We start from the raw sequence: 60,946 nt of genomic DNA on the forward strand, positions 1-60,946 counted from the left end.
CAGCAGGATAAGGCGGGACTTCCTCTGGTTCTGACCTATCACTCAATGCCCTCCTTAGAACTTTCTAGCCCAGGGGAGAGGCTCCGAAATGACAGGCAGGCTCCTGAAGAGGGGTAGTAGGGGATTGACAGGTAAGCGGAGGAGGGGGAATTCCAGGGTACAACCAAGTGGAAGTAGGAATAGGGGTACAAATAAAAAAACATTTAACATAGTAAACTCACATGAAATAAATGACCAAAACCATACCACAACATTGATCCTTGTCTTTTTAAGGATAATTTTCCCTATTACATTTTCAAGATTGACATGCAGAGTGAAATATTGTCCATTCCTATCAATCCTGCTCCTGCATCCTGAGATTTTGGCTTTTTTTGCTTCTATTTATGTTTTGGGTTAGTTAGTTGCTTGGTTGGGTTTTTTTTTAATAAAAGACAGATGGAGCCAATATAATCAAAGTTTGTTCCTGCAAACATTCATCCTGAAACTGGTCAAATTCTGAAAGGACAAGCAGAAACCCCCTCAATTTTCTTGTAGTATGAACAGTTGCAGAAACCCCAAAAAATTGCTCCTAACAAATTGGGTGAACTGTAATAAACACTACAAGTGGAAAACAACGTGCAAGATCCTGTCAGACACACAGAATGGAAAATAGAGAAGAATAGTGAGAATTTTAAAACACGTATTTTGAAACCTTCCCTCTTTACAGCTTATTAAATGTTTAAATCGGCTACATTGTGCAATAATATATTTTTGATTCCCTCCTATTAGCAGTTGACTTGGAAGATGATGATAAAAACAAAATGTGTTCCAATTAAGAAAAAAAACTTAGCAACTGTTTACATAAGCTAATAAAATATTTATGTAAATCAAATATATATTCACTTGTCATTTTTTTTTCAGGCAACAACCAAGTAAAGCAAGTAGTAACATTATATTCAATATATGATTACGTCATAATATATATGCAAGGCATCATAAGTATATTTTTAATGTTTAAATTTAAGACAATAACTTTTTTGTTTTGGAAGGCAGTGTGGTTACATTACAATTTTTTGGCTTTTTCCTGTGATCTCTGCGATAAGACTGTTTTCTGAAGGATGAATTTAATTTGTTTATGCAAATAAGGAAGAGCGACAGAATGCTATTACTACTTATACAGCTAGAAGCAGATGAAGCCCTATACTGATTAAATTTGAAGTTACACTGACATCTAATTTAGATTTAGATTTAATATATTAATATTACAGTGTAATGTGGAAAGATCAAAGTGTTGTTGCTAATTACTTTCAAATTTTTAGTATCATATTGCATTCATTTGATTGTTTGCTATGACTTGTAGATGATAGTGGGAGATTTCTTCTGAAACCATTTACAAATAAGCAACAAGGTTGCTTTACTTGTTAAATGAGACTAGACATGGAAAAATTGTGTATAGACTAACAATCACACTTAATTGTGATCACCGGCAAGAAAAAGTTTCAAATAAACAAAATTCTTATTCAGACATTTTTTATTTGGACAATATATTCTTGCTCTTTCAGTAACAAAGAAAAAAAAATCACTTTTTGTTATGCCATTATCACACATTCACAGTGAAGGTATCACCTGTAAGTGACAAATTCTCTCTTTAAACGGTCCCCACTCTAAAGAGACATCACCAGTGATTCAGAAGAAGTGACAATCTGACAAGTCGACCATCTGCTTCCCAAAACACAAATTGACATAAAGTGACAAAGCTTCTATCCCAGGGAGCCTATTATCACGATTTGATAATGTAACAAATAATGTAAAACATAATATAGACATTTGCTGCTTGCAGTGAGCAGATGAATATGAAAAAAATGTGAACAAGGTAAGTTTGAAAAAATTTTGTAATTGCTTACTAGTAATTAAATTAGAAGGGAGAATCTTTCTGTGTTGTTCCCACACACAACAAAAATCTGTTTCATGAAACTAAATTTCTTCTTGCAATGTAAATTCCAAAATTCAGGTCACTTTAGCTGGGGCCTTTGCTTTCACTCCAGTGTATTTCTATGAGGTCTCAAATGGCACAGCACATCTCTGGAACTTCAGGAAACCTGAAGAACTAAACGAAGTTAAGCCTGAAAACTGAGTCACCTTTCCATTTCAAAGCAACTTCTGTCACTAAAGATGTAAAAAAGATTATTTTTTAGTTTTATTTAATAGATATTGTAGAAGCTTCACTGATCCCGGAGTCCTCTCTTCTGTATGGAAATGTGTAGGATTCGACACTGAATGCTAAGTTAGGAGGGACTGGTGGTCTCATTTCCAGCAATGAGCTCTCTGTCAGCATAGTAATATTTTAAACTATGTCTATATTCTCTTTTCTAAATACTCCTTACTCTCTAGGTGAAAGATTAGGGGAAGTCAAAAATTAAATCAGTAGAGATGTTATTATGTAGGCTTGTCCCTAGAAGGGTGGGAATGGTGTGAGAGTAACTGAAGATCAGAACCAGTCAACACAGTGACATAAAGCTTACATATCACTTTCTAAGGGGAATGTTTATAGCAGTGTAGAGATCTGTCCTGCCACACACAGGACACACACCAGGACACACAAGGCCCTGTGTGTGCCTCTCACCCTGGAGCACTGGAATGAGGCAGTCTCCTTGGGTGCCTGAGCTGTGGCAGTGTCTCGCTGCGTGTGTGACCATCCCACCTCGGGATGGTCCTCAGCCTATTGCAGCACGGGACCCCTGTGGACGTGTCCCCACTGAGGAGCTACTGCTGCTTGTATGCTTGCTTTCTGAGTTAAATGGTCAGTAGCCCTCACATAATCCTGCTGGCCACCCATTCCCAGTCTGGCTAACTTGCACCCTTTATTAAGTCCATCAGCAGTGGCTTCCTGAGGTAATGCTGTCTTCTGAACTTCAGCCCAAAATGTGTTACCAGGATCCACCCAATGGGGTTAACAACTTGTATTCAGTTCTTTCCAGTGCGTGTCTAAACCATTACAAAGGGGCTGATGTGGTTCATATCTCATCTAGCAGGACTTTCAGGTAAGAGTCCCTCATGATAATTATTTATGCTGCCTTGTCTTTCCAGTGTACATCAGAATCACCAAATCAGTTGGAGATGACAGATAAAGACCTCATTTTATCTGAGCTGTGCTTTTGGGTAGGTTTTATCCTGTCACAAGGCTACTGATTTTTTAATGTATAAAACATTTCAAATCAAAAATTTTAGGTATAGCAACCTATAGATAACAAATTTTAGTGTGGGACGCATTCTTGCTGTATCCCAGAAGAACCTTTTTCCTTTCCTCTGTTTTGCTTTAGCAGGAAACATGACAACTTACAAGTGACAAATCCTTACCCCAGATCCCAGTTCAGTTCAGTTTGTCAGTTTGCTGGTTTTTGATTTCCTACTTCTGCTTTGCACTCCTGCATAAGCAGCTTCCATTTATTCTAAATCTATTTTGATAGATTTAGGGAGTTGAGAGAAAAAAACAAAGGAATATATTTTATATAACTAAGGTAGTTGACTCAGTCAAAGAAGGAAGTAGTACTGGGAAGATGTTTAGAACTAGTTGCTCTTCATTTTTTCCTCCAAGATTTGAAGCCGCAGTTTCGATGCAACCCCTGAAGACAAGATCTCCAGGAGAACCTGCGAAGGACAGTTTTTTCTTCATCAATACCTCTGTTTTCATGTCTTGTGAAATATTCCAAATATTATTAATGTGTCATATGTGCTGTTGCCAAAACAAATGCTGGTAGAGAGTGTGTTGCCATGAACAATGTGAAATATACCACATGGCTGTCCATCTGCTTCCAGTCCTACAGCTACAAATCATAATCACTTCTTTTTCATTTATCCTTTGACACTGAGATTTGAAGTTTCATCTTCATTAATGCTTGATAAAACACATATTCATGTACATATGAAAATGTACCTTCATGTGGAAATATTATTCTTAAAATTTCAGGGTGCAAGAAAACTCAAGAAAAAATTTCTTCTGATTGTTTTCCAGTTTCTTATGAGAGTAATTTTCTTCAGTGTTTCAACCCTGCTTTGTTTCTTAAATATCTTAGGACCATATAAGAATTTAGATAACAGCACATTTTTTTCTGTGCAGTCCTTAAATGGTATTTTACCTACTTTGGTACTGAGAACTTCTAACTGAGGTATGAAACAACTGTTCATGTAAGGAGAGGAGCAAAAAATGAAAATTGCAGTGGAAAAGTGGAGCATTGGTTTCACTTGAAAAAGAAAGAAAAGTCAGGGTTTGTAAGTAGAGATGGAAAAGTGGTGAACTACAAAGCTGAACATAGGATGCCTAAGAAAAAGGAAGAAAAAAACTTGTAGAAAATTATAAGAGAACATATGCACAAGATAGGTGTTTAAATTTGAGTTTGAATCATGGAAATGCATGATACTGAAATAGTTTGAAACTAATGTATGATTAGAATACTGACAAGATTAGAAATAAAAAATGTCAGCTAATTTCAAACACAGATACTACCTAACATCAAGTAATATATTCTGTTTTCTAGATGAAATTTCCATAAATGGGTCGCTAAATATTTATTATTCCTGCTCAGTGCACATATTTTTTTTTTAAACATTTTTTTTAAAGTTTTTTCTTTGAAAACTTGTTCTTTATTATCTCTCACTATCCCACCCACAGTAGCACATGGAAAGACTAAAGCAGAAATACTTGCAGGATCTGATTGTATCAATACATTTGTCTCAGGCAGCCTGCTTGGTGATGAAACAGAATGGTGCCACCATCATCAACTCTTCAGGAAAAATGTTTATTCATGGTCACGAGTCCCTCGTCACCAGCCTAAACTGAAACAACAACCCCCAGGCAGGTCGGATTGCCATCAGTCAGTGTTTTATCATGAACTGTGGAACAAGCAACTCATCATATCTTTTCAGCAGTTACAAGATGTCATGCATCATGTCAGTCTACAATGAGGGGAGGTTAATTAGGGCCTCTTTGACAAGACACAGAAAGCTAGCTTGTGTTACTGAGAGGCTGGGAAGCAGATGTGTGAGATTCTGGTAAAAGCTAACTTCACAGCAAAACCACTGAACTCTGGGCAGCTTAAACAAATTTTAACACTACAGTGGAAGTACAAGATTATTGGTATTTTCCTGGGAGTAAATTTCCTCTAATGCTTAAAATGCTAACTAAAGGACATACTTTGTATCAGGATGGGCCTGATCAATTTGTTTGATTATTGTTTTGAGCTCTTATACATCTATGCATTCATCCTGTTTCTTTCTTGTACAAAAACTTCCCAATAAAATGATGCTCAGCATATACACCAAGTTATACTGACCAATGCCAGATTTTTGTTGCAAGTTGTTTGTATCTGCAAGGCAAAACTCACAACACCATGAAAGCATGGAAACTTTCAAGACATTTTCTTCAGGATGGGAAGACCATTTTGAGGTTGAGATGTTGGACTGATACTTCGGAACAGTTACTGAAATGTCAGATTTTGCCCTTAATTCAACAATTTAGCAGAGCCAGCCTCTCCCACAAATAGACTTACCACCAGATGAGTGGTAGAAAACATGTTCCAAAATTATTTTGATGCTTTAGGGAGTTAAGTTTGGAAATCCTAGCTATATGTGTATGTCCTTTTTAAGCTTAAGGCATGAAGTCAGGTGTTAATCCCAGATACAAGGTTGTGGGGACAGCCATATATCACTGCTATTATGTGTTGCCTTCCCCATCAAGATTATTTACATGCACAAGGAAGTTCTTGTCACCCCCTGACAGAAAAAAACTACAATAGAGCAAAGAAAAATGCCTTCTTTAGACAGAAATCTCAGGTACTAAAAAGCAAACTAACAACAATAAATAGCAGTTCAGGTTGTGCTCTCTTCCTCAGCTGAAACAGGGGATTTGGCTGGAGAAGACACTGTTACTGGAGCCTACTGGGTCTTAGCTGTCATTTGACAGGTAGCAGCTGTTAAGTAGGAAAAAAGGATTTTCTAAACAGGCGACAGTGTAAGAGATTAATTTTAGAACTGAGCCAAGCACATGAAATCAGACTTCAAATACATAAATGTGATTCCAACTCACCCACTTCATTTGCTTGGGAAGGCTCACCTTACCAGTTACCACTGGGGTTTTGTGTTAGAAAGCTGTGCCTTGCTTCCTGTCAGCACTTACTTGGTCGTTAGAAAAATCAGAATTCCCATCCTAGCTGTAGATTTGTTCAGTCTTTTTCTTCACACAGCAAATACACAGCAAATGATCTGGCCTTATTCTTGAAATCAGAGCTCACAGCCACTCTCTATAATTGTACTGTTGGGTTTTACTTCATCAAAACGTGCAGCAAAATGATTTACAAGACTCTTTGAAGGCCTGCTAATGTCTTAGCTTGCAAGGACTCAGTTACAGCAAAGGCATGAATGTTTTATAAGGCAGGCCATTCACACCTGGTGGCCCTACAACTGACTGCACCTGCTGGCACATACAGATGGTTGAGCTATACTTGGTGTATTGAGTATGGGAAGGTGAGATACAAAGTTCTGCCAAAAAAAAGAGGAAAATAAAATAGGAAACTGTGACTGTACTGCTTTAAAACCCAGCAAGTATGGGCACAATAGCTGAAACTGTATGCACTTTTCAAAGTTAGTACATTTTTATTTGATAATATTACTTTGCTAAGGGAAGGTTAAATTTGATTTATTTAGGAAAGGTGTGAGTTTGGGTTGGGTTTTTTGTTTGTTTTTTAGGAATTAAGCAGTGCCAAATGGTTAAGCAATAATTAAAGTAGAGTTAAAATTTGATTAAGCAGAACAGGATGAGGGGAAGAGGGAAATGAGGATAGCAGACAGCATTCCTAATTAACATTTATCCCTCTAACAACCATACAATTAAGATCTGACAGGAAGGGTCAGGAAAATATAATCATTTCCAAAAACTCCGGATCAGATGAAGCAGCAAATTGCAAGTTCTTATGTGGGATCCAGATGAATATATGTGTTGCGTAAGCCAAATCCTAAAATGAGTTTTCCTGTCTGTGTGGAGCTCAGTTGGCTGCAAACAAGATTGATGCAGTGACATCCTCATTCATCTTTTTTCCCCCCAACTTTTTCATTTATTTGCTGCCTTTGATGTTGAGCAACAGGATTATGTCAAGGAAAATTAGCAACTTACACCCATCAATAACTACACTATATTTCTTGCGAGCTATATATTATAATCTCTCCTAGGGCTAGATTTAAAAAAAAAAAAAAACCAGGCTGGTGAACTGGGTCTTAGATAGACATTACATGTTTAAATCAGAAGCTGTAACCCTGAAAATCCCAGTTTAGCTGCTATGTCATACCAACACAGGCATCTTATTTTTACCTTAGCCCATAAAACTGTATTTCCAGCAGGCAGAAAGTAATTCTTGTAACCATAGAATGCAAACACGTCAACTACCCATGCAGACTAACCTTATCAATGCTTTACTCCATTCGGGATAATTAAGCTGAAATACAAGGCATTTTAACTGAAACACAGTAATACACTACTTCAGTGGAAAAGACAGAGGAGAAATGAAGCTAAGTTTTAAAGAAAGACTATATGGTAAAGTATCAGGAAGGAGAGATCCATGGCTCTAAGAAGGTGAAGGGAGAGATTAACCAGCAAATACTTTTTCAGCTTTAGATGAGTTTGATTAACTATATATTTTCTGCATTATATATTGTAGGTTTATACCTACAGTTCTGTCCAACTGTCTTCCTTACATTAGATTTTTACACACATCTGCAGTGGTGGGTGCAGAGGCAATGCCACAGGGTCTGTGCACTGCCATCCCTGAACTAGGGGCGGGGAGGAGTGCAGTGATAAGTCTAATTGAACTACACAAGTCACCTTTGCATGGCAAAGCTGTGCTAAAAGTCCTTCTTTAGCTTTTCTTTCCCTCTCTGATGAATATCTTTGGGTTTTAAATGGCTGGCATGGCATTTCCCTACTTTATGCAGGAGAACAGGCTTAATGTATTCAACCACAAAACATGTTCAGATTCTACAGTCATTAGTGCCGTACGGTTCAATGAAAGGAATTATAGTGCATAAAATCACCAAGTGTGTTAAGTTGAAGAGATTCTGTAATGTGAAAGGACGCATGTAAATTTTGATAACTTAAGAACTAGTTGCAGAACCAGGGAGCCTTCATTTCCCAGTGCTCTCACTCTTTTCAACCCTGAATAAAGAGAAAGCATGAAATCACAGACTTTATTTTAAAAATATTACCTTGCAAGTTCTGCAAGGTTGGCTTATGTAACTATAATGGCATCTACAATTTGAATTTCATAATCTGTGCTATAGTTTTCTACATATGCATCTATTCTACTTGGTTATAAAAACTTAAATGTGAAAGGTAAGTTGGTACTTCAGAGGGGGTTAATTCAAACCAATCAATCATTTTACTAGACTTCAGGCTGCTTGAAGGGACTTGCTGCCATGAACCTCAATTTGAAAAGGTTTTTTGTGCATGTAATACCAATCCAACTTAGTGCAAAGTCCTCTTTTTGAACACATGGTCTTGTTAACAGTTTAAAGTGCTTCCCATTTACAACTGAGAGAATGCTTATTTATGATAACTATGAAAGTATTCAAACAACTTTAGAATTAACAGTATTTCCTCCTTAATTAGGACAAAAGCAAATGATCTGAAAAAAGATATTTTACATTTCACAACCTTTGCAGAAGCCTTATTGATGCTTTTACTGTAAGTGAAAGCCTTTTTTTATAGACCTCCCTGTCATGTCCTTAGCAGAAGTTACCATACAACAGGATAGCATACACTTGATTTGTTCTCATCAATTCCATTTCCTATAAAAACTAATGTGCTACCAATTATCAGTGTATTATATTTCATTATTAAAATGAATAATATGATTGCTTTAACATAAAATTAGTGTATTATACAACATGTTTCTTATGTCATCACAGTCTGTTAACAGTGCTGGTGCCTATTTGCAAAGGCTCATAAAAACTACTGGACACCAGGGAGCAGTTCTTGTGGCTTCAGAAAAACAATTTTCATTTAAATTCTTACACATTGCCTTTAGTGGTCTTACAGCAATATCAGTTCTCTGTAAATGGATCAAAATAAAGCTTGTTTATGGCTAAATGTTCCATGGAATTGTGTATGCCCAAACACTTGCTGTCATGCAAACTGGGAAAAATCAATTCTCAAAAATGGCAGTGCGTTAAAGGCAGAATAAATGTTAGATGTCAACAGTGAACACTGGAAGTAATCCCTTTCCTTCTCTCTCCCATGTGTGAAAATGTTTGTCTAGGTTCTCTTAAAGACTGGCAGTTCCTAGACCAAAACTGAAGATTTTCCTTTATGGTTTATAAATTGCATAGGTGTTGTTTCACAGTGAATTTGTTAGATTGCAACATTACTTGACTTCCCTTTACAGCTATGATACTTTTCAACAATGTAAATTCAACACTTAAAATCTATGTATGCTAACTATCTGTAAATCACAACACATGGAGATAACAACATTAATCAACTTCATGTAACGATGAAACTCTTTGGTTTGAATTATCTCCAAATCTGGGAAGTTCAGTGTTGACATCTTGTCATAGAATAAATCAAAACAATTTCATAAGATTTACTTTCTGTTCTGTTTCTGACATTCTAGTTTTTGGAGGATTGTCCTCAATCTTCATGCAAATGTACCAATACATTTCTCTGGACTGGAGAAATATATAGGAGGATTTCAAAATATATAGCTAAATTATTTTGGAACATTTTCTACAACAACTTGATGCACTGCTCTGGAACCAATGATGTTAAGATCACTAGTTAAAGGAGAGTCAAGGGGAAAAATCAGGAAAGAACTTTATGAGTTAAAGGGGTTTTCTTCTTCATTGTTTGGCAATTTTTCAAGCCATCAACCCTCCTGTAGTGTAAATCAAGCAGGAGCAAACTACTGCTGCAAATTACAATGTAAATAGTTTACTGGAAAAAAAAAAAAAAAAAAAAAAAAAAAAAAAAGAGGGAAATTTTTAGTTTGACATTTTCTCCTTATTTGTCATTAAGCCACAACAATTTAGTATTTAAGCATGAATCAGGGCTCAAATTCACTGTTCATTCACATATTTAATGTCCTTAACCCTGATTTTCATTTGGGTCCTCAAGCTGTTCAACAACCAAGTATCTGGAAAAACTTCTCAGAGCAAAACAACAAGATAATGTTCCTGGTCCTGTCATGCTACCCAAGAGTGGTGATAGACAATCCTTCTCTCCATGCAAAAATTCCATCAATGAGCTAAAACCAACAGCTAAAACAAACAAATGACCTATTTGACTTCGGTTTTTAACAAAAGATGGCAAAATGCTTGCACATATAGCTGGGACACACTATCTTAATTAGTATGTCAAGTGTAGTACTGCTTGTGATTTTTTTCTTATTCCCATCCAAAATTAAATTATTCAGCTTAACACCTTTTATTAGCTAAACTATCAGTTGAGTATAACAATACCTTTCACTTCACATTAGGGAAGAAGGCGGAGGAGAAGCAATGGTGTGGGCATGGAAGCACAACCAACAGCTAAATGGTAAATCCCTTCCCATCTGATGACACTCTTGTATTTATGTGTCCAAATTTTGTTAGGATGCTATCCAGGTCAAAGTCCTACATTCTGGCTGAAGTCACAATTCTGTTTGTTAGGATCAGAGCCAATCTACCCATATACGCCAAACTAAGCACAACACTCTGTGAGAATGTTATGGAAATGTTTAATATGCATACCTCTTTTATGGTTTTAATTGGAAATAAATATTTATTATGTTATATTGTACTTGCAAAGGCTGAAAAAATTTGAAAAAAATACAAGTAAAACAAATAATTTTAAAAATGGCAAAAACCTTCAAATGTATGAACTCATTTCTGGAAAAGAGGAAGAGAATTATTCTCAAAGTAAAACATCTTAAGTTGAGCTCATATCCTTAGTAAAAAAGTGTGAGTTCACACATCATTAGATGAGCTGAACTGGCCTGGTTCCGTTGAATTAAAAGAAACCATACTGATGTATCTTAGGTGAAGATCAGAACCTTAACCATACATGTAACTCAATATTTGAAAGTGGGAATCTCAACTTTAATGAGACTTCTTGGGTGGTCCTTTCAATTCCATATGTGATCAAGTGATTTCTTGCCTTAAAATACAAAACAAAAGGAGTAAAACGTGGAAAGCTCAATATTGTATGGTACTTAGCACTTTCAGTTCTATAGAAGTCAATTAAGTCTGAAGAATCTCAGTATATGCAGGACCAAAGTCTGGAGAGCAATCAACTCACAAGAATTAGACAGTGTATTTTGTGAAATTTTTAAGATGTTATAGTTTCTGACATCTTATGCATATATTATTTTCACATCCCAATGAACCATTTGACACACTGAATTAAATTTAATTTCCTAATATCTCTTGATCTTAGAAGAGCTTTCAGAGATAAAAACACATGCAATTAAAGAGACACTGACTCCATCATGTTTCACTTGAAAAATTCTTATAAATTATTATGTAGAGAACATGGTCTGTAGTTGGAAATCTGACAAAAAGTCTATAACAAAGAATAATGAAAATTAACAATTATATAAGTAGATAGGAGGTATCTTGTTCTGACTCTAGAGGCCAGAGTTCTGACTTCCATTTAATATGCTCATTGATAAACTGGAAAAGATTTGAGAAAGTTAATAAAGAACACAGATGATATTAAATAGAAGGATCTGAGGCAACTTTTCAAGATCAAGATGTACTCCAGAAGTTCCAGGATAAGTGTAAATAAAGAGAATAAATGATTTTGATATACAACTTAAACTTTGCAAACTGCATGTTTGAATATATTTCTGCTGTGGGCTACTGCTGCAATCAATTTCTCTCCTAACAACTTACACTACTTTGTACTTTCCCTTTCCAATTTTTTTTCTGTAGGTGCTTTTATGAATCTTCATTGACTAGTTCCTGAATGGACTCTAGAGGTACTTTTCAAAATATCTGGTTTACATTTTCTGAAATTGGGCATTAATTTACAGCATAAGAATCTCAAGAACTGTTAATACACATGCAGATAATATCAGACTCTGATATTATTATTTTACTCCCAGTTTTCAGTGAGCAATAGACCTGCATTAGAATAAATACATGGATCATCTGGCGAAAATTTCAGACACAACTAAAGGATATGAGTTTATTTTTCAAAAGTACACAGAAAGACAAATTAGCTGCAGGTTTGACAAGGCACTAAAAATATCCTCCTAATGTATTAATGTTCTTTTTGCACCAGCAAAAATTAGGAATTAGAACAGTGTAAAAATGATCAATTCTGTATTTTTCAACTTTCAATTTTGAACTTCTTCATTTGATCTCTACAAGGCTCTGATTTTTTGAAAACATTTTTTTCTTTGGATGCTTCTCTAGGTAACATAAAAAACCCAAAACCAATCAGTGTTGTAGAACACCCAAAATGAGAGAGTGATTCACCTAGCCAACCATAAGCACATACATCTGACTGTTTAATCTGTTGTGCTTCTGTAATTCATGGTAAAAAGCAGGCCTCCCTGAGGCTTCATTCATTTTGTTCTAAAGTAATTGTTTAACATAAGTCAGAAAAATTATAGATTCTTAAAGTTCCTACTTTTTAGACAGAAACATTTCATTCCATAAATATGAAAGGATACTATTTTGATATTTTTACAGTATTTCATTGACATTCTTTTAGTCGAATGTCATTAGCATAAATGGATTTGTCTAAATATTTGGCACATGTTTGGAGAAAATGATTTTGATGCAAACTTTTAAATCCTCTCTGGTTATTTCTTATAAGTGTTATGTTTTAAGGCATTTTTTTGTGATGAAATATTCTTTGTAATTCCCCAGTTCTTATAGTTTAAATTAATGTAAAGAAACCCAGTTTTGATGAATAACATGAATAGCAATTTGTAAAGTCCTTTTATAGTGCCAGAAATAGTTTGCTTTGGCTGTTTTAGCCATTAGGCATGCTGCCGCTGGACTCTTATTAACGAATAATCTTAGCAGGATGTTTGAAATGTTAGCTTCAATACAGCTGGTTGTTTTCCATTTAATGTCCTTTGCTTTTCACAGTCACTGAAGCTTAAGAATTTATATGCCTGTTGAATCTCTTGATGTGGAGCCATTATCTGCTTCTTGGGTAGGAAACTGATGTGGTGCAAATAAGGAGAGCAATAAATCATTTCATCACCTTTGTTTAATGCCTTGAAGCCCTTTCACTCCTTTTTTTTCCCTCCAACCAGAGACAGTGATGGGCTTCAAGAAAAATGAGAAAAGCACAATCAGAGCCCTCCACAGGCTTCTAGGCCCTTGAACACTGGAATGTTAATGATCAGATCCTTTTCTTTCAGTGCTCAAGTGCTAATACACTGTTCTAAAGGATAGAGAATGTTCAAATTTGCTATTGTATTGCTGACAACAGGAACAAAAGGTTTACAGATACAATGTATATTCCACATCTTTAAATGAGGAAGGCTGATAAATTCATAAAATTCTTGAATGAATGCTACTAAAAAATAAATTCTTTCTTTGTCCCTCTCTGTTCCTAAGGAATTTGTATTCATCAAACCCCCTAAACTGGAGACCTTATTGCTCTCTACAACCCTCTGAAAGGAGGTTTTAGTGGGTGGATATCAGCCTCTTCTTCCAGGCAACAAGTGAGAGGACAAGAGGAAATGGCCTCAAGCTGCACCAGGGGAGCTTCAGGTCTGACATTGGCAGGAATTTCTTCATGAAAAGGCATGTTAAACATTGGAATGAACTGCTCAAGGAGATGGTGGAGTGTTGTCCCTGGAGGCTTTCAAGAGACAACTGAGTGTGGGGCTCAGTGCTGTGGTCTAGCTGACAAGGTGGGGCTCAGTCAAAGTTTGGACTGCAGGATCTTAGAGATCCAACCCAAATGATTCTGTGATTTTGTAATTCTGGGAAGACAAAAATAGATACCATAAATAAAATAAACTACACACCAAAAAAACTCCCAACCCTACAAACTAACAGCAATACTCTGGTATAAATAAAAAAAAACAACCCAAAAGACAGTGAAGAAATTAATCTTCCCTAAATACTGTTATCTAAAATGTGTATTCTGATATGAGTTATTTGACTAAGCTCTCTACAGAGAGCAGAGACTTTTGGAATCATGTCTAACATCTGTGGGAGTAAGTTCCTATTGCACTTATTTCTTTCTTTTTGATCAAAGGGGACATCAAGATGGTTAGGTCAGGTTAGACAATGAATTTGAAAGTCAATATACAAATACCATTCAAAACAGTAATTATGTTAGATTGCACCATACATAAATCTGGCTACTTCTTCAGGATACAAAGCAAAATATGTCTGTCAAAAGGTATTAGATGAAAAATACATACAAATCTGTAGTTTATTAGTTCTGTGCATTCTCTGTCTGGCAGTTTGCAGCTCCTGGATAGTGTAGAGAGTAATTGAGCCACATGCAGACATAGTTGATGAGGACATGCTCCCTGCCAAATAGAAAGGAAAATGCACTTTCAGGGTTGCTATTCATTTCATTCTACAGCAGACTTCTAAAATAATCTGGCTTAATTATCTGTATTTGTCTAGACTTGACTACAAATTCACCATCAGGTAGCTGGTAAAAGCACAAAGGTTTACTGTAGAGGCATTTTAAGTTAGCTAATGTTATTCCTCTCTTGTGACATGTTATTTCAAATTAATGGTTTATTTATGATCTACTGAAGATTTGATTATGTCTTGTCTAGGTGCAGCTAAAACAGGTTTATCTGGCTGTGTGAAATACTAATAGTGTATTTCCTAGTGTGTTTCCATGGCAGAGCCGACCTCAGCAGAGAGCTATTTTCACAGCTTCAAAAGCTGGCTTTGAATCTGAGGTCTGCTGTGCTAGGCTGTCAGTGCTGGTTACCTAAAAGTTAGTCTCAGAAGTTTTGATCTTGTCTTAAGCTGCATGCACACGTAAAGCATTACAGTTTAACAGTGCTTTGGGCAACATTCATTTCAGCAATTCTTGTTTCCTGTGAACTTTTTAATAACCAACCACTTTTAATCTCTTCCATCCAGGTTATTTGGCTTGAGAAGTGCCTAAGGCCTAGCAGGATTAGCTTTATTTTTTTCTTTTTTTTCTTTTTTCCCTTTTTTTTTTTTTTTTAAGTTTTCTTGGTGCATTCTTTAGGAACTGAAGTAAAAAATACTTTGTGAATTTGAGACTTCATGTAACAAGTATTTTTCTGAGCTTCGAGGCTGAAAATATTCTGTTTCCATGGACTTGAAGCAATTATAACCCTTAAACCACTTACATGATTTTCTTCTCAACCAAAAAAAAGGTATTTTTTAAGAAGTTGAATTAGGAGAGTAATTTTATCTTTCTGAATAAATAGTCTGAAATGGAATCTTAAATTCAGCTTTATGTACAGTGATGTCATTTGGGGTTTGCCTTTTCTTTCTTTTATATGCTGTCTGTATTCTCCACACATGTATTTGCAGCTCTGCAGCCTATTGTATTAGTAGCTAGTGTTCCCAGTCCTTTTCCATGGCCTTTTCCTAAGCAGAAAGACAAAACAAGTTCTGGAGCTCCAAGCCCCAGGGGGTACAAGGCCCCATGCTACCTTGGTTCTTCCTGGGAACCAAGGTTGAGAAAAACTCTTTGAGATACATTCTCATGGACAAAATGCAACTAATACCAAATGGGAGACTCCAGAGAAGGGGCTTGACCTTGAGGGAAATTGCATTACCACTTGTCCTCCTAATTGGTTCTTTTTATCAATTACATTAATTTCCTGAAACCTCTAAATGTGTACACATCCGTGTAGGGGTGGGCTTTTCTGGACATCTTTCCACAACTTCCCCTGAAGATCCTCATTAAAGATCCTCTTTTATATTACCTTCTTAATAAAATTATCTTGAGTTTCATTTCCAGGTTGGGAAAAAAGGCAGCAATAGCATATTGAAAATCCTTACCCCTTTACAGTATGTGTGGTAATGCATTTGTAATCCTTGAAATATTTATTTCTGGAAGAAATAAAACCTACCACATTGCTTAAAACATCACTGTACCAAATTAAAAGTAAAAAAAAAAAATCCAAGAAAGATCAGAAAAAATCAACATAAATGATCTTGTCTTACATTGTGGTAGGCTTTCCATGGGTACAGTCTTCAGGTGCTCTTGTATTTATTCTGAGATGAGAAAGAGAATGGAGAGTGCCACAGGAATGTGGCTTATTTCCCATGTAGTGCAAGGAACACCACTTGCTCTGTTCACTATTGGAGGAAAAGCTTCAGTGAACTTTTTCGGTTACATCACCTAAGACTTAAATGGGTATTGTTAATGTCCAAGTCTGCTAGTGTAACACTACTTGAAGTCAGGGACAGACTGTCCAGTGAAATGGTGCTAAAGGTGTAAGTCTGTAAATTGGCTACCAGCATACTTATAAAACCCCTAAAACTATTTTACTTTTTCAGAGACAAATCCTGTTCAGGTGTGTTAAGTTTCCAAATGCAAGCAGAAGTCACATCTCTCTTCATCTGAGAACACACAGGCATGCCCCTGATACTGTTCATCTCTTCCCTTACACCAAATCTCAGCAATGAAACACAGAGCTAAAGTGGGAGCATTAAGATTATAGTAAATATGTTGGCAGAAAAGGTGCTGGCAGCAAGGTATTGTCACAATCCAAGCAGGAATCGTTATAGGTTTGTGTGATCTCAGAGTGCAAAAAGTACTCGAGGGGACAACAGTTTAATCATATAACAAATGCACCTTTATTGAGTGCCAACAACACTTGTGATAGAGGGAATGAGAAAGGAAAAATAGGATACAGAACGAGGAAAGGGGGGCAGGGGAATATAGCTACCAACGGCAGAGCGACGTCCTCGTGACGTGGCGTCTGGCCAATGGATCCGTCTTCTGTCCGTGGGGAGATCTCAAAGTGTGAGTCGCAGGGGGAAGCTTTTATAGTCATTTCAGAAGCGGAGGGCACCCGGCCAATGCAGACAGAAGTGTGGGGCACCCCGCTAATGCTGGGGGAGCACCCAAGAGTCATTGTGAGGAGCCCCGTTGCTCTGGGAATCAGGTGCAACCGTTCAGGTCAGGCAGGTCTGGGACAAGCAGGTCTGGGCCTGGCCGCTGGTAAGCACAGGCTGTCCAGCCGTCCATTGTCTGTGTACAAGTTCCCATGGGAGCCAGCTCCGGTCCGGAGGACACACCTGCAGTTCAATGCTTGGTACACACACACCATGGGTTAGGCCCAAACCCCTTGTACACAGTCCCTTCCTTGACAGGGGACCTTGACGAAGGTCGTGAGGCAAAACCAGGGACCCTCGGGCCCCGACTCTCACAGGTATGTGGAGTAATAAAGGCTTCCTAGGCTGGTTACTCCAGTTGTGTACATGACTAAGTATTCATACTTGACAGACTGAGAAGCAGCAGTAGTCCTTATTGCTCACTTTCCTTTGTGTCCCCATTCCTCCATCACACGTCTGCCTCCATGGAAGAGGGAAGGAAGGTTCTGCGACTCTGAGTGAGTGTACAGGTTTAACAGCAAGAGAGAGTGGTCTGATTTGTATTATATACACCTTTTCTGTTCATAGAGCCCTGAACGTCTCTTTGTACATTTAAATGACTGTTTTGAACTATCTAATTTAATGTCTGATTATCTATATTTAGGGTCTTGGCTACATAGTGAAAAAAATGCACACAAAAGGAAAAAAAAAGAAAACCAAACCACAGCAATTATCATAAGGATCAAATCCCAAATCCATCTAGCTATGAATATGTATATTGCAAGTGACAACAGCCATTATCAGATCAAAAGAAAGGCATAAGACTCTGGCTCTAGAAACTAGAGATTGGTTTGAGCCATAGAGCACAAGATTTATTATTAATTTTTTAACAAAAATTCTTGGTGTCTGCTGTCTGTAGATGACTCACGTTTTGATAAATGCTGCAGTTTAATCCAATGTGGTCGGAGTGAAAATGTTTTCTGGCAGGAGCACCCTGCTCAGGAGTGGTTGCTTAGATCACCTCGAAGATAGAAACCTATCTGTTTAAGGCTGTAAAGGGCTTAGTGTAGTTATGCAGTGAGCTATAGTTTTAATGCTATTGTAAGGAGAGGTTGTTTAGATCACCTCAAAGACAGAAGCCTAGGCTGTTAGGGACTTAGTGTAGTTATGCAGTCAGCTGTAGCTTTAATGGTTTTGTAAGGATGGAGGTCCTTGTAGATGCACTTTAGGAGAATAGGTAGTCCAAGTTTTCATGAGACATGTTTATCAGCATTTATTCCGGAGGAGGCCCTTTAGTGTTGTTAGTGTATAACTGTTGTGCAAAGTTACCCTTAGTTGAGGGAATTCAAGGACCCTACTGTGGTTGCTTGTCTGTTTTCCAGTAATATTTGGATATCTGTGTTGGAAAAATTAATAAAATGAGAGCAGTTTCTCAAATTGCCTGAAATGTGTCCTTTTTATTTAACCCACCATTTCTTAAAGAATGGCCATCCAGGGCAACTTCCTGAAAAAATGACAAAGTGACTCAAATGGGGATTGTGCCCATCAGTAACTTGCATGGTGCATTGAAGCGGGGCTATTCCTTTGGCCTCTTGAATTCAACCAGAAGTCATGGTGGTCAAAACAGCTAAAGTATCCTTAACTATCAAGATCAATATTCATAGGGAAAACGTTCTGCCTTCAATGATAAATAAAAGCCTGCACCCTTACACTGGGAACATCCATGGGTCATATCTCCCAAATTTAGATTTGACAAGGGTAGTGGGGGGTGCAATTGAGCCTCCTTTGTCAAGGGAAGCTCTGGGGTTCCCGGGTTCCCAAGGCATAAGTCTGCACTTGGTGTCTGTTGAGGCTTTGGGTGCCCAGGGCCATGATGGGCTCCCCGAGCTGGGCTGGGGACGGCGGGCGGGGGTGGCCTGTGATGCGCTCTGGGCTCTGTGACAGCACAGGCGCCGTGTCACAATGGGGGCAGCTGTAAAAGGCCCCAGCCGGTGCTGCTGCCCCAGGAGAGCTTGGGCAAGCGGTGAGTGCACACGCAGTGAGGAGACGGGGCAGGAGGAGGGCTGGGGCAGAGGGGGCAGCAGCCGGGGCGTGTGTTCTGCCCCTGCGTGCAGGGCCCAGCCCCTTGGCGGCAGCGCCTTGCTCAGGCCCCGGGGCCTGCGGGGGCAGCGGTGCAGGCCTTGCCGCCTGCCAGCTGCCCGGGGCCCTGTCCTTGCCGCCGCTCCCTCGCTGCGGCTCCTGGCCCCCAGTGTCTGTCTCCATTGCGGCCCCACTGAACCCCTTGCGTGTGTCCCCCTGCAGACCATGGCGTTGTTGGCCTTGCTCTTCGTGCTGGTGCACAGCCTGATGCAGTACCCGCAGCCTGCTGGCGGTGGGCTGGATGAGGCCACGCACCGGCGCATGCAGGAGCGTCGGGAGCTGCTGGAGCGCGAGATGGCTCGGCTGCTGCAGGAGCTGGAGCAGGGGCCCCCGGAGCAGCAGGAGCTGGGCTGGGGAGCCGCGCTCTTTGGTGCTCTGCAGCAGTGGCCGTTCTGCGCTCTTGCTGGAGTCCTGCTCCTCTTGATCCTGTGGTTTAGCTGCAGGAGAAGGAGCTGGGAAGCCAGCAGCAGCAGCAAGGACCAGAGCTCCTGCAAGAGCTTAGGAGATGAGAGAGGAAAGGAAGAGGAAGAAGGAAGCGTTGATTCAACGGAAGGCAAGAAAAACATTGATCTGTCTATGGAGGCAGACAACAACAGCAGTGGAGATGAGAGCGACAGCAGTCCTGTGGCTGCAATTGAAGAAGAGGGTGACAACAGCATTGAAGGCACTGATGTGCAGGTGGAGCAAGACCAGGATGCTGGAAAGGAGGAAGAAGAGGATGGAAACAAAGAAACAACCGGTGGTGAGAATATGAAGGCTGGCAACAGTGATGACGTAAATGAAGGTGAAGACGGTGTAGATGGAGAGGAAGAATACACAGATGTGAAGGTGCAGGAAAGCAGCGATGCCAGTGAACAGAGAGGCCGTGATTGGAGTGGGCAGGAAGACAGCAGGGATGGTGGGAAGGAAGGGGACCATAGTGGCTTTGCTGCAATTGAGGAAGAAAAGAAGGCAGTGTTAAAAGAGGATGGCAAGGCTAGAAACAAGGATGAAGAACAGGGCAGTGTAAATGTGGAGAGAAGCAAGAACGAGGATAGAAAAGTAGACGGTCAAGGTGACGTGGCAGCCAGTGGAAAAGAAGGCAGTGATGGTGGCAAGGAAGAAAGCGGCAGTGGTGGAATGGAAGACAGAGCAGACAGGCGAGATGGTGGAAATAAGCAAGGCATCCTTTCAGTGGATCGCATAGACTGGGCTGTGGAGGAGCTGGAGAGAGGTTGCTCAGTGATAGCTGAGCTGATGGAGAGCTTGAGGCGTGTCTTTGTGGACAGCGTGAGCAAGACTTTCTACCCGGTGCCTGAGGAAGCCATTGGGGTGGGCAGTGCTTTTGAGGGTTGGAGTCCCCGTGAGTGGGATGGGGTGTACCGTGTGCTAGTCCCCCTGAACCCCCCGCCAGGGCACACCTTCTACTTAGAGCTGAACAGTGCAGGGCAGATGGCAGCAAGGAGCTTCAGCGTCCGTGTGGAGCTGGTGTGCACGTGCCAGAGGGAGCAGCAGGGCGAGGAGCTGTTGTGCTTGCTGCACCACTCGCAGAAGAAGCTGCAGCGCAAGCCTGAGCGCAGCCTCCTCAAGACACTGTGCACCGGCTCCTACCTGGACGTGGAGAAAACCTGCCGCTGGTTCCACGGCTTGGTGAAATCCTCGTGGCCGCACGTGCCTCAGTCAGGCTCCTGGCACTTGGCGATCCAGCCCTGCAGCCGTTCCTGCCAATTGCGGCTGAGCCAAGGCCAGAAGAGCCTGACGCTGGAGGTGTTCCTTGGGGTGCGCCATGGGGACTCCGACATCTTTGTGGTCAGCCAGACTGCAGAGGCCCAGGAAGGCGTCTCCAGGACCTTTGGGAGAAGCCGGCCCGCCGGGGCCGACTTCATCCCAAGCACAGCGTGGCCCGAGACGTGCGCTGTGGCCGAGGTGAAATTCTTCCGGCACATTGCCAGGCAGGTGCCGTGTGAGCGCTTGGCCCTGAAATGCCTGCAGGTCTTCACCTGCCTCCTCAGGGGCACAGGTTTCTCCAGCTCTGTCTGGAAGACTGTGGTCATGCACGTGCTGACCACCGTCCTGCTGTCCCGGTGGCGCAGCAGTGAATTTGCACGGCAGCTCTGGGCCATCATGGCATACCTGGGCCGCTGCCTGCAGCTGAAACGCCTGGAGCCCTTTGTGCTGGGCAGCAAGAGGCTTCCTGCAGAGATCAGCGTGCCGCCGGCAATGCGAGGCCTTGAGCCGCTCAACCTCTTTGAGCACCTGGCCCGAGATCCGGCCGCCCACAGAGAGGCCGTGCACGCCTATGGTCAGCTGCGCTATCGCCTCTGGGTGCTGCTCTCCAGCCACTGAGAGGAGTTGCCTGCTGTACAGAGCTCTGCTGGCGGGGCTCACAGCCTATGGCAGCCACGTGAACGCTGCATAAGTCCTGCTTTTGTCCCTGGCAATCCTGAAGCTGCTTTCCTGCCCGTGCGGAAGGAAGACGCTGCAGCACATGGATTCCTTGTGCGGACACGTCTCGGAGTTGCCATGCCCTTCACCTTCCCGTTACAACAGTGATGTTGCCTAAGCCTGTGAGGCAGAAAGTAGCTCCACTTGCACATCCTCACAGAAGAGAGTGAATCTGATGGAGGTTGCTTGGATCGCCTCAAAGACAGAAATCCAGCCTGTTTGGTATTTAGTGTAGTTAGTAGAGTCATGTAGTTAGTGTAGTTAGTAGAGTAGTGATCTGTAGTCTGAATGGTTTTGTAAGGAGAGGGTTCTTAGATCACCTCAAAGACGGAAGCCTAGGCTGTTAGGGACTTAATGTAGTTATGCTGTAGTGAGCTGTAGCTTTAATGGTTTTGTAAGGATGGAGGTCCTTGTAGATGCACTTTAGGAGAATAGGTAGTCCAAGTTTTCATGAGACTTGTTTATGTCTGCCGGAGGAGGCCCTTTAGTGCTGTTAGTGTATAACTGTTGTGCAAAGTTACCCTTAGTTGAGGGAATTCAAGGACCCCACTGTGGTTGCTTGTCTGTTTTCCAGTAATATTTGGATATCTGTGTTGGAAAAATTAATAAAATGAGAGCAGTTTCTCAAATTGCCTGAAATGTGTCCTTTTTATTTAACCCACCATTTCTTAAAGAATGGCCATCCAGGGCAACTTCCTGAAAAAATGACAAAGTGACTCAAATGGGGATTGTGCCCATCAGTAACTTGCATGGTGCATTGAAGCGGGGCTATTCCTTTGGCCTCTTGAATTCAACCAGAAGTCATGGTGGTCAAAACAGCTAAAGTATCCTTAACTATCAAGATCAATATTCATAGGGAAAACGTTCTGCCTTCAATGATAAATAAAAGCCTGCACCCTTACACTGGGAACATCCATGGGTCATATCTCCCAAATTTAGATTTGACAAGGGTAGTGGGGGGTGCAATTGAGCCTCCTTTGTAAAGGGAAGCTCTGGGGTTCCCGGGTTCCCAAGGCATAAGTCTGCACTTGGTGTCTGTTGAGGCTTTGGGTGCCCAGGGCCATGATGGGCTCCCCGAGCTGGGCTGGGGACGGCGGGCGGGGGTGGCCTGTGATGCGCTCTGGGCTCTGTGACAGCACAGGCGCCGTGTCACAATGGGGGCAGCTGTAAAAGGCCCCAGCCGGTGCTGCTGCCCCAGGAGAGCTTGGGCAAGCGGTGAGTGCACACGCAGTGAGGAGACGGGGCAGGAGGAGGGCTGGGGCAGAGGGGGCAGCAGCCGGGGCGTGTGTTCTGCCCCTGCGTGCAGGGCCCAGCCCCTTGGCGGCAGCGCCTTGCTCAGGCCCCGGGGCCTGCGGGGGCAGCAGTGCAGGCCTTGCCGCCTGCCAGCTGCCCGGGGCCCTGTCCTTGCCGCCGCTCCCTCGCTGCGGCTCCTGGCCCCCAGTGTCTGTCTCCATTGCGGCCCCACTGAACCCCTTGCGTGTGTCCCCCTGCAGACCATGGCGTTGTTGGCCTTGCTCTTCGTGCTGGTGCACAGCCTGATGCAGTACCCGCAGCCTGCTGGCGGTGGGCTGGATGAGGCCACGCACCGGCGCATGCAGGAGCGTCGGGAGCTGCTGGAGCGCGAGATGGCTCGGCTGCTGCAGGAGCTGGAGCAGGGGCCCCCGGAGCAGCAGGAGCTGGGCTGGGGAGCCGCGCTCTTTGGTGCTCTGCAGCAGTGGCCGTTCTGCGCTCTTGCTGGAGTCCTGCTCCTCTTGATCCTGTGGTTTAGCTGCAGGAGAAGGAGCTGGGAAGCCAGCAGCAGCAGCAAGGACCAGAGCTCCTGCAAGAGCTTAGGAGATGAGAGAGGAAAGGAAGAGGAAGAAGGAAGCGTTGATTCAACGGAAGGCAAGAAAAACATTGATCTGTCTATGGAGGCAGACAACAGCAGCAGTGGAGATGAGAGCGACAGCAGTCCTGTGGCTGCAATTGAAGAAGAGGGTGACAACAGCATTGAAGGCACTGATGTGCAGGTGGAGCAAGACCAGGATGCTGGAAAGGAGGAAGAAGAGGATGGAAACAAAGAAACAACCGGTGGTGAGAATATGAAGGCTGGCAACAGTGATGACGTAAATGAAGGTGAAGACGGTGTAGATGGAGAGGAAGAATACACAGATGTGAAGGTGCAGGAAAGCAGCGATGCCAGTGAACAGAGAGGCCGTGATTGGAGTGGGCAGGAAGACAGCAGGGATGGTGGGAAGGAAGGGGACCATAGTGGCTTTGCTGCAATTGAGGAAGAAAAGAAGGCAGTGTTAAAAGAGGATGGCAAGGCTAGAAACAAGGATGAAGAACAGGGCAGTGTAAATGTGGAGAGAAGCAAGAACGAGGATAGAAAAGTAGACGGTCAAGGTGACGTGGCAGCCAGTGGAAAAGAAGGCAGTGATGGTGGCAAGGAAGAAAGCGGCAGTGGTGGAATGGAAGACAGAGCAGACAGGCGAGATGGTGGAAATAAGCAAGGCATCCTTTCAGTGGATCGCATAGACTGGGCTGTGGAGGAGCTGGAGAGAGGTTGCTCAGTGATAGCTGAGCTGATGGAGAGCTTGAGGCGTGTCTTTGTGGACAGCGTGAGCAAGACTTTCTACCCGGTGCCTGAGGAAGCCATTGGGGTGGGCAGTGCTTTTGAGGGTTGGAGTCCCCGTGAGTGGGATGGGGTGTACCGTGTGCTAGTCCCCCTGAACCCCCCGCCAGGGCACACCTTCTACTTAGAGCTGAACAGTGCAGGGCAGATGGCAGCAAGGAGCTTCAGCGTCCGTGTGGAGCTGGTGTGCACGTGCCAGAGGGAGCAGCAGGGCGAGGAGCTGTTGTGCTTGCTGCACCACTCGCAGAAGAAGCTGCAGCGCAAGCCTGAGCGCAGCCTCCTCAAGACACTGTGCACCGGCTCCTACCTGGACGTGGAGAAAACCTGCCGCTGGTTCCACGGCTTGGTGAAATCCTCGTGGCCGCACGTGCCTCAGTCAGGCTCCTGGCACTTGGCGATCCAGCCCTGCAGCCGTTCCTGCCAATTGCGGCTGAGCCAAGGCCAGAAGAGCCTGACGCTGGAGGTGTTCCTTGGGGTGCGCCATGGGGACTCCGACATCTTTGTGGTCAGCCAGACCGCAGAGGCCCAGGAAGGTGTCTCCAGGACCTTTGGGAGAAGCCGGCCCGCCGGGGCCGACTTCAACCCAAGCACAGCGTGGCCCGAGACGTGCGCTGTGGCCGAGGTGAAATTCTTCCGGCACATTGCCAGGCAGGTGCCGTGTGAGCGCTTGGCCCTGAAATGCCTGCAGGTCTTCACCTGCCTCCTCAGGGGCACAGGTTTCTCCAGCTCTGTCTGGAAGACTGTGGTCATGCACGTGCTGACCACCGTCCCGCTGTCCCGGTGGCGCAGCAGTGAATTTGCACGGCAGCTCTGGGCCATCATGGCATACCTGGGCCGCTGCCTGCAGCTGAAACGCCTGGAGCCCTTTGTGCTGGGCAGCAAGAGGCTTCCTGCAGAGATCAGCGTGCCGCCGGCAATGCGAGGCCTTGAGCCGCTCAACCTCTTTGAGCACCTGGCCCGAGATCCGGCCGCCCACAGAGAGGCCGTGCACGCCTATGGTCAGCTGCGCTATCGCCTCTGGGTGCTGCTCTCCAGCCACTGAGAGGAGTTGCCTGCTGTACAGAGCTCTGCTGGCGGGGCTCACAGCCTATGGCAGCCACGTGAACGCTGCATAAGTCCTGCTTTTGTCCCTGGCAATCCTGAAGCTGCTTTCCTGCCCGTGCGGAAGGAAGACGCTGCAGCACATGGATTCCTTGTGCGGACACGTCTCGGAGTTGCCATGCCCTTCACCTTCCCGTTACAACAGTGATGTTGCCTAAGCCTGTGAGGCAGAAAGTAGCTCCACTTGCACATCCTCACAGAAGAGAGTGAATCTGATGGAGGTTGCTTGGATCGCCTCAAAGACAGAAATCCAGCCTGTTTGGTATTTAGTGTAGTTAGTAGAGTCATGTAGTTAGTGTAGTTAGTAGAGTAGTGATCTGTAGTCTGAATGGTTTTGTAAGGAGAGGGTTCTTAGATCACCTCAAAGACGGAAGCCTAGGCTGTTAGGGACTTAATGTAGTTATGCTGTAGTGAGCTGTAGCTTTAATGGTTTTGTAAGGATGGAGGTCCTTGTAGATGCACTTTAGGAGAATAGGTAGTCCAAGTTTTCATGAGACTTGTTTATGTCTGCCGGAGGAGGCCCTTTAGTGCTGTTAGTGTATAACTGTTGTGCAAAGTTACCCTTAGTTGAGGGAATTCAAGGACCCCACTGTGGTTGCTTGTCTGTTTTCCAGTAATATTTGGATATCTGTGTTGGAAAAATTAATAAAATGAGAGCAGTTTCTCAAATTGCCTGAAATGTGTCCTTTTTATTTAACCCACCATTTCTTAAAGAATGGCCATCCAGGGCAACTTCCTGAAAAAATGACAAAGTGACTCAAATGGGGATTGTGCCCATCAGTAACTTGCATGGTGCATTGAAGCGGGGCTATTCCTTTGGCCTCTTGAATTCAACCAGAAGTCATGGTGGTCAAAACAGCTAAAGTATCCTTAACTATCAAGATCAATATTCATAGGGAAAACGTTCTGCCTTCAATGATAAATAAAAGCCTGCACCCTTACACTGGGAACATCCATGGGTCATATCTCCCAAATTTAGATTTGACAAGGGTAGTGGGGGGTGCAATTGAGCCTCCTTTGTCAAGGGAAGCTCTGGGGTTCCCGGGTTCCCAAGGCATAAGTCTGCACTTGGTGTCTGTTGAGGCTTTGGGTGCCCAGGGCCATGATGGGCTCCCCGAGCTGGGCTGGGGACGGCGGGCGGGGGTGGCCTGTGATGCGCTCTGGGCTCTGTGACAGCACAGGCGCCGTGTCACAATGGGGGCAGCTGTAAAAGGCCCCAGCCGGTGCTGCTGCCCCAGGAGAGCTTGGGCAAGCGGTGAGTGCACACGCAGTGAGGAGACGGGGCAGGAGGAGGGCTGGGGCAGAGGGGGCAGCAGCCGGGGCGTGTGTTCTGCCCCTGCGTGCAGGGCCCAGCCCCTTGGCGGCAGCGCCTTGCTCAGGCCCCGGGGCCTGCGGGGGCAGCAGTGCAGGCCTTGCCGCCTGCCAGCTGCCCGGGGCCCTGTCCTTGCCGCCGCTCCCTCGCTGCGGCTCCTGGCCCCCAGTGTCTGTCTCCATTGCGGCCCCACTGAACCCCTTGCGTGTGTCCCCCTGCAGACCATGGCGTTGTTGGCCTTGCTCTTCGTGCTGGTGCACAGCCTGATGCAGTACCCGCAGCCTGCTGGCGGTGGGCTGGATGAGGCCACGCACCGGCGCATGCAGGAGCGTCGGGAGCTGCTGGAGCGCGAGATGGCTCGGCTGCTGCAGGAGCTGGAGCAGGGGCCCCCGGAGCAGCAGGAGCTGGGCTGGGGAGCCGCGCTCTTTGGTGCTCTGCAGCAGTGGCCGTTCTGCGCTCTTGCTGGAGTCCTGCTCCTCTTGATCCTGTGGTTTAGCTGCAGGAGAAGGAGCTGGGAAGCCAGCAGCAGCAGCAAGGACCAGAGCTCCTGCAAGAGCTTAGGAGATGAGAGAGGAAAGGAAGAGGAAGAAGGAAGCGTTGATTCAACGGAAGGCAAGAAAAACATTGATCTGTCTATGGAGGCAGACAACAGCAGCAGTGGAGATGAGAGCGACAGCAGTCCTGTGGCTGCAATTGAAGAAGAGGGTGACAACAGCATTGAAGGCACTGATGTGCAGGTGGAGCAAGACCAGGATGCTGGAAAGGAGGAAGAAGAGGATGGAAACAAAGAAACAACCGGTGGTGAGAATATGAAGGCTGGCAACAGTGATGACGTAAATGAAGGTGAAGACGGTGTAGATGGAGAGGAAGAATACACAGATGTGAAGGTGCAGGAAAGCAGCGATGCCAGTGAACAGAGAGGCCGTGATTGGAGTGGGCAGGAAGACAGCAGGGATGGTGGGAAGGAAGGGGACCATAGTGGCTTTGCTGCAATTGAGGAAGAAAAGAAGGCAGTGTTAAAAGAGGATGGCAAGGCTAGAAACAAGGATGAAGAACAGGGCAGTGTAAATGTGGAGAGAAGCAAGAACGAGGATAGAAAAGTAGACGGTCAAGGTGACGTGGCAGCCAGTGGAAAAGAAGGCAGTGATGGTGGCAAGGAAGAAAGCGGCAGTGGTGGAATGGAAGACAGAGCAGACAGGCGAGATGGTGGAAATAAGCAAGGCATCCTTTCAGTGGATCGCATAGACTGGGCTGTGGAGGAGCTGGAGAGAGGTTGCTCAGTGATAGCTGAGCTGATGGAGAGCTTGAGGCGTGTCTTTGTGGACAGCGTGAGCAAGACTTTCTACCCGGTGCCTGAGGAAGCCATTGGGGTGGGCAGTGCTTTTGAGGGTTGGAGTCCCCGTGAGTGGGATGGGGTGTACCGTGTGCTAGTCCCCCTGAACCCCCCGCCAGGGCACACCTTCTACTTAGAGCTGAACAGTGCAGGGCAGATGGCAGCAAGGAGCTTCAGCGTCCGTGTGGAGCTGGTGTGCACGTGCCAGAGGGAGCAGCAGGGCGAGGAGCTGTTGTGCTTGCTGCACCACTCGCAGAAGAAGCTGCAGCGCAAGCCTGAGCGCAGCCTCCTCAAGACACTGTGCACCGGCTCCTACCTGGACGTGGAGAAAACCTGCCGCTGGTTCCACGGCTTGGTGAAATCCTCGTGGCCGCACGTGCCTCAGTCAGGCTCCTGGCACTTGGCGATCCAGCCCTGCAGCCGTTCCTGCCAATTGCGGCTGAGCCAAGGCCAGAAGAGCCTGACGCTGGAGGTGTTCCTTGGGGTGCGCCATGGGGACTCCGACATCTTTGTGGTCAGCCAGACCGCAGAGGCCCAGGAAGGCGTCTCCAGGACCTTTGGGAGAAGCCGGCCCGCCGGGGCCGACTTCATCCCAAGCACAGCGTGGCCCGAGACGTGCGCTGTGGCCGAGGTGAAATTCTTCCGGCACATTGCCAGGCAGGTGCCGTGTGAGCGCTTGGCCCTGAAATGCCTGCAGGTCTTCACCTGCCTCCTCAGGGGCACAGGTTTCTCCAGCTCTGTCTGGAAGACTGTGGTCATGCACGTGCTGACCACCGTCCCGCTGTCCCGGTGGCGCAGCAGTGAATTTGCACGGCAGCTCTGGGCCATCATGGCATACCTGGGCCGCTGCCTGCAGCTGAAACGCCTGGAGCCCTTTGTGCTGGGCAGCAAGAGGCTTCCTGCCGAGATCAGCGTGCCGCCGGCAATGCGAGGCCTTGAGCCGCTCAACCTCTTTGAGCACCTGGCCCGAGATCCGGCCGCCCACAGAGAGGCCGTGCACGCCTATGGTCAGCTGCGCTATCGCCTCTGGGTGCTGCTCTCCAGCCACTGAGAGGAGTTGCCTGCTGTACAGAGCTCTGCTGGCGGGGCTCACAGCCTATGGCAGCCACGTGAACGCTGCATAAGTCCTGCTTTTGTCCCTGGCAATCCTGAAGCTGCTTTCCTGCCCGTGCGGAAGGAAGACGCTGCAGCACGTGGATTCCTTGTGCGGACACGTCTCGGAGTTGCCATGCCCTTCACCTTCCCGTTACAACAGTGATGTTGCCTAAGCCTGTGAGGCAGAAAGTAGCTCCACTTGCACATCCTCACAGAAGAGAGTGAATCTGATGGAGGTTGCTTGGATCGCCTCAAAGACAGAAATCCAGCCTGTTTGGTATTTAGTGTAGTTAGTAGAGTCATGTAGTTAGTGTAGTTAGTAGAGTAGTGATCTGTAGTCTGAATGGTTTTGTAAGGAGAGGGTTCTTAGATCACCTCAAAGACGGAAGCCTAGGCTGTTAGGGACTTAATGTAGTTATGCTGTAGTGAGCTGTAGCTTTAATGGTTTTGTAAGGGTGGAGGTCCTTGTAGATGCACTTTAGGAGAATAGGTAGTCCAAGTTTTCATGAGACTTGTTTATGTCTGCCGGAGGAGGCCCTTTAGTGCTGTTAGTGTATAACTGTTGTGCAAAGTTACCCTTAGTTGAGGGAATTCAAGGACCCCACTGTGGTTGCTTGTCTGTTTTCCAGTAATATTTGGATATCTGTGTTGGAAAAATTAATAAAATGAGAGCAGTTTCTCAAATTGCCTGAAATGTGTCCTTTTTATTTAACCCACCATTTCTTAAAGAATGGCCATCCAGGGCAACTTCCTGAAAAAATGACAAAGTGACTCAAATGGGGATTGTGCCCATCAGTAACTTGCATGGTGCATTGAAGCGGGGCTATTCCTTTGGCCTCTTGAATTCAACCAGAAGTCATGGTGGTCAAAACAGCTAAAGTATCCTTAACTATCAAGATCAATATTCATAGGGAAAACGTTCTGCCTTCAATGATAAATAAAAGCCTGCACCCTTACACTGGGAACATCCATGGGTCATATCTCCCAAATTTAGATTTGACAAGGGTAGTGGGGGGTGCAATTGAGCCTCCTTTGTCAAGGGAAGCTCTGGGGTTCCCGGGTTCCCAAGGCATAAGTCTGCACTTGGTGTCTGTTGAGGCTTTGGGTGCCCAGGGCCATGATGGGCTCCCCGAGCTGGGCTGGGGACGGCGGGCGGGGGTGGCCTGTGATGCGCTCTGGGCTCTGTGACAGCACAGGCGCCGTGTCACAATGGGGGCAGCTGTAAAAGGCCCCAGCCGGTGCTGCTGCCCCAGGAGAGCTTGGGCAAGCGGTGAGTGCACACGCAGTGAGGAGACGGGGCAGGAGGAGGGCTGGGGCAGAGGGGGCAGCAGCCGGGGCGTGTGTTCTGCCCCTGCGTGCAGGGCCCAGCCCCTTGGCGGCAGCGCCTTGCTCAGGCCCCGGGGCCTGCGGGGGCAGCGGTGCAGGCCTTGCCGCCTGCCAGCTGCCCGGGGCCCTGTCCTTGCCGCCGCTCCCTCGCTGCGGCTCCTGGCCCCCAGTGTCTGTCTCCATTGCGGCCCCACTGAACCCCTTGCGTGTGTCCCCCTGCAGACCATGGCGTTGTTGGCCTTGCTCTTCGTGCTGGTGCACAGCCTGATGCAGTACCCGCAGCCTGCTGGCGGTGGGCTGGATGAGGCCACGCACCGGCGCATGCAGGAGCGTCGGGAGCTGCTGGAGCGCGAGATGGCTCGGCTGCTGCAGGAGCTGGAGCAGGGGCCCCCGGAGCAGCAGGAGCTGGGCTGGGGAGCCGCGCTCTTTGGTGCTCTGCAGCAGTGGCCGTTCTGCGCTCTTGCTGGAGTCCTGCTCCTCTTGATCCTGTGGTTTAGCTGCAGGAGAAGGAGCTGGGAAGCCAGCAGCAGCAGCAAGGACCAGAGCTCCTGCAAGAGCTTAGGAGATGAGAGAGGAAAGGAAGAGGAAGAAGGAAGCGTTGATTCAACGGAAGGCAAGAAAAACATTGATCTGTCTATGGAGGCAGACAACAGCAGCAGTGGAGATGAGAGCGACAGCAGTCCTGTGGCTGCAATTGAAGAAGAGGGTGACAACAGCATTGAAGGCACTGATGTGCAGGTGGAGCAAGACCAGGATGCTGGAAAGGAGGAAGAAGAGGATGGAAACAAAGAAACAACCGGTGGTGAGAATATGAAGGCTGGCAACAGTGATGACGTAAATGAAGGTGAAGACGGTGTAGATGGAGAGGAAGAATACACAGATGTGAAGGTGCAGGAAAGCAGCGATGCCAGTGAACAGAGAGGCCGTGATTGGAGTGGGCAGGAAGACAGCAGGGATGGTGGGAAGGAAGGGGACCATAGTGGCTTTGCTGCAATTGAGGAAGAAAAGAAGGCAGTGTTAAAAGAGGATGGCAAGGCTAGAAACAAGGATGAAGAACAGGGCAGTGTAAATGTGGAGAGAAGCAAGAACGAGGATAGAAAAGTAGACGGTCAAGGTGACGTGGCAGCCAGTGGAAAAGAAGGCAGTGATGGTGGCAAGGAAGAAAGCGGCAGTGGTGGAATGGAAGACAGAGCAGACAGGCGAGATGGTGGAAATAAGCAAGGCATCCTTTCAGTGGATCGCATAGACTGGGCTGTGGAGGAGCTGGAGAGAGGTTGCTCAGTGATAGCTGAGCTGATGGAGAGCTTGAGGCGTGTCTTTGTGGACAGCGTGAGCAAGACTTTCTACCCGGTGCCTGAGGAAGCCATTGGGGTGGGCAGTGCTTTTGAGGGTTGGAGTCCCCGTGAGTGGGATGGGGTGTACCGTGTGCTAGTCCCCCTGAACCCCCCGCCAGGGCACACCTTCTACTTAGAGCTGAACAGTGCAGGGCAGATGGCAGCAAGGAGCTTCAGCGTCCGTGTGGAGCTGGTGTGCACGTGCCAGAGGGAGCAGCAGGGCGAGGAGCTGTTGTGCTTGCTGCACCACTCGCAGAAGAAGCTGCAGCGCAAGCCTGAGCGCAGCCTCCTCAAGACACTGTGCACCGGCTCCTACCTGGACGTGGAGAAAACCTGCCGCTGGTTCCACGGCTTGGTGAAATCCTCGTGGCCGCACGTGCCTCAGTCAGGCTCCTGGCACTTGGCGATCCAGCCCTGCAGCCGTTCCTGCCAATTGCGGCTGAGCCAAGGCCAGAAGAGCCTGACGCTGGAGGTGTTCCTTGGGGTGCGCCATGGGGACTCCGACATCTTTGTGGTCAGCCAGACCGCAGAGGCCCAGGAAGGCGTCTCCAGGACCTTTGGGAGAAGCCGGCCCGCCGGGGCCGACTTCATCCCAAGCACAGCGTGGCCCGAGACGTGCGCTGTGGCCGAGGTGAAATTCTTCCGGCACATTGCCAGGCAGGTGCCGTGTGAGCGCTTGGCCCTGAAATGCCTGCAGGTCTTCACCTGCCTCCTCAGGGGCACAGGTTTCTCCAGCTCTGTCTGGAAGACTGTGGTCATGCACGTGCTGACCACCGTCCCGCTGTCCCGGTGGCGCAGCAGTGAATTTGCACGGCAGCTCTGGGCCATCATGGCATACCTGGGCCGCTGCCTGCAGCTGAAACGCCTGGAGCCCTTTGTGCTGGGCAGCAAGAGGCTTCCTGCCGAGATCAGCGTGCCGCCGGCAATGCGAGGCCTTGAGCCGCTCAACCTCTTTGAGCACCTGGCCCGAGATCCGGCCGCCCACAGAGAGGCCGTGCACGCCTATGGTCAGCTGCGCTATCGCCTCTGGGTGCTGCTCTCCAGCCACTGAGAGGAGTTGCCTGCTGTACAGAGCTCTGCTGGCGGGGCTCACAGCCTATGGCAGCCACGTGAACGCTGCATAAGTCCTGCTTTTGTCCCTGGCAATCCTGAAGCTGCTTTCCTGCCCGTGCGGAAGGAAGACGCTGCAGCACGTGGATTCCTTGTGCGGACACGTCTCGGAGTTGCCATGCCCTTCACCTTCCCGTTACAACAGTGATGTTGCCTAAGCCTGTGAGGCAGAAAGTAGCTCCACTTGCACATCCTCACAGAAGAGAGTGAATCTGATGGAGGTTGCTTGGATCGCCTCAAAGACAGAAATCCAGCCTGTTTGGTATTTAGTGTAGTTAGTAGAGTCATGTAGTTAGTGTAGTTAGTAGAGTAGTGATCTGTAGTCTGAATGGTTTTGTAAGGAGAGGGTTCTTAGATCACCTCAAAGACGGAAGCCTAGGCTGTTAGGGACTTAATGTAGTTATGCTGTAGTGAGCTGTAGCTTTAATGGTTTTGTAAGGGTGGAGGTCCTTGTAGATGCACTTTAGGAGAATAGGTAGTCCAAGTTTTCATGAGACTTGTTTATGTCTGCCGGAGGAGGCCCTTTAGTGCTGTTAGTGTATAACTGTTGTGCAAAGTTACCCTTAGTTGAGGGAATTCAAGGACCCCACTGTGGTTGCTTGTCTGTTTTCCAGTAATATTTGGATATCTGTGTTGGAAAAATTAATAAAATGAGAGCAGTTTCTCAAATTGCCTGAAATGTGTCCTTTTTATTTAACCCACCATTTCTTAAAGAATGGCCATCCAGGGCAACTTCCTGAAAAAATGACAAAGTGACTCAAATGGGGATTGTGCCCATCAGTAACTTGCATGGTGCATTGAAGCGGGGCTATTCCTTTGGCCTCTTGAATTCAACCAGAAGTCATGGTGGTCAAAACAGCTAAAGTATCCTTAACTATCAAGATCAATATTCATAGGGAAAACGTTCTGCCTTCAATGATAAATAAAAGCCTGCACCCTTACACTGGGAACATCCATGGGTCATATCTCCCAAATTTAGATTTGACAAGGGTAGTGGGGGGTGCAATTGAGCCTCCTTTGTCAAGGGAAGCTCTGGGGTTCCCGGGTTCCCAAGGCATAAGTCTGCACTTGGTGTCTGTTGAGGCTTTGGGTGCCCAGGGCCATGATGGGCTCCCCGAGCTGGGCTGGGGACGGCGGGCGGGGGTGGCCTGTGATGCGCTCTGGGCTCTGTGACAGCACAGGCGCCGTGTCACAATGGGGGCAGCTGTAAAAGGCCCCAGCCGGTGCTGCTGCCCCAGGAGAGCTTGGGCAAGCGGTGAGTGCACACGCAGTGAGGAGACGGGGCAGGAGGAGGGCTGGGGCAGAGGGGGCAGCAGCCGGGGCGTGTGTTCTGCCCCTGCGTGCAGGGCCCAGCCCCTTGGCGGCAGCGCCTTGCTCAGGCCCCGGGGCCTGCGGGGGCAGCGGTGCAGGCCTTGCCGCCTGCCAGCTGCCCGGGGCCCTGTCCTTGCCGCCGCTCCCTCGCTGCGGCTCCTGGCCCCCAGTGTCTGTCTCCATTGCGGCCCCACTGAACCCCTTGCGTGTGTCCCCCTGCAGACCATGGCGTTGTTGGCCTTGCTCTTCGTGCTGGTGCACAGCCTGATGCAGTACCCGCAGCCTGCTGGCGGTGGGCTGGATGAGGCCACGCACCGGCGCATGCAGGAGCGTCGGGAGCTGCTGGAGCGCGAGATGGCTCGGCTGCTGCAGGAGCTGGAGCAGGGGCCCCCGGAGCAGCAGGAGCTGGGCTGGGGAGCCGCGCTCTTTGGTGCTCTGCAGCAGTGGCCGTTCTGCGCTCTTGCTGGAGTCCTGCTCCTCTTGATCCTGTGGTTTAGCTGCAGGAGAAGGAGCTGGGAAGCCAGCAGCAGCAGCAAGGACCAGAGCTCCTGCAAGAGCTTAGGAGATGAGAGAGGAAAGGAAGAGGAAGAAGGAAGCGTTGATTCAACGGAAGGCAAGAAAAACATTGATCTGTCTATGGAGGCAGACAACAGCAGCAGTGGAGATGAGAGCGACAGCAGTCCTGTGGCTGCAATTGAAGAAGAGGGTGACAACAGCATTGAAGGCACTGATGTGCAGGTGGAGCAAGACCAGGATGCTGGAAAGGAGGAAGAAGAGGATGGAAACAAAGAAACAACCGGTGGTGAGAATATGAAGGCTGGCAACAGTGATGACGTAAATGAAGGTGAAGACGGTGTAGATGGAGAGGAAGAATACACAGATGTGAAGGTGCAGGAAAGCAGCGATGCCAGTGAACAGAGAGGCCGTGATTGGAGTGGGCAGGAAGACAGCAGGGATGGTGGGAAGGAAGGGGACCATAGTGGCTTTGCTGCAATTGAGGAAGAAAAGAAGGCAGTGTTAAAAGAGGATGGCAAGGCTAGAAACAAGGATGAAGAACAGGGCAGTGTAAATGTGGAGAGAAGCAAGAACGAGGATAGAAAAGTAGACGGTCAAGGTGACGTGGCAGCCAGTGGAAAAGAAGGCAGTGATGGTGGCAAGGAAGAAAGCGGCAGTGGTGGAATGGAAGACAGAGCAGACAGGCGAGATGGTGGAAATAAGCAAGGCATCCTTTCAGTGGATCGCATAGACTGGGCTGTGGAGGAGCTGGAGAGAGGTTGCTCAGTGATAGCTGAGCTGATGGAGAGCTTGAGGCGTGTCTTTGTGGACAGCGTGAGCAAGACTTTCTACCCGGTGCCTGAGGAAGCCATTGGGGTGGGCAGTGCTTTTGAGGGTTGGAGTCCCCGTGAGTGGGATGGGGTGTACCGTGTGCTAGTCCCCCTGAACCCCCCGCCAGGGCACACCTTCTACTTAGAGCTGAACAGTGCAGGGCAGATGGCAGCAAGGAGCTTCAGCGTCCGTGTGGAGCTGGTGTGCACGTGCCAGAGGGAGCAGCAGGGCGAGGAGCTGTTGTGCTTGCTGCACCACTCGCAGAAGAAGCTGCAGCGCAAGCCTGAGCGCAGCCTCCTCAAGACACTGTGCACCGGCTCCTACCTGGACGTGGAGAAAACCTGCCGCTGGTTCCACGGCTTGGTGAAATCCTCGTGGCCGCACGTGCCTCAGTCAGCCTCCTGGCACTTGGCGATCCAGCCCTGCAGCCGTTCCTGCCAATTGCGGCTGAGCCAAGGCCAGAAGAGCCTGACGCTGGAGGTGTTCCTTGGGGTGCGCCATGGGGACTCCGACATCTTTGTGGTCAGCCAGACCGCAGAGGCCCAGGAAGGTGTCTCCAGGACCTTTGGGAGAAGCCGGCCCGCCGGGGCCGACTTCAACCCAAGCACAGCGTGGCCCGAGACGTGCGCTGTGGCCGAGGTGAAATTCTTCCGGCACATTGCCAGGCAGGTGCCGTGTGAGCGCTTGGCCCTGAAATGCCTGCAGGTCTTCACCTGCCTCCTCAGGGGCACAGGTTTCTCCAGCTCTGTCTGGAAGACTGTGGTCATGCACGTGCTGACCACCGTCCCGCTGTCCCGGTGGCGCAGCAGTGAATTTGCACGGCAGCTCTGGGCCATCATGGCATACCTGGGCCGCTGCCTGCAGCTGAAACGCCTGGAGCCCTTTGTGCTGGGCAGCAAGAGGCTTCCTGCAGAGATCAGCGTGCCGCCGGCAATGCGAGGCCTTGAGCCGCTCAACCTCTTTGAGCACCTGGCCCGAGATCCGGCCGCCCACAGAGAGGCCGTGCACGCCTATGGTCAGCTGCGCTATCGCCTCTGGGTGCTGCTCTCCAGCCACTGAGAGGAGTTGCCTGCTGTACAGAGCTCTGCTGGCGGGGCTCACAGCCTATGGCAGCCACGTGAACGCTGCATAAGTCCTGCTTTTGTCCCTGGCAATCCTGAAGCTGCTTTCCTGCCCGTGCGGAAGGAAGACGCTGCAGCACGTGGATTCCTTGTGTGGACATGTCTCGGAGTTGCCATGCCCTTCACCTTCCCGTTACAACAGTGATGTTGCCTAAGCCTGTGAGGCAGAAAGTAGCTCCACTTGCACATCCTCACAGAAGAGAGTGAATCTGATGGAGGTTGCTTGGATCGCCTCAAAGACAGAAATCCAGCCTGTTTGGTATTTAGTGTAGTTAGTAGAGTCATGTAGTTAGTGTAGTTAGTAGAGTAGTGATCTGTAGTCTGAATGGTTTTGTAAGGAGAGGGTTCTTAGATCACCTCAAAGACGGAAGCCTAGGCTGTTAGGGACTTAATGTAGTTATGCTGTAGTGAGCTGTAGCTTTAATGGTTTTGTAAGGATGGAGGTCCTTGTAGATGCACTTTAGGAGAATAGGTAGTCCAAGTTTTCATGAGACTTGTTTATGTCTGCCGGAGGAGGCCCTTTAGTGCTGTTAGTGTATAACTGTTGTGCAAAGTTACCCTTAGTTGAGGGAATTCAAGGACCCCACTGTGGTTGCTTGTCTGTTTTCCAGTAATATTTGGATATCTGTGTTGGAAAAATTAATAAAATGAGAGCAGTTTCTCAAATTGCCTGAAATGTGTCCTTTTTATTTAACCCACCATTTCTTAAAGAATGGCCATCCAGGGCAACTTCCTGAAAAAATGACAAAGTGACTCAAATGGGGATTGTGCCCATCAGTAACTTGCATGGTGCATTGAAGCGGGGCTATTCCTTTGGCCTCTTGAATTCAACCAGAAGTCATGGTGGTCAAAACAGCTAAAGTATCCTTAACTATCAAGATCAATATTCATAGGGAAAACGTTCTGCCTTCAATGATAAATAAAAGCCTGCACCCTTACACTGGGAACATCCATGGGTCATATCTCCCAAATTTAGATTTGACAAGGGTTGTGGGGGGTGCAATTGAGCCTCCTTTGTCAAGGGAAGCTCTGGGGTTCCCGGGTTCCCAAGGCATAAGTCTGCACTTGGTGTCTGTTGAGGCTTTGGGTGCCCAGGGCCATGATGGGCTCCCCGAGCTGGGCTGGGGACGGCGGGCGAGGGTGGCCTGTGATGCGCTCTGGGCTCTGTGACAGCACAGGCGCCGTGTCACAATGGGGGCAGCTGTAAAAGGCCCCAGCCGGTGCTGCTGCCCCAGGAGAGCTTGGGCAAGCGGTGAGTGCACACGCAGTGAGGAGACGGGGCAGGAGGAGGGCTGGGGCAGAGGGGGCAGCAGCCGGGGCGTGTGTTCTGCCCCTGCGTGCAGGGCCCAGCCCCTTGGCGGCAGCGCCTTGCTCAGGCCCCGGGGCCTGCGGGGGCAGCGGTGCAGGCCTTGCCGCCTGCCAGCTGCCCGGGGCCCTGTCCTTGCCGCCGCTCCCTCGCTGCGGCTCCTGGCCCCCAGTGTCTGTCTCCATTGCGGCCCCACTGAACCCCTTGCGTGTGTCCCCCTGCAGACCATGGCGTTGTTGGCCTTGCTCTTCGTGCTGGTGCACAGCCTGATGCAGTACCCGCAGCCTGCTGGCGGTGGGCTGGATGAGGCCACGCACCGGCGCATGCAGGAGCGTCGGGAGCTGCTGGAGCGCGAGATGGCTCGGCTGCTGCAGGAGCTGGAGCAGGGGCCCCCGGAGCAGCAGGAGCTGGGCTGGGGAGCCGCGCTCTTTGGTGCTCTGCAGCAGTGGCCGTTCTGCGCTCTTGCTGGAGTCCTGCTCCTCTTGATCCTGTGGTTTAGCTGCAGGAGAAGGAGCTGGGAAGCCAGCAGCAGCAGCAAGGACCAGAGCTCCTGCAAGAGCTTAGGAGATGAGAGAGGAAAGGAAGAGGAAGAAGGAAGCGTTGATTCAACGGAAGGCAAGAAAAACATTGATCTGTCTATGGAGGCAGACAACAACAGCAGTGGAGATGAGAGCGACAGCAGTCCTGTGGCTGCAATTGAAGAAGAGGGTGACAACAGCATTGAAGGCACTGATGTGCAGGTGGAGCAAGACCAGGATGCTGGAAAGGAGGAAGAAGAGGATGGAAACAAAGAAACAACCGGTGGTGAGAATATGAAGGCTGGCAACAGTGATGACGTAAATGAAGGTGAAGACGGTGTAGATGGAGAGGAAGAATACACAGATGTGAAGGTGCAGGAAAGCAGCGATGCCAGTGAACAGAGAGGCCGTGATTGGAGTGGGCAGGAAGACAGCAGGGATGGTGGGAAGGAAGGGGACCATAGTGGCTTTGCTGCAATTGAGGAAGAAAAGAAGGCAGTGTTAAAAGAGGATGGCAAGGCTAGAAACAAGGATGAAGAACAGGGCAGTGTAAATGTGGAGAGAAGCAAGAACGAGGATAGAAAAGTAGACGGTCAAGGTGACGTGGCAGCCAGTGGAAAAGAAGGCAGTGATGGTGGCAAGGAAGAAAGCGGCAGTGGTGGAATGGAAGACAGAGCAGACAGGCGAGATGGTGGAAATAAGCAAGGCATCCTTTCAGTGGATCGCATAGACTGGGCTGTGGAGGAGCTGGAGAGAGGTTGCTCAGTGATAGCTGAGCTGATGGAAAGCTTGAGGCATGTCTTTGTGGACAGCGTGAGCAAGACTTTCTACCCGGTGCCTGAGGAAGCCATTGGGGTGGGCAGTGCTTTTGAGGGTTGGAGTCCCCGTGAGTGGGATGGGGTGTACCGTGTGCTAGTCCCCCTGAACCCCCCGCCAGGGCACACCTTCTACTTAGAGCTGAACAGTGCAGGGCAGATGGCAGCAAGGAGCTTCAGCGTCCGTGTGGAGCTGGTGTGCACGTGCCAGAGGGAGCAGCAGGGCGAGGAGCTGTTGTGCTTGCTGCACCACTCGCAGAAGAAGCTGCAGCGCAAGCCTGAGCGCAGCCTCCTCAAGACACTGTGCACCGGCTCCTACCTGGACGTGGAGAAAACCTGCCGCTGGTTCCACGGCTTGGTGAAATCCTCGTGGCCGCACGTGCCTCAGTCAGGCTCCTGGCACTTGGCGATCCAGCCCTGCAGCCGTTCCTGCCAATTGCGGCTGAGCCAAGGCCAGAAGAGCCTGACGCTGGAGGTGTTCCTTGGGGTGCGCCATGGGGACTCCGACATCTTTGTGGTCAGCCAGACCGCAGAGGCCCAGGAAGGCGTCTCCAGGACCTTTGGGAGAAGCCGGCCCGCCGGGGCCGACTTCATCCCAAGCACAGCGTGGCCCGAGACGTGCGCTGCGGCTGAGGTGAAATTCTTCCGGCACATTGCCAGGCAGGTGCCGTGTGAGCGCTTGGCCCTGAAATGCCTGCAGGTCTTCACCTGCCTCCTCAGGGGCACAGGTTTCTCCAGCTCTGTCTGGAAGACTGTGGTCATGCACGTGCTGACCACCGTCCCGCTGTCCCGGTGGCGCAGCAGTGAATTTGCACGGCAGCTCTGGGCCATCATGGCATACCTGGGCCGCTGCCTGCAGCTGAAACGCCTGGAGCCCTTTGTGCTGGGCAGCAAGAGGCTTCCTGCCGAGATCAGCGTGCCGCCGGCAATGCGAGGCCTTGAGCCGCTCAACCTCTTTGAGCACCTGGCCCGAGATCCGGCCGCCCACAGAGAGGCCGTGCACGCCTATGGTCAGCTGCGCTATCGCCTCTGGGTGCTGCTCTCCAGCCACTGAGAGGAGTTGCCTGCTGTACAGAGCTCTGCTGGCGGGGCTCACAGCCTATGGCAGCCACGTGAACGCTGCATAAGTCCTGCTTTTGTCCCTGGCAATCCTGAAGCTGCTTTCCTGCCCGTGCGGAAGGAAGACGCTGCAGCACATGGATTCCTTGTGCGGACACGTCTCGGAGTTGCCATGCCCTTCACCTTCCCGTTACAACAGTGATGTTGCCTAAGCCTGTGAGGCAGAAAGTAGCTCCACTTGCACATCCTCACAGAAGAGAGTGAATCTGATGGAGGTTGCTTGGATCGCCTCAAAGACAGAAATCCAGCCTGTTTGGTATTTAGTGTAGTTAGTAGAGTCATGTAGTTAGTGTAGTTAGTAGAGTAGTGATCTGTAGTCTGAATGGTTTTGTAAGGAGAGGGTTCTTAGATCACCTCAAAGACGGAAGCCTAGGCTGTTAGGGACTTAATGTAGTTATGCTGTAGTGAGCTGTAGCTTTAATGGTTTTGTAAGGATGGAGGTCCTTGTAGATGCACTTTAGGAGAATAGGTAGTCCAAGTTTTCATGAGACTTGTTTATGTCTGCCGGAGGAGGCCCTTTAGTGCTGTTAGTGTATAACTGTTGTGCAAAGTTACCCTTAGTTGAGGGAATTCAAGGACCCCACTGTGGTTGCTTGTCTGTTTTCCAGTAATATTTGGATATCTGTGTTGGAAAAATTAATAAAATGAGAGCAGTTTCTCAAATTGCCTGAAATGTGTCCTTTTTATTTAACCCACCATTTCTTAAAGAATGGCCATCCAGGGCAACTTCCTGAAAAAATGACAAAGTGACTCAAATGGGGATTGTGCCCATCAGTAACTTGCATGGTGCATTGAAGCGGGGCTATTCCTTTGGCCTCTTGAATTCAACCAGAAGTCATGGTGGTCAAAACAGCTAAAGTATCCTTAACTATCAAGATCAATATTCATAGGGAAAACGTTCTGCCTTCAATGATAAATAAAAGCCTGCACCCTTACACTGGGAACATCCATGGGTCATATCTCCCAAATTTAGATTTGACAAGGGTAGTGGGGGGTGCAATTGAGCCTCCTTTGTAAAGGGAAGCTCTGGGGTTCCCGGGTTCCCAAGGCATAAGTCTGCACTTGGTGTCTGTTGAGGCTTTGGGTGCCCAGGGCCATGATGGGCTCCCCGAGCTGGGCTGGGGACGGCGGGCGGGGGTGGCCTGTGATGCGCTCTGGGCTCTGTGACAGCACAGGCGCCGTGTCACAATGGGGGCAGCTGTAAAAGGCCCCAGCCGGTGCTGCTGCCCCAGGAGAGCTTGGGCAAGCGGTGAGTGCACACGCAGTGAGGAGACGGGGCAGGAGGAGGGCTGGGGCAGAGGGGGCAGCAGCCGGGGCGTGTGTTCTGCCCCTGCGTGCAGGGCCCAGCCCCTTGGCGGCAGCGCCTTGCTCAGGCCCCGGGGCCTGCGGGGGCAGCAGTGCAGGCCTTGCCGCCTGCCAGCTGCCCGGGGCCCTGTCCTTGCCGCCGCTCCCTCGCTGCGGCTCCTGGCCCCCAGTGTCTGTCTCCATTGCGGCCCCACTGAACCCCTTGCGTGTGTCCCCCTGCAGACCATGGCGTTGTTGGCCTTGCTCTTCGTGCTGGTGCACAGCCTGATGCAGTACCCGCAGCCTGCTGGCGGTGGGCTGGATGAGGCCACGCACCGGCGCATGCAGGAGCGTCGGGAGCTGCTGGAGCGCGAGATGGCTCGGCTGCTGCAGGAGCTGGAGCAGGGGCCCCCGGAGCAGCAGGAGCTGGGCTGGGGAGCCGTGCTCTTTGGTGCTCTGCAGCAGTGGCCGTTCTGCGCTCTTGCTGGAGTCCTGCTCCTCTTGATCCTGTGGTTTAGCTGCAGGAGAAGGAGCTGGGAAGCCAGCAGCAGCAGCAAGGACCAGAGCTCCTGCAAGAGCTTAGGAGATGAGAGAGGAAAGGAAGAGGAAGAAGGAAGCGTTGATTCAACGGAAGGCAAGAAAAACATTGATCTGTCTATGGAGGCAGACAACAGCAGCAGTGGAGATGAGAGCGACAGCAGTCCTGTGGCTGCAATTGAAGAAGAGGGTGACAACAGCATTGAAGGCACTGATGTGCAGGTGGAGCAAGACCAGGATGCTGGAAAGGAGGAAGAAGAGGATGGAAACAAAGAAACAACCGGTGGTGAGAATATGAAGGCTGGCAACAGTGATGACGTAAATGAAGGTGAAGACGGTGTAGATGGAGAGGAAGAATACACAGATGTGAAGGTGCAGGAAAGCAGCGATGCCAGTGAACAGAGAGGCCGTGATTGGAGTGGGCAGGAAGACAGCAGGGATGGTGGGAAGGAAGGGGACCATAGTGGCTTTGCTGCAATTGAGGAAGAAAAGAAGGCAGTGTTAAAAGAGGATGGCAAGGCTAGAAACAAGGATGAAGAACAGGGCAGTGTAAATGTGGAGAGAAGCAAGAACGAGGATAGAAAAGTAGACGGTCAAGGTGACGTGGCAGCCAGTGGAAAAGAAGGCAGTGATGGTGGCAAGGAAGAAAGCGGCAGTGGTGGAATGGAAGACAGAGCAGACAGGCGAGATGGTGGAAATAAGCAAGGCATCCTTTCAGTGGATCGCATAGACTGGGCTGTGGAGGAGCTGGAGAGAGGTTGCTCAGTGATAGCTGAGCTGATGGAGAGCTTGAGGCGTGTCTTTGTGGACAGCGTGAGCAAGACTTTCTACCCGGTGCCTGAGGAAGCCATTGGGGTGGGCAGTGCTTTTGAGGGTTGGAGTCCCCGTGAGTGGGATGGGGTGTACCGTGTGCTAGTCCCCCTGAACCCCCCGCCAGGGCACACCTTCTACTTAGAGCTGAACAGTGCAGGGCAGATGGCAGCAAGGAGCTTCAGCGTCCGTGTGGAGCTGGTGTGCACGTGCCAGAGGGAGCAGCAGGGCGAGGAGCTGTTGTGCTTGCTGCACCACTCGCAGAAGAAGCTGCAGCGCAAGCCTGAGCGCAGCCTCCTCAAGACACTGTGCACCGGCTCCTACCTGGACGTGGAGAAAACCTGCCGCTGGTTCCACGGCTTGGTGAAATCCTCGTGGCCGCACGTGCCTCAGTCAGGCTCCTGGCACTTGGCGATCCAGCCCTGCAGCCGTTCCTGCCAATTGCGGCTGAGCCAAGGCCAGAAGAGCCTGACGCTGGAGGTGTTCCTTGGGGTGCGCCATGGGGACTCCGACATCTTTGTGGTCAGCCAGACCGCAGAGGCCCAGGAAGGCGTCTCCAGGACCTTTGGGAGAAGCCGGCCCGCCGGGGCCGACTTCATCCCAAGCACAGCGTGGCCCGAGACGTGCGCTGCGGCTGAGGTGAAATTCTTCCGGCACATTGCCAGGCAGGTGCCGTGTGAGCGCTTGGCCCTGAAATGCCTGCAGGTCTTCACCTGCCTCCTCAGGGGCACAGGTTTCTCCAGCTCTGTCTGGAAGACTGTGGTCATGCACGTGCTGACCACCGTCCCGCTGTCCCGGTGGCGCAGCAGTGAATTTGCACGGCAGCTCTGGGCCATCATGGCATACCTGGGCCGCTGCCTGCAGCTGAAACGCCTGGAGCCCTTTGTGCTGGGCAGCAAGAGGCTTCCTGCCGAGATCAGCGTGCCGCCGGCAATGCGAGGCCTTGAGCCGCTCAACCTCTTTGAGCACCTGGCCCGAGATCCGGCCGCCCACAGAGAGGCCGTGCACGCCTATGGTCAGCTGCGCTATCGCCTCTGGGTGCTGCTCTCCAGCCACTGAGAGGAGTTGCCTGCTGTACAGAGCTCTGCTGGCGGGGCTCACAGCCTATGGCAGCCACGTGAACGCTGCATAAGTCCTGCTTTTGTCCCTGGCAATCCTGAAGCTGCTTTCCTGCCCGTGCGGAAGGAAGACGCTGCAGCACATGGATTCCTTGTGCGGACACGTCTCGGAGTTGCCATGCCCTTCACCTTCCCGTTACAACAGTGATGTTGCCTAAGCCTGTGAGGCAGAAAGTAGCTCCACTTGCACATCCTCACAGAAGAGAGTGAATCTGATGGAGGTTGCTTGGATCGCCTCAAAGACAGAAATCCAGCCTGTTTGGTATTTAGTGTAGTTAGTAGAGTCATGTAGTTAGTGTAGTTAGTAGAGTAGTGATCTGTAGTCTGAATGGTTTTGTAAGGAGAGGGTTCTTAGATCACCTCAAAGACGGAAGCCTAGGCTGTTAGGGACTTAATGTAGTTATGCTGTAGTGAGCTGTAGCTTTAATGGTTTTGTAAGGATGGAGGTCCTTGTAGATGCACTTTAGGAGAATAGGTAGTCCAAGTTTTCATGAGACTTGTTTATGTCTTCCGGAGGAGGCCCTTTAGTGCTGTTAGTGTATAACTGTTGTGCAAAGTTACCCTTAGTTGAGGGAATTCAAGGACCCCACTGTGGTTGCTTGTCTGTTTTCCAGTAATATTTGGATATCTGTGTTGGAAAAATTAATAAAATGAGAGCAGTTTCTCAAATTGCCTGAAATGTGTCCTTTTTATTTAACCCACCATTTCTTAAAGAATGGCCATCCAGGGCAACTTCCTGAAAAAATGACAAAGTGACTCAAATGGGGATTGTGCCCATCAGTAACTTGCATGGTGCATTGAAGCGGGGCTATTCCTTTGGCCTCTTGAATTCAACCAGAAGTCATGGTGGTCAAAACAGCTAAAGTATCCTTAACTATCAAGATCAATATTCATAGGGAAAACGTTCTGCCTTCAATGATAAATAAAAGCCTGCACCCTTACACTGGGAACATCCATGGGTCATATCTCCCAAATTTAGATTTGACAAGGGTAGTGGGGGGTGCAATTGAGCCTCCTTTGTCAAGGGAAGCTCTGGGGTTCCCGGGTTCCCAAGGCATAAGTCTGCACTTGGTGTCTGTTGAGGCTTTGGGTGCCCAGGGCCATGATGGGCTCCCCGAGCTGGGCTGGGGACGGCGGGCGGGGGTGGCCTGTGATGCGCTCTGGGCTCTGTGACAGCACAGGCGCCGTGTCACAATGGGGGCAGCTGTAAAAGGCCCCAGCCGGTGCTGCTGCCCCAGGAGAGCTTGGGCAAGCGGTGAGTGCACACGCAGTGAGGAGACGGGGCAGGAGGAGGGCTGGGGCAGAGGGGGCAGCAGCCGGGGCGTGTGTTCTGCCCCTGCGTGCAGGGCCCAGCCCCTTGGCGGCAGCGCCTTGCTCAGGCCCCGGGGCCTGCGGGGGCAGCGGTGCAGGCCTTGCCGCCTGCCAGCTGCCCGGGGCCCTGTCCTTGCCGCCGCTCCCTCGCTGCGGCTCCTGGCCCCCAGTGTCTGTCTCCATTGCGGCCCCACTGAACCCCTTGCGTGTGTCCCCCTGCAGACCATGGCGTTGTTGGCCTTGCTCTTCGTGCTGGTGCACAGCCTGATGCAGTACCCGCAGCCTGCTGGCGGTGGGCTGGATGAGGCCACGCACCGGCGCATGCAGGAGCGTCGGGAGCTGCTGGAGCGCGAGATGGCTCGGCTGCTGCAGGAGCTGGAGCAGGGGCCCCCGGAGCAGCAGGAGCTGGGCTGGGGAGCCGCGCTCTTTGGTGCTCTGCAGCAGTGGCCGTTCTGCGCTCTTGCTGGAGTCCTGCTCCTCTTGATCCTGTGGTTTAGCTGCAGGAGAAGGAGCTGGGAAGCCAGCAGCAGCAGCAAGGACCAGAGCTCCTGCAAGAGCTTAGGAGATGAGAGAGGAAAGGAAGAGGAAGAAGGAAGCGTTGATTCAACGGAAGGCAAGAAAAACATTGATCTGTCTATGGAGGCAGACAACAGCAGCAGTGGAGATGAGAGCGACAGCAGTCCTGTGGCTGCAATTGAAGAAGAGGGTGACAACAGCATTGAAGGCACTGATGTGCAGGTGGAGCAAGACCAGGATGCTGGAAAGGAGGAAGAAGAGGATGGAAACAAAGAAACAACCGGTGGTGAGAATATGAAGGCTGGCAACAGTGATGACGTAAATGAAGGTGAAGACGGTGTAGATGGAGAGGAAGAATACACAGATGTGAAGGTGCAGGAAAGCAGCGATGCCAGTGAACAGAGAGGCCGTGATTGGAGTGGGCAGGAAGACAGCAGGGATGGTGGGAAGGAAGGGGACCATAGTGGCTTTGCTGCAATTGAGGAAGAAAAGAAGGCAGTGTTAAAAGAGGATGGCAAGGCTAGAAACAAGGATGAAGAACAGGGCAGTGTAAATGTGGAGAGAAGCAAGAACGAGGATAGAAAAGTAGACGGTCAAGGTGACGTGGCAGCCAGTGGAAAAGAAGGCAGTGATGGTGGCAAGGAAGAAAGCAGCAGTGGTGGAATGGAAGACAGAGCAGACAGGCGAGATGGTGGAAATAAGCAAGGCATCCTTTCAGTGGATCGCATAGACTGGGCTGTGGAGGAGCTGGAGAGAGGTTGCTCAGTGATAGCTGAGCTGATGGAGAGCTTGAGGCGTGTCTTTGTGGACAGCGTGAGCAAGACTTTCTACCCGGTGCCTGAGGAAGCCATTGGGGTGGGCAGTGCTTTTGAGGGTTGGAGTCCCCGTGAGTGGGATGGGGTGTACCGTGTGCTAGTCCCCCTGAACCCCCCGCCAGGGCACACCTTCTACTTAGAGCTGAACAGTGCAGGGCAGATGGCAGCAAGGAGCTTCAGCGTCCGTGTGGAGCTGGTGTGCACGTGCCAGAGGGAGCAGCAGGGCGAGGAGCTGTTGTGCTTGCTGCACCACTCGCAGAAGAAGCTGCAGCGCAAGCCTGAGCGCAGCCTCCTCAAGACACTGTGCACCGGCTCCTACCTGGACGTGGAGAAAACCTGCCGCTGGTTCCACGGCTTGGTGAAATCCTCGTGGCCGCACGTGCCTCAGTCAGGCTCCTGGCACTTGGCGATCCAGCCCTGCAGCCGTTCCTGCCAATTGCGGCTGAGCCAAGGCCAGAAGAGCCTGACGCTGGAGGTGTTCCTTGGGGTGCGCCATGGGGACTCCGACATCTTTGTGGTCAGCCAGACCGCAGAGGCCCAGGAAGGTGTCTCCAGGACCTTTGGGAGAAGCCGGCCCGCCGGGGCCGACTTCAACCCAAGCACAGCGTGGCCCGAGACGTGCGCTGTGGCCGAGGTGAAATTCTTCCGGCACATTGCCAGGCAGGTGCCGTGTGAGCGCTTGGCCCTGAAATGCCTGCAGGTCTTCACCTGCCTCCTCAGGGGCACAGGTTTCTCCAGCTCTGTCTGGAAGACTGTGGTCATGCACGTGCTGACCACCGTCCCGCTGTCCCGGTGGCGCAGCAGTGAATTTGCACGGCAGCTCTGGGCCATCATGGCATACCTGGGCCGCTGCCTGCAGCTGAAACGCCTGGAGCCCTTTGTGCTGGGCAGCAAGAGGCTTCCTGCAGAGATCAGCGTGCCGCCGGCAATGCGAGGCCTTGAGCCGCTCAACCTCTTTGAGCACCTGGCCCGAGATCCGGCCGCCCACAGAGAGGCCGTGCACGCCTATGGTCAGCTGCGCTATCGCCTCTGGGTGCTGCTCTCCAGCCACTGAGAGGAGTTGCCTGCTGTACAGAGCTCTGCTGGCGGGGCTCACAGCCTATGGCAGCCACGTGAACGCTGCATAAGTCCTGCTTTTGTCCCTGGCAATCCTGAAGCTGCTTTCCTGCCCGTGCGGAAGGAAGACGCTGCAGCACATGGATTCCTTGTGTGGACATGTCTCGGAGTTGCCATGCCCTTCACCTTCCCGTTACAACAGTGATGTTGCCTAAGCCTGTGAGGCAGAAAGTAGCTCCACTTGCACATCCTCACAGAAGAGAGTGAATCTGATGGAGGTTGCTTGGATCGCCTCAAAGACAGAAATCCAGCCTGTTTGGTATTTAGTGTAGTTAGTAGAGTCATGTAGTTAGTGTAGTTAGTAGAGTAGTGATCTGTAGTCTGAATGGTTTTGTAAGGAGAGGGTTCTTAGATCACCTCAAAGACGGAAGCCTAGGCTGTTAGGGACTTAATGTAGTTATGCTGTAGTGAGCTGTAGCTTTAATGGTTTTGTAAGGATGGAGGTCCTTGTAGATGCACTTTAGGAGAATAGGTAGTCCAAGTTTTCATGAGACTTGTTTATGTCTTCCGGAGGAGGCCCTTTAGTGCTGTTAGTGTATAACTGTTGTGCAAAGTTACCCTTAGTTGAGGGAATTCAAGGACCCCACTGTGGTTGCTTGTCTGTTTTCCAGTAATATTTGGATATCTGTGTTGGAAAAATTAATAAAATGAGAGCAGTTTCTCAAATTGCCTGAAATGTGTCCTTTTTATTTAACCCACCATTTCTTAAAGAATGGCCATCCAGGGCAACTTCCTGAAAAAATGACAAAGTGACTCAAATGGGGATTGTGCCCATCAGTAACTTGCATGGTGCATTGAAGCGGGGCTATTCCTTTGGCCTCTTGAATTCAACCAGAAGTCATGGTGGTCAAAACAGCTAAAGTATCCTTAACTATCAAGATCAATATTCATAGGGAAAACGTTCTGCCTTCAATGATAAATAAAAGCCTGCACCCTTACACTGGGAACATCCATGGGTCATATCTCCCAAATTTAGATTTGACAAGGGTAGTGGGGGGTGCAATTGAGCCTCCTTTGTCAAGGGAAGCTCTGGGGTTCCCGGGTTCCCAAGGCATAAGTCTGCACTTGGTGTCTGTTGAGGCTTTGGGTGCCCAGGGCCATGATGGGCTCCCCGAGCTGGGCTGGGGACGGCGGGCGGGGGTGGCCTGTGATGCGCTCTGGGCTCTGTGACAGCACAGGCGCCGTGTCACAATGGGGGCAGCTGTAAAAGGCCCCAGCCGGTGCTGCTGCCCCAGGAGAGCTTGGGCAAGCGGTGAGTGCACACGCAGTGAGGAGACGGGGCAGGAGGAGGGCTGGGGCAGAGGGGGCAGCAGCCGGGGCGTGTGTTCTGCCCCTGCGTGCAGGGCCCAGCCCCTTGGCGGCAGCGCCTTGCTCAGGCCCCGGGGCCTGCGGGGGCAGCGGTGCAGGCCTTGCCGCCTGCCAGCTGCCCGGGGCCCTGTCCTTGCCGCCGCTCCCTCGCTGCGGCTCCTGGCCCCCAGTGTCTGTCTCCATTGCGGCCCCACTGAACCCCTTGCGTGTGTCCCCCTGCAGACCATGGCGTTGTTGGCCTTGCTCTTCGTGCTGGTGCACAGCCTGATGCAGTACCCGCAGCCTGCTGGCGGTGGGCTGGATGAGGCCACGCACCGGCGCATGCAGGAGCGTCGGGAGCTGCTGGAGCGCGAGATGGCTCGGCTGCTGCAGGAGCTGGAGCAGGGGCCCCCGGAGCAGCAGGAGCTGGGCTGGGGAGCCGCGCTCTTTGGTGCTCTGCAGCAGTGGCCGTTCTGCGCTCTTGCTGGAGTCCTGCTCCTCTTGATCCTGTGGTTTAGCTGCAGGAGAAGGAGCTGGGAAGCCAGCAGCAGCAGCAAGGACCAGAGCTCCTGCAAGAGCTTAGGAGATGAGAGAGGAAAGGAAGAGGAAGAAGGAAGCGTTGATTCAACGGAAGGCAAGAAAAACATTGATCTGTCTATGGAGGCAGACAACAGCAGCAGTGGAGATGAGAGCGACAGCAGTCCTGTGGCTGCAATTGAAGAAGAGGGTGACAACAGCATTGAAGGCACTGATGTGCAGGTGGAGCAAGACCAGGATGCTGGAAAGGAGGAAGAAGAGGATGGAAACAAAGAAACAACCGGTGGTGAGAATATGAAGGCTGGCAACAGTGATGACGTAAATGAAGGTGAAGACGGTGTAGATGGAGAGGAAGAATACACAGATGTGAAGGTGCAGGAAAGCAGCGATGCCAGTGAACAGAGAGGCCGTGATTGGAGTGGGCAGGAAGACAGCAGGGATGGTGGGAAGGAAGGGGACCATAGTGGCTTTGCTGCAATTGAGGAAGAAAAGAAGGCAGTGTTAAAAGAGGATGGCAAGGCTAGAAACAAGGATGAAGAACAGGGCAGTGTAAATGTGGAGAGAAGCAAGAACGAGGATAGAAAAGTAGACGGTCAAGGTGACGTGGCAGCCAGTGGAAAAGAAGGCAGTGATGGTGGCAAGGAAGAAAGCGGCAGTGGTGGAATGGAAGACAGAGCAGACAGGCGAGATGGTGGAAATAAGCAAGGCATCCTTTCAGTGGATCGCATAGACTGGGCTGTGGAGGAGCTGGAGAGAGGTTGCTCAGTGATAGCTGAGCTGATGGAGAGCTTGAGGCGTGTCTTTGTGGACAGCGTGAGCAAGACTTTCTACCCGGTGCCTGAGGAAGCCATTGGGGTGGGCAGTGCTTTTGAGGGTTGGAGTCCCCGTGAGTGGGATGGGGTGTACCGTGTGCTAGTCCCCCTGAACCCCCCGCCAGGGCACACCTTCTACTTAGAGCTGAACAGTGCAGGGCAGATGGCAGCAAGGAGCTTCAGCGTCCGTGTGGAGCTGGTGTGCACGTGCCAGAGGGAGCAGCAGGGCGAGGAGCTGTTGTGCTTGCTGCACCACTCGCAGAAGAAGCTGCAGCGCAAGCCTGAGCGCAGCCTCCTCAAGACACTGTGCACCGGCTCCTACCTGGACGTGGAGAAAACCTGCCGCTGGTTCCACGGCTTGGTGAAATCCTCGTGGCCGCACGTGCCTCAGTCAGGCTCCTGGCACTTGGCGATCCAGCCCTGCAGCCGTTCCTGCCAATTGCGGCTGAGCCAAGGCCAGAAGAGCCTGACGCTGGAGGTGTTCCTTGGGGTGCGCCATGGGGACTCCGACATCTTTGTGGTCAGCCAGACCGCAGAGGCCCAGGAAGGCGTCTCCAGGACCTTTGGGAGAAGCCGGCCCGCCGGGGCCGACTTCAACCCAAGCACAGCGTGGCCCGAGACGTGCGCTGTGGCCGAGGTGAAATTCTTCCGGCACATTGCCAGGCAGGTGCCGTGTGAGCGCTTGGCCCTGAAATGCCTGCAGGTCTTCACCTGCCTCCTCAGGGGCACAGGTTTCTCCAGCTCTGTCTGGAAGACTGTGGTCATGCACGTGCTGACCACCGTCCCGCTGTCCCGGTGGCGCAGCAGTGAATTTGCACGGCAGCTCTGGGCCATCATGGCATACCTGGGCCGCTGCCTGCAGCTGAAACGCCTGGAGCCCTTTGTGCTGGGCAGCAAGAGGCTTCCTGCCGAGATCAGCGTGCCGCCGGCAATGCGAGGCCTTGAGCCGCTCAACCTCTTTGAGCACCTGGCCCGAGATCCGGCCGCCCACAGAGAGGCCGTGCACGCCTATGGTCAGCTGCGCTATCGCCTCTGGGTGCTGCTCTCCAGCCACTGAGAGGAGTTGCCTGCTGTACAGAGCTCTGCTGGCGGGGCTCACAGCCTATGGCAGCCACGTGAACGCTGCATAAGTCCTGCTTTTGTCCCTGGCAATCCTGAAGCTGCTTTCCTGCCCGTGCGGAAGGAAGACGCTGCAGCACGTGGATTCCTTGTGCGGACACGTCTCGGAGTTGCCATGCCCTTCACCTTCCCGTTACAACAGTGATGTTGCCTAAGCCTGTGAGGCAGAAAGTAGCTCCACTTGCACATCCTCACAGAAGAGAGTGAATCTGATGGAGGTTGCTTGGATCGCCTCAAAGACAGAAATCCAGCCTGTTTGGTATTTAGTGTAGTTAGTAGAGTCATGTAGTTAGTGTAGTTAGTAGAGTAGTGATCTGTAGTCTGAATGGTTTTGTAAGGAGAGGGTTCTTAGATCACCTCAAAGACGGAAGCCTAGGCTGTTAGGGACTTAATGTAGTTATGCTGTAGTGAGCTGTAGCTTTAATGGTTTTGTAAGGGTGGAGGTCCTTGTAGATGCACTTTAGGAGAATAGGTAGTCCAAGTTTTCATGAGACTTGTTTATGTCTGCCGGAGGAGGCCCTTTAGTGCTGTTAGTGTATAACTGTTGTGCAAAGTTACCCTTAGTTGAGGGAATTCAAGGACCCCACTGTGGTTGCTTGTCTGTTTTCCAGTAATATTTGGATATCTGTGTTGGAAAAATTAATAAAATGAGAGCAGTTTCTCAAATTGCCTGAAATGTGTCCTTTTTATTTAACCCACCATTTCTTAAAGAATGGCCATCCAGGGCAACTTCCTGAAAAAATGACAAAGTGACTCAAATGGGGATTGTGCCCATCAGTAACTTGCATGGTGCATTGAAGCGGGGCTATTCCTTTGGCCTCTTGAATTCAACCAGAAGTCATGGTGGTCAAAACAGCTAAAGTATCCTTAACTATCAAGATCAATATTCATAGGGAAAACGTTCTGCCTTCAATGATAAATAAAAGCCTGCACCCTTACACTGGGAACATCCATGGGTCATATCTCCCAAATTTAGATTTGACAAGGGTAGTGGGGGGTGCAATTGAGCCTCCTTTGTCAAGGGAAGCTCTGGGGTTCCCGGGTTCCCAAGGCATAAGTCTGCACTTGGTGTCTGTTGAGGCTTTGGGTGCCCAGGGCCATGATGGGCTCCCCGAGCTGGGCTGGGGACGGCGGGCGGGGGTGGCCTGTGATGCGCTCTGGGCTCTGTGACAGCACAGGCGCCGTGTCACAATGGGGGCAGCTGTAAAAGGCCCCAGCCGGTGCTGCTGCCCCAGGAGAGCTTGGGCAAGCGGTGAGTGCACACGCAGTGAGGAGACGGGGCAGGAGGAGGGCTGGGGCAGAGGGGGCAGCAGCCGGGGCGTGTGTTCTGCCCCTGCGTGCAGGGCCCAGCCCCTTGGCGGCAGCGCCTTGCTCAGGCCCCGGGGCCTGCGGGGGCAGCGGTGCAGGCCTTGCCGCCTGCCAGCTGCCCGGGGCCCTGTCCTTGCCGCCGCTCCCTCGCTGCGGCTCCTGGCCCCCAGTGTCTGTCTCCATTGCGGCCCCACTGAACCCCTTGCGTGTGTCCCCCTGCAGACCATGGCGTTGTTGGCCTTGCTCTTCGTGCTGGTGCACAGCCTGATGCAGTACCCGCAGCCTGCTGGCGGTGGGCTGGATGAGGCCACGCACCGGCGCATGCAGGAGCGTCGGGAGCTGCTGGAGCGCGAGATGGCTCGGCTGCTGCAGGAGCTGGAGCAGGGGCCCCCGGAGCAGCAGGAGCTGGGCTGGGGAGCCGCGCTCTTTGGTGCTCTGCAGCAGTGGCCGTTCTGCGCTCTTGCTGGAGTCCTGCTCCTCTTGATCCTGTGGTTTAGCTGCAGGAGAAGGAGCTGGGAAGCCAGCAGCAGCAGCAAGGACCAGAGCTCCTGCAAGAGCTTAGGAGATGAGAGAGGAAAGGAAGAGGAAGAAGGAAGCGTTGATTCAACGGAAGGCAAGAAAAACATTGATCTGTCTATGGAGGCAGACAACAGCAGCAGTGGAGATGAGAGCGACAGCAGTCCTGTGGCTGCAATTGAAGAAGAGGGTGACAACAGCATTGAAGGCACTGATGTGCAGGTGGAGCAAGACCAGGATGCTGGAAAGGAGGAAGAAGAGGATGGAAACAAAGAAACAACCGGTGGTGAGAATATGAAGGCTGGCAACAGTGATGACGTAAATGAAGGTGAAGACGGTGTAGATGGAGAGGAAGAATACACAGATGTGAAGGTGCAGGAAAGCAGCGATGCCAGTGAACAGAGAGGCCGTGATTGGAGTGGGCAGGAAGACAGCAGGGATGGTGGGAAGGAAGGGGACCATAGTGGCTTTGCTGCAATTGAGGAAGAAAAGAAGGCAGTGTTAAAAGAGGATGGCAAGGCTAGAAACAAGGATGAAGAACAGGGCAGTGTAAATGTGGAGAGAAGCAAGAACGAGGATAGAAAAGTAGACGGTCAAGGTGACGTGGCAGCCAGTGGAAAAGAAGGCAGTGATGGTGGCAAGGAAGAAAGCGGCAGTGGTGGAATGGAAGACAGAGCAGACAGGCGAGATGGTGGAAATAAGCAAGGCATCCTTTCAGTGGATCGCATAGACTGGGCTGTGGAGGAGCTGGAGAGAGGTTGCTCAGTGATAGCTGAGCTGATGGAAAGCTTGAGGCATGTCTTTGTGGACAGCGTGAGCAAGACTTTCTACCCGGTGCCTGAGGAAGCCATTGGGGTGGGCAGTGCTTTTGAGGGTTGGAGTCCCCGTGAGTGGGATGGGGTGTACCGTGTGCTAGTCCCCCTGAACCCCCCGCCAGGGCACACCTTCTACTTAGAGCTGAACAGTGCAGGGCAGATGGCAGCAAGGAGCTTCAGCGTCCGTGTGGAGCTGGTGTGCACGTGCCAGAGGGAGCAGCAGGGCGAGGAGCTGTTGTGCTTGCTGCACCACTCGCAGAAGAAGCTGCAGCGCAAGCCTGAGCGCAGCCTCCTCAAGACACTGTGCACCGGCTCCTACCTGGACGTGGAGAAAACCTGCCGCTGGTTCCACGGCTTGGTGAAATCCTCGTGGCCGCACGTGCCTCAGTCAGGCTCCTGGCACTTGGCGATCCAGCCCTGCAGCCGTTCCTGCCAATTGCGGCTGAGCCAAGGCCAGAAGAGCCTGACGCTGGAGGTGTTCCTTGGGGTGCGCCATGGGGACTCCGACATCTTTGTGGTCAGCCAGACCGCAGAGGCCCAGGAAGGCGTCTCCAGGACCTTTGGGAGAAGCCGGCCCGCCGGGGCCGACTTCATCCCAAGCACAGCGTGGCCCGAGACGTGCGCTGCGGCCGAGGTGAAATTCTTCCGGCACATTGCCAGGCAGGTGCCGTGTGAGCGCTTGGCCCTGAAATGCCTGCAGGTCTTCACCTGCCTCCTCAGGGGCACAGGTTTCTCCAGCTCTGTCTGGAAGACTGTGGTCATGCACGTGCTGACCACCGTCCCGCTGTCCCGGTGGCGCAGCAGTGAATTTGCACGGCAGCTCTGGGCCATCATGGCATACCTGGGCCGCTGCCTGCAGCTGAAACGCCTGGAGCCCTTTGTGCTGGGCAGCAAGAGGCTTCCTGCCGAGATCAGCGTGCCGCCGGCAATGCGAGGCCTTGAGCCGCTCAACCTCTTTGAGCACCTGGCCCGAGATCCGGCCGCCCACAGAGAGGCCGTGCACGCCTATGGTCAGCTGCGCTATCGCCTCTGGGTGCTGCTCTCCAGCCACTGAGAGGAGTTGCCTGCTGTACAGAGCTCTGCTGGCGGGGCTCACAGCCTATGGCAGCCACGTGAACGCTGCATAAGTCCTGCTTTTGTCCCTGGCAATCCTGAAGCTGCTTTCCTGCCCGTGCGGAAGGAAGACGCTGCAGCACATGGATTCCTTGTGCGGACACGTCTCGGAGTTGCCATGCCCTTCACCTTCCCGTTACAACAGTGATGTTGCCTAAGCCTGTGAGGCAGAAAGTAGCTCCACTTGCACATCCTCACAGAAGAGAGTGAATCTGATGGAGGTTGCTTGGATCGCCTCAAAGACAGAAATCCAGCCTGTTTGGTATTTAGTGTAGTTAGTAGAGTCATGTAGTTAGTGTAGTTAGTAGAGTAGTGATCTGTAGTCTGAATGGTTTTGTAAGGAGAGGGTTCTTAGATCACCTCAAAGACGGAAGCCTAGGCTGTTAGGGACTTAATGTAGTTATGCTGTAGTGAGCTGTAGCTTTAATGGTTTTGTAAGGATGGAGGTCCTTGTAGATGCACTTTAGGAGAATAGGTAGTCCAAGTTTTCATGAGACTTGTTTATGTCTGCCGGAGGAGGCCCTTTAGTGCTGTTAGTGTATAACTGTTGTGCAAAGTTACCCTTAGTTGAGGGAATTCAAGGACCCCACTGTGGTTGCTTGTCTGTTTTCCAGTAATATTTGGATATCTGTGTTGGAAAAATTAATAAAATGAGAGCAGTTTCTCAAATTGCCTGAAATGTGTCCTTTTTATTTAACCCACCATTTCTTAAAGAATGGCCATCCAGGGCAACTTCCTGAAAAAATGACAAAGTGACTCAAATGGGGATTGTGCCCATCAGTAACTTGCATGGTGCATTGAAGCGGGGCTATTCCTTTGGCCTCTTGAATTCAACCAGAAGTCATGGTGGTCAAAACAGCTAAAGTATCCTTAACTATCAAGATCAATATTCATAGGGAAAACGTTCTGCCTTCAATGATAAATAAAAGCCTGCACCCTTACACTGGGAACATCCATGGGTCATATCTCCCAAATTTAGATTTGACAAGGGTAGTGGGGGGTGCAATTGAGCCTCCTTTGTAAAGGGAAGCTCTGGGGTTCCCGGGTTCCCAAGGCATAAGTCTGCACTTGGTGTCTGTTGAGGCTTTGGGTGCCCAGGGCCATGATGGGCTCCCCGAGCTGGGCTGGGGACGGCGGGCGGGGGTGGCCTGTGATGCGCTCTGGGCTCTGTGACAGCACAGGCGCCGTGTCACAATGGGGGCAGCTGTAAAAGGCCCCAGCCGGTGCTGCTGCCCCAGGAGAGCTTGGGCAAGCGGTGAGTGCACACGCAGTGAGGAGACGGGGCAGGAGGAGGGCTGGGGCAGAGGGGGCAGCAGCCGGGGCGTGTGTTCTGCCCCTGCGTGCAGGGCCCAGCCCCTTGGCGGCAGCGCCTTGCTCAGGCCCCGGGGCCTGCGGGGGCAGCAGTGCAGGCCTTGCCGCCTGCCAGCTGCCCGGGGCCCTGTCCTTGCCGCCGCTCCCTCGCTGCGGCTCCTGGCCCCCAGTGTCTGTCTCCATTGCGGCCCCACTGAACCCCTTGCGTGTGTCCCCCTGCAGACCATGGCGTTGTTGGCCTTGCTCTTCGTGCTGGTGCACAGCCTGATGCAGTACCCGCAGCCTGCTGGCGGTGGGCTGGATGAGGCCACGCACCGGCGCATGCAGGAGCGTCGGGAGCTGCTGGAGCGCGAGATGGCTCGGCTGCTGCAGGAGCTGGAGCAGGGGCCCCCGGAGCAGCAGGAGCTGGGCTGGGGAGCCGTGCTCTTTGGTGCTCTGCAGCAGTGGCCGTTCTGCGCTCTTGCTGGAGTCCTGCTCCTCTTGATCCTGTGGTTTAGCTGCAGGAGAAGGAGCTGGGAAGCCAGCAGCAGCAGCAAGGACCAGAGCTCCTGCAAGAGCTTAGGAGATGAGAGAGGAAAGGAAGAGGAAGAAGGAAGCGTTGATTCAACGGAAGGCAAGAAAAACATTGATCTGTCTATGGAGGCAGACAACAGCAGCAGTGGAGATGAGAGCGACAGCAGTCCTGTGGCTGCAATTGAAGAAGAGGGTGACAACAGCATTGAAGGCACTGATGTGCAGGTGGAGCAAGACCAGGATGCTGGAAAGGAGGAAGAAGAGGATGGAAACAAAGAAACAACCGGTGGTGAGAATATGAAGGCTGGCAACAGTGATGACGTAAATGAAGGTGAAGACGGTGTAGATGGAGAGGAAGAATACACAGATGTGAAGGTGCAGGAAAGCAGCGATGCCAGTGAACAGAGAGGCCGTGATTGGAGTGGGCAGGAAGACAGCAGGGATGGTGGGAAGGAAGGGGACCATAGTGGCTTTGCTGCAATTGAGGAAGAAAAGAAGGCAGTGTTAAAAGAGGATGGCAAGGCTAGAAACAAGGATGAAGAACAGGGCAGTGTAAATGTGGAGAGAAGCAAGAACGAGGATAGAAAAGTAGACGGTCAAGGTGACGTGGCAGCCAGTGGAAAAGAAGGCAGTGATGGTGGCAAGGAAGAAAGCGGCAGTGGTGGAATGGAAGACAGAGCAGACAGGCGAGATGGTGGAAATAAGCAAGGCATCCTTTCAGTGGATCGCATAGACTGGGCTGTGGAGGAGCTGGAGAGAGGTTGCTCAGTGATAGCTGAGCTGATGGAGAGCTTGAGGCGTGTCTTTGTGGACAGCGTGAGCAAGACTTTCTACCCGGTGCCTGAGGAAGCCATTGGGGTGGGCAGTGCTTTTGAGGGTTGGAGTCCCCGTGAGTGGGATGGGGTGTACCGTGTGCTAGTCCCCCTGAACCCCCCGCCAGGGCACACCTTCTACTTAGAGCTGAACAGTGCAGGGCAGATGGCAGCAAGGAGCTTCAGCGTCCGTGTGGAGCTGGTGTGCACGTGCCAGAGGGAGCAGCAGGGCGAGGAGCTGTTGTGCTTGCTGCACCACTCGCAGAAGAAGCTGCAGCGCAAGCCTGAGCGCAGCCTCCTCAAGACACTGTGCACCGGCTCCTACCTGGACGTGGAGAAAACCTGCCGCTGGTTCCACGGCTTGGTGAAATCCTCGTGGCCGCACGTGCCTCAGTCAGGCTCCTGGCACTTGGCGATCCAGCCCTGCAGCCGTTCCTGCCAATTGCGGCTGAGCCAAGGCCAGAAGAGCCTGACGCTGGAGGTGTTCCTTGGGGTGCGCCATGGGGACTCCGACATCTTTGTGGTCAGCCAGACCGCAGAGGCCCAGGAAGGCGTCTCCAGGACCTTTGGGAGAAGCCGGCCCGCCGGGGCCGACTTCATCCCAAGCACAGCGTGGCCCGAGACGTGCGCTGCGGCTGAGGTGAAATTCTTCCGGCACATTGCCAGGCAGGTGCCGTGTGAGCGCTTGGCCCTGAAATGCCTGCAGGTCTTCACCTGCCTCCTCAGGGGCACAGGTTTCTCCAGCTCTGTCTGGAAGACTGTGGTCATGCACGTGCTGACCACCGTCCCGCTGTCCCGGTGGCGCAGCAGTGAATTTGCACGGCAGCTCTGGGCCATCATGGCATACCTGGGCCGCTGCCTGCAGCTGAAACGCCTGGAGCCCTTTGTGCTGGGCAGCAAGAGGCTTCCTGCCGAGATCAGCGTGCCGCCGGCAATGCGAGGCCTTGAGCCGCTCAACCTCTTTGAGCACCTGGCCCGAGATCCGGCCGCCCACAGAGAGGCCGTGCACGCCTATGGTCAGCTGCGCTATCGCCTCTGGGTGCTGCTCTCCAGCCACTGAGAGGAGTTGCCTGCTGTACAGAGCTCTGCTGGCGGGGCTCACAGCCTATGGCAGCCACGTGAACGCTGCATAAGTCCTGCTTTTGTCCCTGGCAATCCTGAAGCTGCTTTCCTGCCCGTGCGGAAGGAAGACGCTGCAGCACATGGATTCCTTGTGCGGACACGTCTCGGAGTTGCCATGCCCTTCACCTTCCCGTTACAACAGTGATGTTGCCTAAGCCTGTGAGGCAGAAAGTAGCTCCACTTGCACATCCTCACAGAAGAGAGTGAATCTGATGGAGGTTGCTTGGATCGCCTCAAAGACAGAAATCCAGCCTGTTTGGTATTTAGTGTAGTTAGTAGAGTCATGTAGTTAGTGTAGTTAGTAGAGTAGTGATCTGTAGTCTGAATGGTTTTGTAAGGAGAGGGTTCTTAGATCACCTCAAAGACGGAAGCCTAGGCTGTTAGGGACTTAATGTAGTTATGCTGTAGTGAGCTGTAGCTTTAATGGTTTTGTAAGGATGGAGGTCCTTGTAGATGCACTTTAGGAGAATAGGTAGTCCAAGTTTTCATGAGACTTGTTTATGTCTGCCGGAGGAGGCCCTTTAGTGCTGTTAGTGTATAACTGTTGTGCAAAGTTACCCTTAGTTGAGGGAATTCAAGGACCCCACTGTGGTTGCTTGTCTGTTTTCCAGTAATATTTGGATATCTGTGTTGGAAAAATTAATAAAATGAGAGCAGTTTCTCAAATTGCCTGAAATGTGTCCTTTTTATTTAACCCACCATTTCTTAAAGAATGGCCATCCAGGGCAACTTCCTGAAAAAATGACAAAGTGACTCAAATGGGGATTGTGCCCATCAGTAACTTGCATGGTGCATTGAAGCGGGGCTATTCCTTTGGCCTCTTGAATTCAACCAGAAGTCATGGTGGTCAAAACAGCTAAAGTATCCTTAACTATCAAGATCAATATTCATAGGGAAAACGTTCTGCCTTCAATGATAAATAAAAGCCTGCACCCTTACACTGGGAACATCCATGGGTCATATCTCCCAAATTTAGATTTGACAAGGGTAGTGGGGGGTGCAATTGAGCCTCCTTTGTCAAGGGAAGCTCTGGGGTTCCCGGGTTCCCAAGGCATAAGTCTGCACTTGGTGTCTGTTGAGGCTTTGGGTGCCCAGGGCCATGATGGGCTCCCCGAGCTGGGCTGGGGACGGCGGGCGGGGGTGGCCTGTGATGCGCTCTGGGCTCTGTGACAGCACAGGCGCCGTGTCACAATGGGGGCAGCTGTAAAAGGCCCCAGCCGGTGCTGCTGCCCCAGGAGAGCTTGGGCAAGCGGTGAGTGCACACGCAGTGAGGAGACGGGGCAGGAGGAGGGCTGGGGCAGAGGGGGCAGCAGCCGGGGCGTGTGTTCTGCCCCTGCGTGCAGGGCCCAGCCCCTTGGCGGCAGCGCCTTGCTCAGGCCCCGGGGCCTGCGGGGGCAGCGGTGCAGGCCTTGCCGCCTGCCAGCTGCCCGGGGCCCTGTCCTTGCCGCCGCTCCCTCGCTGCGGCTCCTGGCCCCCAGTGTCTGTCTCCATTGCGGCCCCACTGAACCCCTTGCGTGTGTCCCCCTGCAGACCATGGCGTTGTTGGCCTTGCTCTTCGTGCTGGTGCACAGCCTGATGCAGTACCCGCAGCCTGCTGGCGGTGGGCTGGATGAGGCCACGCACCGGCGCATGCAGGAGCGTCGGGAGCTGCTGGAGCGCGAGATGGCTCGGCTGCTGCAGGAGCTGGAGCAGGGGCCCCCGGAGCAGCAGGAGCTGGGCTGGGGAGCCGTGCTCTTTGGTGCTCTGCAGCAGTGGCCGTTCTGCGCTCTTGCTGGAGTCCTGCTCCTCTTGATCCTGTGGTTTAGCTGCAGGAGAAGGAGCTGGGAAGCCAGCAGCAGCAGCAAGGACCAG

The 60,946-nt window shown here is 50.7% G+C and overlaps 11 protein-coding genes and 1 long non-coding RNA gene across 12 annotated transcripts; 11 read left to right on the forward strand and 1 right to left on the reverse strand.

Moving 5' to 3' along the window:
* Positions 1 to 1,492: 1,492 nt before the first annotated feature.
* Positions 1,493 to 17,667, reverse strand: LOC134550266 (uncharacterized). The gene is made up of 3 exons (XR_010080297.1): positions 16,872 to 17,667; positions 14,397 to 14,507; positions 1,493 to 3,627 (listed from the first exon to the last, which is right to left on the reverse strand). It is a non-coding gene; the product is annotated as an uncharacterized LOC134550266 (long non-coding RNA).
* A 2,241-nt stretch (positions 17,668 to 19,908) lies between these two features.
* Positions 19,909 to 21,483, forward strand: LOC134549437 (inositol 1,4,5-trisphosphate receptor-interacting protein-like 1). Its single transcript, XM_063394984.1, has one exon. It carries the CDS (start codon positions 19,909 to 19,911, stop codon positions 21,481 to 21,483), a length of 1,575 nt encoding a protein of 524 aa, XP_063251054.1.
* A 2,180-nt stretch (positions 21,484 to 23,663) lies between these two features.
* On the forward strand, positions 23,664 to 25,238 carry LOC134549428 (inositol 1,4,5-trisphosphate receptor-interacting protein-like 1). The gene has a single exon (XM_063394973.1). It carries the CDS (start codon positions 23,664 to 23,666, stop codon positions 25,236 to 25,238), a length of 1,575 nt encoding a protein of 524 aa, XP_063251043.1.
* Positions 25,239 to 27,418: 2,180 nt separating this feature from the next.
* Positions 27,419 to 28,993, forward strand: LOC134549402 (inositol 1,4,5-trisphosphate receptor-interacting protein-like 1). The gene has a single exon (XM_063394948.1). It carries the CDS (start codon positions 27,419 to 27,421, stop codon positions 28,991 to 28,993), a length of 1,575 nt encoding a protein of 524 aa, XP_063251018.1.
* A 2,180-nt stretch (positions 28,994 to 31,173) lies between these two features.
* On the forward strand, positions 31,174 to 32,748 carry LOC134549403 (inositol 1,4,5-trisphosphate receptor-interacting protein-like 1). Its single transcript, XM_063394949.1, has one exon. The coding sequence runs from the start codon at positions 31,174 to 31,176 to the stop codon at positions 32,746 to 32,748; it is 1,575 nt and encodes a 524-aa protein (XP_063251019.1).
* Positions 32,749 to 34,928: 2,180 nt separating this feature from the next.
* On the forward strand, positions 34,929 to 36,503 carry LOC134549438 (inositol 1,4,5-trisphosphate receptor-interacting protein-like 1). Its single transcript, XM_063394985.1, has one exon. The coding sequence runs from the start codon at positions 34,929 to 34,931 to the stop codon at positions 36,501 to 36,503; it is 1,575 nt and encodes a 524-aa protein (XP_063251055.1).
* A 2,180-nt stretch (positions 36,504 to 38,683) lies between these two features.
* Positions 38,684 to 40,258, forward strand: LOC134549424 (inositol 1,4,5-trisphosphate receptor-interacting protein-like 1). The gene has a single exon (XM_063394969.1). It carries the CDS (start codon positions 38,684 to 38,686, stop codon positions 40,256 to 40,258), a length of 1,575 nt encoding a protein of 524 aa, XP_063251039.1.
* A 2,180-nt stretch (positions 40,259 to 42,438) lies between these two features.
* Positions 42,439 to 44,013, forward strand: LOC134549406 (inositol 1,4,5-trisphosphate receptor-interacting protein-like 1). The gene has a single exon (XM_063394952.1). It carries the CDS (start codon positions 42,439 to 42,441, stop codon positions 44,011 to 44,013), a length of 1,575 nt encoding a protein of 524 aa, XP_063251022.1.
* Positions 44,014 to 46,193: 2,180 nt separating this feature from the next.
* LOC134549430 (inositol 1,4,5-trisphosphate receptor-interacting protein-like 1) lies at positions 46,194 to 47,768 on the forward strand. The gene has a single exon (XM_063394976.1). The coding sequence runs from the start codon at positions 46,194 to 46,196 to the stop codon at positions 47,766 to 47,768; it is 1,575 nt and encodes a 524-aa protein (XP_063251046.1).
* Positions 47,769 to 49,948: 2,180 nt separating this feature from the next.
* Positions 49,949 to 51,523, forward strand: LOC134549427 (inositol 1,4,5-trisphosphate receptor-interacting protein-like 1). The gene has a single exon (XM_063394972.1). The coding sequence runs from the start codon at positions 49,949 to 49,951 to the stop codon at positions 51,521 to 51,523; it is 1,575 nt and encodes a 524-aa protein (XP_063251042.1).
* A 2,180-nt stretch (positions 51,524 to 53,703) lies between these two features.
* Positions 53,704 to 55,278, forward strand: LOC134549426 (inositol 1,4,5-trisphosphate receptor-interacting protein-like 1). The gene has a single exon (XM_063394971.1). The coding sequence runs from the start codon at positions 53,704 to 53,706 to the stop codon at positions 55,276 to 55,278; it is 1,575 nt and encodes a 524-aa protein (XP_063251041.1).
* A 2,180-nt stretch (positions 55,279 to 57,458) lies between these two features.
* On the forward strand, positions 57,459 to 59,033 carry LOC134549407 (inositol 1,4,5-trisphosphate receptor-interacting protein-like 1). The gene has a single exon (XM_063394953.1). It carries the CDS (start codon positions 57,459 to 57,461, stop codon positions 59,031 to 59,033), a length of 1,575 nt encoding a protein of 524 aa, XP_063251023.1.
* The last annotated feature ends 1,913 nt before the right edge of the window (positions 59,034 to 60,946 follow it).

Source organism: Prinia subflava, chromosome 4, assembly GCF_021018805.1.
Source record: "Prinia subflava isolate CZ2003 ecotype Zambia chromosome 4, Cam_Psub_1.2, whole genome shotgun sequence".
Taxonomy (NCBI): Eukaryota; Metazoa; Chordata; class Aves; order Passeriformes; family Cisticolidae; genus Prinia; species Prinia subflava.

Excerpts from the sequence above, each read along its gene's own strand:
- LOC134549437 (XM_063394984.1), top strand. The coding sequence starts at position 19,909 with ATGAAGGCTGGCAACAGTGATGACGTAAATGAAGGTGAAGACGGTGTA.
- LOC134549428 (XM_063394973.1), top strand. The coding sequence starts at position 23,664 with ATGAAGGCTGGCAACAGTGATGACGTAAATGAAGGTGAAGACGGTGTA.
- LOC134549402 (XM_063394948.1), top strand. The coding sequence starts at position 27,419 with ATGAAGGCTGGCAACAGTGATGACGTAAATGAAGGTGAAGACGGTGTA.
- LOC134549403 (XM_063394949.1), top strand. The coding sequence starts at position 31,174 with ATGAAGGCTGGCAACAGTGATGACGTAAATGAAGGTGAAGACGGTGTA.
- LOC134549438 (XM_063394985.1), top strand. The coding sequence starts at position 34,929 with ATGAAGGCTGGCAACAGTGATGACGTAAATGAAGGTGAAGACGGTGTA.
- LOC134549424 (XM_063394969.1), top strand. The coding sequence starts at position 38,684 with ATGAAGGCTGGCAACAGTGATGACGTAAATGAAGGTGAAGACGGTGTA.
- LOC134549406 (XM_063394952.1), top strand. The coding sequence starts at position 42,439 with ATGAAGGCTGGCAACAGTGATGACGTAAATGAAGGTGAAGACGGTGTA.
- LOC134549430 (XM_063394976.1), top strand. The coding sequence starts at position 46,194 with ATGAAGGCTGGCAACAGTGATGACGTAAATGAAGGTGAAGACGGTGTA.
- LOC134549427 (XM_063394972.1), top strand. The coding sequence starts at position 49,949 with ATGAAGGCTGGCAACAGTGATGACGTAAATGAAGGTGAAGACGGTGTA.
- LOC134549426 (XM_063394971.1), top strand. The coding sequence starts at position 53,704 with ATGAAGGCTGGCAACAGTGATGACGTAAATGAAGGTGAAGACGGTGTA.
- LOC134549407 (XM_063394953.1), top strand. The coding sequence starts at position 57,459 with ATGAAGGCTGGCAACAGTGATGACGTAAATGAAGGTGAAGACGGTGTA.